General features: G+C 36.0%; 1 protein-coding gene across 1 annotated transcript; it reads left to right on the top strand.

Moving 5' to 3' along the window:
- The first annotated feature begins 20,765 nt into the window (after window positions 1–20,765).
- LOC131079489 (uncharacterized) lies at window positions 20,766–46,072 on the top strand. Its single transcript, XM_058017453.2, has 4 exons — window positions 20,766–20,895; window positions 22,274–22,396; window positions 45,135–45,472; window positions 45,554–46,072. Exons 1-4 carry the CDS (start codon window positions 20,766–20,768, stop codon window positions 46,070–46,072), a joined length of 1,110 nt encoding a protein of 369 aa, XP_057873436.2.
- Window positions 46,073–72,089: the final 26,017 nt, after the last annotated feature.

Here is a 72,089-nt window from a genome sequence, read left to right as displayed (position 1 = left end):
AAATCTTTTAATCCTCCTATGAGGAGAATCCAAATTTTGTTGTGCTAGTTGCTTCGTAATGTCTTCCAACTCTATATGACCCACTTCTGTGTCTGTCACCCATTTGATTTCATCATCCAATTTGGATGCAAATGTCTATCCTTGGTATTGGTATTTCATTGTGAAAAGTACTTTGTCCAGGTCCTTCACCTTCTTGTTAGATGTTGAGTCCATTCAATTACTTTGATCTACAAAAAGACACCAAAAATTAGCTTATCACACTATCAAAAAATCAATTTCATAACTCACTTTAGAACTCCAGGGTTCCGAGGTGAGAAAACCCTTTAAAGATAGTTAACTTCGGGACATTGAGGTTCCAAAGATAGAACAGGAAACTACAAAGTCCAAAACTTTGGGGTTCCGAGGTTTTGGGCTTGTTGAAAAACTTAATGTTGAATTTTGGAACTCTAGGGTTTCGGGGTTCCGAGGTGTAAAAACCTTGGGTGTGAAAATGGATCGCGGGACTTTGGAGTTCCAAAGTTTTGGACCGAATGAAATGGATAGCGAAAATATTACCCAGAACTCTAGGGTTCTGGGGTTCCGGGATAGAAGAAAGCTTATTGGATGGGTTACCTCAGGATTCCAAGAGTTTGGTGTTTTGGGATAGAATGGAAAGTAGTTATGGAATGAACTTTGGAATCCTAGAACTCCTGGGTTTCAAGGTTCATAGTTCAAGTAAGACAAAGGACCTCAGGATTTTGGGGACCCAAACTCCCTAGGCTAGGGCACACTGAAACCTAAACATGCAGAAACTAAGAATAAAAACAAAAACAAAAGAAAATCTAAACTACAAAAACTAGAAATCTAAAACTACCAAAACACGAAAAAGCGAAAATAAATCCACCAACATGGCAGAAGAAAAATAGGCGAAACCGGCAAACATGGACACACAAACTCAGGAGGTCAGAGCCGAAAATTGAAAGCTTGTATGCATAAATGAACTCCAAACAATTCACTTTTACTATTTATACTCTCTCGCACATTGTCCGTACAGAGGCACTAAAATGACCTTGGGAGTCTGAGGATTAAAACTTCCGAGGTGGACAACAACAAAACACAAACATACCTCAAAACTCTGAGGTTCCAGAGTTTCAAGGTGAAACCTAAGCAGAAACCTCAAGAGTCTGGAATCTTGAACTTCCGAGGTTGACAATAAAAATAAACAAACAAAAAGGACTCGGGACCCCGAGGCTCCGGGGTTCCGAGGTCCAACAAAAACATACAAACAAAGAACACTACGGAACTCTAGGACTTTGAGGTTTTGAGGTGAACAACAAAACAAAGGAAAGGACACTTCGGAACTCCGGGACTCCGAGGTTCCAGGGTGTGAAAATAAAAGTAAACTAAAAGAGACAAACAAAAAGACAAAAGCAAAAAGGGAGACCCATATTTTCAAGACGAGGAAAATGATGGGACCTGATATGCAGGGCATAACAAATGGCGACTTTTTGGGAAAAATGACTCTAGGCACTTTAGAATGTCAAAATCTTTGGTTTATCCAACTTCTAAGGCTACTATCATTTGAAACAACATATAAGAGCCCAAAACATGATCTAGTTAATGAGCAGTCAACCAAATTAGGAACTGAACATGATCCACACATAAGTGTGTGCATTGATTTATTACCCCATCATTTTATAATTAGGAAGATAATCAAAGGAATTTGGGCCCAAGGTACGTAGTTGAAGTTATTCCATGTGCTTCGTGCAATGTCGTCCTAGGCATAGCTCTCTTGCCAGTCAGATGTCTATAGCCTCGACAAAGATACCTTTAGTTCTTGTCAAGCATTGCTCCATTGTCGGCTGAGCGCCCATAGCCTCAGTGGAGGTTACGTGAAATACCCAAATGAGTTACTATAAGTTAATATCTCTCTTTTCGCCCTTTTTTTGTGGAATATACTCTTCACTTTATCAAATATCAAGCCTTTATTACATTGAGACTTAAAGCAACTGTCAAACATTAAAGTCCAATTACTGGGTTGGGAAGCACGGTAGACAACTTGAAGCATCCTGACTTTGGATTTTTCACTTGGAAAGAAATACTTTTGATATCTTACAAAATTTTCTGATGTATTTTAAAGTGTGGATAGTGCTGTGTAATCAGATTACTTACCACCAATTGAATGTCAAGAACTCAGTTCATGTTTGAACTATTATATACTATCTTGGACGAGTGTAGACAAATATTTCAAAACCAACCAAGTGGTAGTGAAGTTATAAAGAGCTAAAAGTCAAAGTCTCTCAATATTTTCCAATTTTTTATGCAAAGAATATCCATCCTACAAAATCTTTGAAAAACAATATGTGTCTTGAACACAACGAAACCACAAAAAAGAAAATAATGAAACAAAACTAAACAAGTGAGCAAAAAGAACCGAAAGGAAACATGCAAGTAGCCAAACCAAAATGAACAAGCAAACAAACAAAACAACTAAACTAATATAATACAAGAGATCAAGCTCCACTGAGGCTTAATCAAAATAATGCTTGAGAAACTGACCATTGACGGGCAATGGTACAGGTTCTCCAGTCAAGGAGCTCAATCAGAAGGTGTTCTCTCCTAAGATTTTAGTAATCCAATAAGGACCTAACCACAATATCGCAAATTTATGGTGATCATCCTTCTTTTCTTTGGCTTTGTCCCACAAAAGAACTAAGTTGAAGATCCAGTAAGCTTTCACCTTGGCTCTTTTATCAAACTATCATTTAACGATAACTTGATGCTTAGCAAAGTGTTCTAGGGTATTTATCCTTTTCTCATGAAGTTTTAACAAATTCAGGAGGCAAACTTCTACCTGGTCCTCAATTTCAAGTTCTTTCATCAGTTGGAGGACAAGGATTTGTAAATTGACTAGGAAAACAAGGTTTTGGCCATAGACAAGATAGTATGGAGAAGTCCCTAAGGTAGCCTTAATTCTCGTTCTATAGCCGAAAGGGCGCAAATTCAATTGGTTTTTCCAATCCTTGGGATTCTTCTCAAGGAGCTTCTTGATGACCTCTAAGATATTCTTATTGGTATACTCAGCTACTCCATTCCTCTGAGGATAATAGTTAGATGAAAATTTGAGAACTACCTTGAATTCATATGCCCATTGCATTAATTATGCGGAAGTAAAACTTGGGCCATTGTCACATACTAGAGCAAAAGGTATTCCAAACCTGGTGATGATACGTTCTTCAAGGAATTGAATGACTATTTCTATGGTAGCATTCTTACATGCTTGAGCTTCTGTCTAGTGTTGGAAATGTGCCTTGAATTAACTTGACTTGTGTTCAGATTGATCGGAGTAACCTATCTAGATGGAACAATTGTCGGTGTGACTCTTGCGATGGGCCGATGGAACCCTCTTCTTGTGATCAGGCTATCGGGTGAGCAAGTCCAAGATGATCCAACGACTGTCGCTATACCACGATGGGAAGATGATCGAAATTTATTCCCCACTGCTTGGCGACCAAGCACATGCAAAAAGAAGTGATTTAAAGACCATGTAGGTTGAAGGTGGATCAACGACTGTCACTATACCGCTATTGCACGATGCACAAACACTATCCATCATGGCTTGGTGACCAAGTGGTGGGGTCTGACAAGAGAGTAGCCTAGGTGAGATAATGGTCAAGAAGATCAAGGTTTATCCAACAGTGGTCGCTAGGTCGCGATGGGAAACTGCTTGTTAGAATATCCATCATGACCCAGCAACAAAGAAGAGCTTCATTCTGGGCGGTTAGTGAGGCTTTGCTAAGGTGGCAGGGTAGGGACTCCAGAGCCAATCAGGAAGTGACACGTGGCATAAGTGAGCAGCCCAGGTGAGATAAGGGTCATGCAAATTGAGAAGACCCAATGATAAATCTGAGGAAGATCAATGGTGGAGTAAAATTCTGGGACTATCAGCTGTTGTCGATGTACCAAGGTTTTGAGGTACCCAGAATTTTATCCCTAATGACATGGCGACCAAGTGGTGGGACCCGACAGGAGAGCGGCTAAGGCGAGTTAAAGGCCGAGCAGATCATAGATGATTAGACGACGATCACAGAAGATCTGACAGTGGTCGCTAGGTCACAATGGGAAATTGCTCGTTAGACTTTCCATCGCGACCTAGCGACAAAGAAGAGCTTCATTCTGGTGGTGAGTCCATGATAGACTGGTAAAGATGTGAGCTAGAGGTCGAGCAAGTGGAGTAGAGACCAACTATGGGTGTGTGCTCGAACCAGAGTCCAAAGGATAAACACTTGGACATTGAAGATGGTCTTGTCGGTGTAAATGAATACAAACCGATTCAACTTCCTGGTGCATGTGGGATATTGTGTTTCTCATGAATGCAAACCGATGTAGATGGTTAGAATTCAAACCATTGGTGCAGTTGCTTAGATGAATTGTCGACAATCTAATATATGAATCCATTGGATAACTATGGTAAATGTAACTGATTATCGTATGCCGATTGTAGTGTCCAGTTCATGAGAATCTGAGAACGAATACTAGTAGTTGCAGACTGAAACTTTATTATAAATTCATTTACTGGAAATAAAGTGTTCAGCTGTTGGTGGTGGCTTTTTTCCCATAAGGGTTTTCCCACATAATTATTGGTGTTCTGTCTCTGTGTTGATTCTATTTTTTTGTCTATATGATTCTTAACATCCTGAAAAAGTTTTAAACTGCATTATTCCTTGTTAATTGACATTAGGAAGGCATTTTTGCATTGTGCTTTCCTTACATCTAGCAGGTACAATAATACGTGGTGGTTAATATGAACTTGTGTCCTAGATGAATTGGGGTTAATTGCTCCAACAAAATCCAACGCCCATTAGGTGAAAGGTCTAACCTCAAATATTGGTTAGAGAGGCATGGCAGGATTCCTCTCCTTGGAAGCTGCACTCTGACAGGTATGGCAATGTCTCATGTGTTTGCAAGTGTCTTTGAAAATGCTAGGCCAATAGTAACCTACTTTCAATAGCTGATGCGATGTAGCATCTGTTGACCCATGATTGGTACCATATTTCCCATGAAACTCCTTAATCATCTTGCAAGCTTCCCGATGATCAAGACACTTGAGGTAGATGCCTTCATAATTATTTTCGTATAGTGCCGAATCTTTAAACTTTTCATATTTATCAAGGAAAGTCCTTGGTGAAAAAAATATTCTTGAGGAAGAAGTTGTACTCTCTGAAGATGGATGTAGGAACACCATTGGCAGACCACTTGAATGTATTCAACATGGTCCTTGCACAGTTAACTTGTGTTGGTGTGACCATTCAGGAAGAAGAATGTTGCATGTTGTTGTTGTGTTCATTTCCTGACTCTTGGGATCACTTAGTGATGGCTATCGGTAGTACTACGACCAAGTTCAAGATGGATACTATGGTTAATACTCTTTCGTCATAAGAAATGAGAAAGAAGCCTTTTGAGATGACAAAAGATGCACTCTCTATTTGAAGAAAACTGAAGGACAAAGACAAGAAGAAAGGAAAGAAGTCCAAGTCCAAGTCTCAAGAGAGATCAAAATATCTAGGCAAGAAGTCAAAGGTGAAGTGCTAGAACTGTGGGCAAAAAGGGCATATCCGAAAGGATTGCAAGGAGGAGAAGAATAAGAAGAAGTATTCTGACACTGAACCTTCTCGGAGTGATGCAGATGCATTTGTAGCAGCCCTGTCAGTGCCTACCTCAGATGACACCTGGTTAGTAGATTCTAGCGCATCTTTTCACATGACCTCCCACAAGGAGTGGTTCTCGAAGTATGAACTGTATGATGGTGGAAAGGTATACTTGGCTAGTGATTATACATTGGAGATTGTAGGGAGAGGCAGAATTAAAATTCAATTCCTAGATGGTAGAGTGAAGGGGATCAATGGAGTTCTTCATATACCAGGTTTGGCAAGAAACCTTCTCTCTGTAAGTAAACTTAATGATGCTGGAGTACAAGTTACATTTGTATCTGGTGGTTGCAAGATGACTAGGGGTTCCATTGTATTGGCAAAGGGTGATCGAATTGGTACACTGTATAAGTTAAATGCTGAACCTACATGTTGTAATGTAACCTCTGAAAAGTCTGTTAAGACAACTGTAATGATGCATAATGCTAATTCATTGGAAGCTAAACTTCCTATTGAGAAAACAATGCTTTAGCATAATAGGTTAGGCCACACAAGTGAAAAAGGTTTAAAAGATTTGAAGAATAAGAATCTGGTTGAAGGTCTAGATGATTGTAGTTTTGAGTTCGATTTCTGTGAACACTGCATATATGGAAAACATAGTCATGTTTAGTTTTATTCCAGTTCTCATAAGTCTTCTGACATTCTAGATTATGTTCACTCTGATGTGTTTGGTCCAGTGGATGTTCCTTCTCTATCTAAGTCTAAGTACTATGTATCTTTTGTAGATGATTATTCAAGAAGGGCATTTGTGTACTTTCTTAAAAGTAAATCAGAAGTGTTCAGTTGGTTTAAGGAGTTTAAGAACCTTGTTGAAAATCAAACTAGGAGAAGGATTAAATGTTTAAGAACACACAATGATGGTGAATACTGTAGTGCAGATTTCAACAAGTACTGTGTTGATCATGGAATTAAGAGACATAAGACCGTACCTTACACTCCACAACAAAATAGAGTTGCTGAAAGGTTGAATCGGTCTCTAATGGAGAAAGCAAGAAGCATGTTGAGTGGAGCTAGGCTGGAACAAAATTTTGGGCTGAAGTAGTTGCTACAACATGTTACCTATTGAATCACACTCCTACTTCAACATTGGTTGACAAAACACCTATGGAAGCATGGTCTGGTAAGAAACCTTCTTTAAGGCACCTTCATTTTTTTGGTGCAGAGGCATATGCTCATGTGTTTGATATTAATAGATCTAAGTTGGATAACAAAGCTGTGAAATGTATCTTCATTGTCTATGGAGTTGGTGTGAAAGGATACAAACTTTGGAATCCAGTGACTGGTAAGGTTATGTACAACAGAAGTGTGATTTTTCATGAGCTGAAACCTATGTCACTAGATCACAACATAGGAAAGCAAGGAGAAGCTGAGGTTGAAATTCCTCGAGCTAAGGAAGAATCTCTAGAGATACCTGAAGATGAGGAGAGTTAAAGAAGTTCAAGTAGTTCTGAAGAAGAACATGATGATGAGCCTCCTGTTGAACCTCAAGAAGCCTCAACACCAGAGTTGAGAAGATCTACTTGAGAGAGGTGGAAACCTAATAGGTATACACCTAATAAGTACAATAACTCTATGTTGAATGTTAATTATGCTTATGCTTTACTTGCAAATACTAATGAGCCTAGGACTATCAAAGAAGATATTAAAATGCCTGATTCAGATTCCTGGTTGGAAGCCATGAATGATGAAATGTCATCATTGGATAAAAATGGAACTTGGGATTTGGTGTCATTGCCTAAAGGCAAAAAACCTGTAGGCTGCAAGTGGGTGTTCAAAAATAAGTATGGTCCAGATGGCAGCATTGACAAGTACAAAGCAAGATTGGTTGCAAAGGGGTATTCTCAAAAGGAAGGTATTGACTATGGAGAGATCTTTTCTCCTGTGGCTAAGCTGACATCTATCAGATTTCTCTTGTCACTTGCAACAACATATAATTGGGAGATTGAGTAGATGGATGTGAAGACAATGTTTCTTCATGGTGATCTTGAAGAAGAGATTTATATGTCTCAGCCTGAGCACTTTGTGGAAAAAAGGTAAAGAACATTTGGTATGCAGACTCAAGAAGTCTCTGTATGGTTTGAAACAGTCTCCCAAAATGTGGTATCAAAAGTATGATACATTTTTTTTGTCCTTGGGATTTGCGAGATCAAAATCTAATCATTGTGTTTACTACAAAACTAAAGGTGATAGGATTCTTATCATAGCTTTGTATGTAGACGACATGTTGTTCATAGGAAATACAAAAGGTATGATCTCAGATTTAAAATCTTAGTTATATGAAATTTGAAATGAAGGACTTAGGAGCAGCAAATTAAATTCTGGGAATGGAGATCAAAAGGAATAGATCTAAGAGGAAACTTTGGCTCAACCAGAGAAAGTATATAACCAATGTTCTTGACAGGTTTCATATGTCCAACTGTAAATCACAGGTTGTTCCCATCTTGCAGGGAACTAAGTTGTTTGTGCTTGATAGTCCAAAATCTCCAAAAGAGATAGAAGACATGAAAAGTGTACCTTATGCAAGTGCTAATGGCAGTTTGATGTATGCTATGGTCTGTACAAGATCTGACATTTTCGAGCTAGTGGGAGTACTTAGCAGGTTTATGTCGAATCCAGGAAGGCCGCATTGGGATGTTGTAAAGAGGGTGTTTAGATATCTGAAGGGAATTTTAGATTTTGCTTTATGCTATCATGGTCATTCTGATGATTCAAAGAAAACTCTTAGTGTATGTGGTTTTGTGGATTCTAATTGGGCAGGAGACATAGACAACAAAAGATCCACCAGTGGATATGTTTTTGTCATGAATGGTGGAGCAATTAGTTGGATGAGCAAGTGGCAATCTGTAGTCACTTTGTCCACTACAGAGGCAGAATACATGGAGGTCACACATGCTTGTAAAGAAGCTGTCTGGCTTAGGTGTTTGAGTTCAAATATTGGTTTTGATATAGGGCAGGTTGAAATTTGGAGTGACAGTGAGAGTACCATATGTTTGGCGAAGAACCCTACTTTCTATGCTAGATCAAAGCATATTGATGTTCAGTATCACTTTGTTCATGACATGGTGGAAGATGGAAAAGTTTATCTTAACAAGGTAGACACTCTGGAAAATGTTGCAGATGCCTTGACGAAACTTGTGAGCACTCACAAGTTTAGATGGTGTTCTAATTCTATGGGTCTTGATACCCATGTTTCTTAGTAATGTCTGGAATGGTAATCAATCCAGTGAATTTCTCATCAAATGGGAGTTTGTTGGAAATGTGCCTCAAATTAACTTGACTTGTGTTCAAACTGATCGGAGTAACCTATCCCGATGGAACAACTATCAGTGTGACTCTTGTCGATGGGTCGATGGAACCCTCTTCTTGTGATCGGGCTATCGGGTGAGCAAGTCCGAGATGATCCAACGACTATTGCTATACCGTGATGGGAAGATGATCAAAAGTTATTCCCCGTGGCTTGGTGACAAAGCACATACAAAAAGAAGCGAGTTAAAGACCGTGCAGGTTGAAGGTGGATCAATGACTGTCGCTATACCGCTATGGTGAGATGCATAAATGTTATCCATCGTGGCTTGGTGACCAAGTGGTGGAGCCCAGTAAGAGAGCAGCCCAAGTGAGATAACGGTCGAGCAGATCAAGGTTGATCCAATGGTGGTTGCTAGGTCGCGATGGGAAACTTCTTGTTAGAATATCCATCGTGACCCAGTGACAAAGAAGAGCTTCATTCTGAAATGTTTAGTGAGGTTATGCTAAGGTGGTAGAGCAGGGACTTTGGAGCCAATCAGGAAGTGACATGTGGCATAAGTGAGTGGCCCAGGTGAGATAAGGGTCATGCAAATCGAGAAGATCCAATGATAGATCCGAGGAAGATCAACGGTCGAGTAAAATTCTAGGACTATCAGCGACTGTCGCTGATCCGAGGTTGTGAGGTGCCCGAAATGTTATCCCTTGTGACATGGCGACCAAGTGGTGGGACTCGGGAGGAGAGCAGATAAGGTGAGTTAAAGGTCGAGCAGATTGCAGATGATCGGATGATGATCACAGAAGATCTGACGGTGGGCGCTAGGTCGCGATGGGAAATTGCTTGTTAGACTTTCCGTCACGACCCATCGACAAAGAAGAGCTTCATTCTAGTGGTGAGTCCATGATAGACTGGTAAAGATGCAAGCTAGAGGTCAAGCAAGTGGAATAGAGACTGACTATGGGTGTGTGCTTGAACCAGAGTCCAAAAGATAAACACTTGGACATTGAAGATGGTCTTGCTGGTGTATATGAATACAAACCGACCCGACTTCTTGGTGCATGTGGGATATTGTGTTTCTCATGAATGTAGACGGTTAGACTTCAAACCGTTGGTGCAGTTTCTCAGATGAACTATCGACAATCTGATATATGAAGCCATTGGATAACTATGGTAAATGTAACTGATTATCGTATGCCAATTGTAGTGTCCATCTTGTGAGAATCTAAGAACGAATACCAGTAGTTGCAGATTGAAACTTTATTGTAAATTCATTTACTGGAAATAAAGTGTTCAACTGTTAGTGGTGGGTTTTTTTCCCGAAAGGGTTTTCCCACATAATCCTTGGTGTTCTCTCTCTGTGTTGATTCTATTTGTTTATCTATATGATTCTTAACGTCCTATAAAAGTTTTAAACTGCATTCTTCCTTGTTAATTGACATTAGGAAGGCATTTCCGCACTGTGCTTTCCTTACATCTAGTGGGTACACTAATCCGTGGTGGTTAATATAAACTTGTGTCCTGTAGATGAATTGGGGTTAATTGCTGCAACAAAATCCAACGCCCACTAGGCAAAAGGTCTAACCTCAAATACTGGCTGGAGAGGCATGGCAGGATTCCTCTCCTTGGAAGCTGCACTCTGATAGATATGGCAATGTCTCATGTGTTTGCAATATCTTTAAAAATGCTAGGCCAATAGTAACCTACTTTCAATAGCTGATGTGTTGTAGCATCTGTTGACCCATGATTGGTACCATATTTCCCATGAAATTCCTCAATCATCTTGCGAGCTTCCTGATGATCAAGACACTTGAGGTAGATGCCTTCATAATTATTTTCATATAGTGCAGAATATTTAATCATGTAGTTAGCACTCTTGAGCCTCAAGGCTCATCTTTGCATAGCAGTCAATCCCTTGGGACACCTATTGTTGAGAAAGATAAAGATCAAGTCTGTATACCAAGGATCCTAAGTGAATGACTCTAAAGTGTATTGTTGGCATTGGATGTGAGGAGTGTTAACCACCATAGCTTGTGACAAACCTTGACCCCTTACCATTCTCATGAGATGCATTTCCAAATCGAACTCTTCTAAAATAGCCATCCATTTTCTGCGACGCTCTTCCAATTCTAGCTACATTAGCAGTGAATTAACTGCCTGGTCAAGTACAATTGTGTATATCTTACTCCTTAAGATATAATATATTACTCCTTAAGAGATAATGCCTAAAATTCTTCACAGCTCTTACTAAGACAAAAGCCTATTTGTCGAGAGAAGAATATCTTACTTTAGCATTCTTGAAAGGTGAACTCATGAATGCAATTGGATTTTCATCTTCCCCTTGTCCATGTGTTAAAACAACAACACCAAAATGTAGTATAGCAAATGAATATATGTAAAATGGTAAGGTATAATCAGGACTAGTCAACACATGAGTTTCTGCAATGGACTTCTTGATCTAGGCAAATGCCTCTCTTGCCTTTGTGTTCTATTCTATATTTGTGTCCTTCTTCATCATCTCATTCAATGGCTTGACTATCTCTACAAATTCGGTAATGAATTTCCTTACAAAATTAATCTTCTCGAAGAAAGATCTCATCTCTTTCTTACTTCCAGGGATTTGCAACTTGAGAAATGCTTCTACTCGGTTCGGGTCAATGGATATTCCTCTTTTAAAAATTACGTGACCAAGGAGCTTCCCTTCAGCAACCCCAAACACATATTTTTTTGGGTTAAGAGATATCCCATATTTCTGGCATCTTTCTAGTACCTTGCACAAATGGTCAGGATGATCCTTTTGGCTTTTGGAAAATATTATGAGATCATCCATGTATATGATGATACACTTACCAATCAAATCCTTGAAGGTTGTGTCCATCGCCCTTTGAAAGGTTGCCCCAACGTTGATCAACCCGAACAACATCCGACGGTATGCATAGGTGCCCCACTTTGTAGTGAATGTTGTCTTCATGCGATCTTTGCAGTTCACCAACACTTGGTTATATCCAAAATAACTATCAAGGAATGACATCATCTATGAACCATTAACAATTTGTAGTACTTCATCCATGGAAGGCAGTTGATAATTATCCTTTTTTGGTGCTTTATTGAGGTTGCAAAAATGAACACAAAGTCTAATCTCTCCATTCTTTTTCTGTGCTGACAACAGATTAGCAACCCAAGTGGAGTGACATACAGTGAAAATAATCTTAGCAGCGAGCAACTTTTGAACTTCTTTGAAAATTAAGGGCTCTATCAATAAATTGATAGGTCGTTGTTTCTGCTTGAATGGCTTCGTATTGGGTTTCAAAGGTATAACATGTGTAATAATAGATGTGTCAAATATTTTCAGGTCTTCATATCCCCATGCTATAACATCAATATACTCCTTCAAGATTTATAAGATTTTCTCCCTCTCACTGGGAGTGCAAATCTTTCCAATGTAAATTATCTTCTCTTGACTGTCTTGACCAATATTGTGTGGTTCATATTTTCCAGCATCTGAATCAGCTGTCAATCTTTCTTTTACTCTAGGATCGGAGTCAAAAAGCCACTCTAAGGTGATTATACCTTTAGGAATTACATTCATGGAGAGGTTGATAATATCTTTGTTACCGTCTTCATCAATGGTGTCTAATCTATCATCTTCATCGATAATTTTCTTTTCAAAGGCACCAGAATTAGCAAGGAAAGCTAGAATGTGTCTATCATCTTCAAAGATTTGGAAGTGTGTGATATTGTCAGGTATGACGGGTGTGGAGACCAGCTCTACAGAAAATCTTTTCAAAGGAGACTCACTTACTGGTTCCAACATACTTGTTTCTACAGCCAATGCATCTAATATTCTATTTCTTTTCCTGGGGACTAACTAAATGTCAAAAGCATTAAAGTCCTCAATCAGCCCCCATACCTAGTTCCTATATGCTGCAAGTCTTTTATCATGACAAGCATAATGAATTCTTACTTGTTTAATCACCAACTTGGAATCTCCTTGCACTTTAAGTAGTTAGATCCCTTTTTATGGGCAAAGAGGAGTCCTCTAACTAAGGCTTCATATTCGATCATGTTGTTGGTGCACAAGAATTATAGTTGATAGGAAGCTAAAAAGGTTTTTCCTTTGGGACTAGTTAGTTCAACTTTGGCTCCACTACCTTGTTTGGATCTGGATCCATCAAACTTTAAGAGCCAGATCTCATCTTTGATCTTTTTCATATTATTCTCTTTTGGAATGGTGGTTGTAGGAACTTGTACTGTATCAGAGTGCACTTGTTTCTCTTCAGAAATGGCCTCTACGAAAGTCTTCTCAAGCAGTACTACTGACCCTTGTGTGTCAAGAGGGACTTCAATACTTGAAAGAATATGTTTCTCAACATGTGAGTCTATTATAGGAATAGTAGAGTCTCTTACTTGTTCATTCTTCTTTGATTGAGGTATCATTGCTTCAGGTTCCAAATCTTCACACTCCTCAGGGACAATATCATAATCAATGTCTTCTTCGGAGGGATGCCTCATCAATTTTGTAACTTCATTTCTACAATAAATACAAGCTACCTTCAAGTGTTCTTAGTGGTGAATTCTACACCATTGTGGCAACAACAAATCTTCAAGCCAAAGGTTGTTTCCTAACATATACATCCCCTATCTCATTTTTATAACAAAATTATTGATTCTCTTGATCTGATTAGGAACATCAGCTCGTTGTGGCTTAGATACCGACGGAGTTGTGAAAGTTAAAATTTCATTTACTTTGTAAACTCCAGGACTCACTTCAATATAAGAAGCTTCATTGGTGGCCCCATAATCAATAATCAACTTCTTTAACCTAGGATCACTATCAATTTGTATCTGGTTGCTTACCCCCTTCCATGGAAGCCACAAATAGGTGAAATGTGTTGAAAAGTATCCCACCAAAGTCTTAGACCAATCCCTATTGAGGTGCATCCCATAGACTTCAGCTATGTCAACAAATTGAATATCTATGTAATGGGATACTCTAGGGTCAACACCCAGTTGAATGTAAACATCTTTTAATTCTCCAATTACATTAACCTCTATTTTATCTAGCTGCACTAATTTTCTATTGGAGCAGTAAGGAGCAGAATTGAAAAAGAACATAGTTCTCAGTCGGAGGTTAAAGCACAATTGGAGTAGTACAAGCAGTTACTTGTAGAGATGGGGAAATCACTAGACTCACATATGGATGATACTCTGCCTTCAGTTTCATCGCTTCTCGAGGGTGAAATGAAAAAAATCATTGAAATAAGAAAGGTGGATGCAACAACAAAGACATGGGTGCAAGATAATGCTTCTAAGATTAGAATGTTTTTGCAGAATACCATGGTAATATACAAGGAAGCCTTTCAAATAGAAGGAGCTTTAGTTTCATATCTTCAATAGTGGGAGAAAAAACTCAACATTTTTGGTAAACAATATGAGATATTGAGTAAGATATTGGAACTTGGAGAGGATATCATAATTAAGGAAGATCTATTAGGAGGGAATAGGATTCAAGCACACTCTTCTTGATGAACATCGCACTCTAGGGGTCAATGACCCTCAAATAGGAATCAATGGCTACGTTTGGTGCCACTTGATAAGGAGAATGTAATCTCTTGTATTCCCTTTGGAAGTTGGTGTTGAAATTTGTCAAAGGTTTGTTGGGAAACTTCTTTAGGGAGGCAAACTAATGATACAGGGTTCCAGGATCAACATACACCCAGAACTGATCTATGAAAGATTTTTCTAAAAGGTCCTAGCCATCAATAGAGTTAGCCAGTAAAGTCAGATACCAATCATATTTGTCTTGATGTTGAATGATGTTATGAACCATTGCATCCTTAAATGCCCCAACATGCTCTTCTGTCGACCTAGGCCCGCCAAAGTAAAACTTACTACAAAATTTGTATGGATTCCTAGGTAGGTCATGCATTCCCGCAGGTATGGCTCCCAATGGTGTATGATATTGGTTGAAATAGGTTATTATAGGTGGTGGTGGATGTTGATCTACAAAAGGTGTAGAGATGGGTTGAGGACCAGGCATTAGATGGTCTTCTACATTGGATTCAGATGACTGCACCGGTGGGTTTGTTGAAGACTGTCCTTTGGCTTTGTTTCTCTTCTTCCTAGTCGCAGGTCCTAAATCTACTAAGTCTGATGGGGATTAATTACTCCTAAGAACTTTATGAAACCTCTCTGGAGAGAAAGATGATATATGCTCCATCTTGGTACCTCAATTTCTTGGTGGTTGAAGAGGTGGTTGAGAAGGTGGTTGAGGGTTTCTTTGGGCAAAGAGTTGTCTTTGTGCTTCATCTTCTATGCATATATCATTTTGCCTTTCGTTGTCAAGGACTTGTCATGTACGTAACCAATCACTATGATTCTTTCTATTGTCCCAAGCAAGAGAATATAGTTGGGAAATGATTTCATCTTGTTCGTAAGTAAGGTTGGGTTGTGTGAATGGTAAAAAACTATCTCCTGGGAGTACCATGTTAGGTCATACTATGATAGTACATTTGAAAATCAGGATGAATTTCTCTTGGCCCTCCTTCTACCGCCAATTTCTATTAATGGGTATTTTGACACACTCACCAACGATCAGGTAGTTTATGTGAACACTCACCACCTCTCTTGAAAATCTGTAAGTTTTAAAAAAATAATTAGTTCTCTATAGTCGGGTCTCGAAGGTGATGGGAAGCTTAGTAGTTGATATGATTGTACCTATCAAGGGAGGGTATGCTGGTGATAACTACACACTTCAGATTATCTATTTTTTTGTATTTTTCTGACTTCAACTCTAAAAAATTAGCAACAAAAGATAGAGCAGGGAAACAAGGAAATAACAATGAAATTGATACATTAACAAGTGAATGATCCACATAGTTAGTATTTTGTAATCCAAATATTATGAGTACCACTAAATCGATATTCAAATGATGAACTCCGAAGAATATATAAAGTCAGACAACTTTACACACCAACGGAAATGAATATCACCAAACTAATAATTGCCTTATCAATTTAATCCATATGCATGCGCAATATGATTCATAAAATAATAAATCATTAAAAAGAACTAGTTGCTGATTCAAATGATGGAAGTTACCAAATCACAAAGAACACAACCATATAGAACACACAAGTGGATCAGGCAACCCACAAGCTTCTTTTTGTAAGAAACTTCAAAGAGTATCCCAAAAATCTTCTAAAATCATAAAAATTTGCATAAAATCTCTAATGGAATCTTTAAAAATGGACCTCAAATCATCAATTCGTAGACCCATACAATGAAATAAATCCTCCAATTTATAGAGTTTTTGGTCCTACTTTCTAGGAAACAAATCTATCTAAATTAAGCATTACAAAAAGCAAGGAGTCGCAGTTGACATGCAAGTCTCTACTTTGAAATCGAGTTAACTACTACGAAACTGCGACTAGGTGACCATTACAAAAATTGTGCTCCATGAACCAAGACTTTATAACATGCAAAATTTATCCCAACAAGAGAAGTGTGAGTTGATGTGGTGGTTGACATCCCCGTTGTAGTGGCGGCCAAACACCTTAAAAAATGCATGCACTATCTTTGGGAATTGTACGTTTATCTTTCACTTATTTTTAAAGTTCTTGTAATTACTAATGAAGCATGCAACTGTCTCAGCAAGAGGATCAACAACATACTTGAATAACAACTTGAACTTCTTCAAAAGCTCCTCTGCCTTCTTTTGCCTATCTACCATTTTGTCTATCATTCCTTCAGCTTGTTAACATTGAGACACCAAATATGTATATCTGTCCATTAACTCAAAATAGAACTCAACAATGGGTGAAAAATGATGTGCTGCATACGATTCCCACTGATTGAGTACATTGTCTTCCTCCAAATGTCCACTACTAAGAATACCAAGTCCAAAAATACCTAACAACTTTTCTACAAACTTCTCATATCTTCCTATCAAACCAATGAGAGGATGATGTGTCTCTATCATCTTCTTTCTACACTGTTGAAGTATCTCAACCTTTAATTCCAATATGTATATATATTACTACAAGTTCCCAATGCTATCCCCTCCTAATAGATCTTCCTTCATTATGATATCCTCTCCAAGTTCCAATATCTTACTCAATATCTCATATTGTTTAGCAAAAATGTTGAGTTTCTGCTCCCACTGTTGAATATATGAAACTAATGCTCCTTCTATTTGTAAGGATTCCTTGTATATTACCATGGTATTGTACAAAAACATTCTAATCTTAGAAGCATTATCTTGCACCCATGTCTTTGTTGTTGCGACTACCTTTCTTATTTCAATGAATGTTCTCATTTCACCCTCGGGAAGTGATGAAATTGATGATAGAGTATCATCCATATGAGAGTTTATTGGTTTCCCCATCTCTAAAAGTAACTGCTTGTACTACTCCAATTATGCATTAACCTCCGACTAAGAACTATGTTCTTTTTCAATTCTTCTCCTTACTGCATTGGTAGCAAACTCCAAGGTGTCCAACTCTCCCCACTTGATCTGCTTACCCAATCTAACTTGTGAAACTTGGTATTTCAGGGAGCTTTCCCCTTAAACTTGTATAGGAGTTGCAATATCAACAAACACTTCACTAGAACCTGTTCGAGACAAAACATGTATTGTCTTTGCCTTCTTTGTTTTCCTTGGTTCTTTGGTGATTGCTTGCTGTAAGGTGAGGTTTGGAAGCACCACTTTCTTCTTCTTCTCAAAGGTGAAACTTAACCATTGTGGTGTGTCTTAATCCTTATCATCTTCCTATGCTACAATCTCTACAATCACCTTGTGTGCCTTTTGCAACTGCTCCTCTTCTTCATCCTTCTCTTCCTCTTGATTATTACCCTTATCCTCTTCTTCAACTTGTCGTTGTTCCTACTGAGGAATTTGGACTTCTTGGGTTGGAAGAATTTGTTGATTTAAATTTTCCTGAAGAGAACTATCAACATTAAGTTGTTGTTGTTGAAGTTCTTCCAACTTTTCATTTACTTTCTCTACAAAACCCTTATTAGTTTCTTCTATTTGTTTCAGTCCTCCTTCACCTACTATTTCCTTAAATAAATTTTGTTGGACTTCGGGAGTTAAGACAAATCTTTCATCATGTTCTTCATCAGGTTCATCTTGTTCTTTCTCTTTGTCAACTGGCTGATCTCCTGGTGGATTCTGCTCGTCCACCTCCATAGGATCAACTTGTTCTTTCTCGAGCACTTGTGACTGCTTCTCACATTGAGCGAGTTTCTTTCTTTTCTTTTTCTCAACCTTCTTCTGTGCAGAATGCATGATAGGTTGTTGATCCTCCTAATTAAAATTCAATTCAATATTATGAATAATCACCCTTTCACTGGTAGGAGTGATTGTAGGTGCAACTTTCTGTACTAATGGGGGTGGTGTTGGTATTGATCTCATTGCAGCAGCTGTAGTAGCGGGTGTAGACACCAGCGTTGTTACAAAAGTTGTAGTAGCTGGTGAAGTAATAACAGGTGAATGCATCATTCTAGTGGGAAGAGGTTGAGTTAATTTTATTGTTGTGTTAGGAGGAGATTGAGTTGAAGTGGACATTCCTTCATCAGTCCTTTCTTGCTAAATTGTCTCCATGGAACCTTCCCTTGGTACCTATCCAATAGAAACCCTAATGAGATGTATTTATTCTTGTGGCACAACTCCCAATCCTTCCCTTATTCCTAAGTCTGTTGCTTTCTTCAAGAGCTCAACCTTTTGCATTTGTTTCTTTACTTGTTCCATAAGCTCTTCTTGAGTTGGTGGAGGTGCAAAATCAGGTTCTATAGATGTGTTCTTCATAGAACCTGACCTCATTCTTCGAGTGTACTCCTTGTGTACTTTAGACTAAGGATTATTTGTGGCCAGTCCTTTCAGTTTTCCCTTTGAAGTACTAGGCCTAATCCTTAGGATCAATCATTGCATAGTTCGTTTTACTACCTTTTGTGTAACTATATTTATGTCTACCTCTTCCTGTCCCATCCATCTTACTGGGGAAAGGGGTTTCTTATCAATTTCTTGATCCTTTTACAATGGGTATAACAATTCACCATCATCCCTTAATTCCTTAGGGAGATTTGTATCTATTTCAAAATCTCTTATCTTTGGTACCGTAACCTGGTAATAACTTTTCTCCCTAAATTCAAAACTATCCTGAAGGTTGGCCTAAAAATCTTCCAACTCAGGCTTATGTCCCTCATATGCTTTAGGCATCATCAATTTCAGTTTTCCATAGGGATCATAAAACTCTCGAGCATAATCAAATTCTTTCAATTGTAGATCCTATAATTCTAGCTCGGTTGTATTAGCTACTTGTATTTTTGAACAAGAAAAGTAATTGTTACAGAAAAATCAACACCTATTTTGTGTTTTGAAGATAACAATGATTGCAATTTGACCATTTGGCTAAAATACTCCAAAAGTATAAGCCTGTTGCTACAATACTTGGGCAACAACATTGGGTTTTCTTTAAATCCACTAACTCTAATATATGTAGATTGTTGCTTTATTATTGCCATGTCTTCCTGATTTATTCTATAACCTACATCACCAATGAGTTTTATAAATACCTAGAATAGAAAGGCATCATTTACCCTCTTAAAATGTAACTTAGCTTGAGACAAAGGGAGTTGCATATAGTATTCCCATACTCTCTTCTATTTTTCTCCTTCCTCGAGTTTTCCTTTAGTCTGCAGCCTTGGGAACTGTCCTGCTTGTGCTGCTACCCAAATAACATATGATAGGAAAAATAACTTCTTTGTTTTGCGTACATTCACCAACTGATTGTGTATGTTATCTAGTAGGATTTGAGACCAGTCATAATACTATTTACCAATCAATATGGTGGTCATATACTAGAACATCCATGGGTGGAAGTGGCAACAATCAGGTTTATCAAATTCCTTATTCAACATTATTATCAAATCCTATTGTGGTTCTTTGAAGTCAGCCCTTAGTATGTCATTAGCTTTTAATTATGTTTTCTTTTCTTCCTCCAACCAATTTTTATTCATATGTTTCTTACAATTAGATGTATCATCATCCCAATTCTTCAAAGCTTCCTCTTCAGTAGTCAATAGTACTTTATCACTAGTAGGAATGCCGAACACCAAACCAAGCATGTCAGCAAATAAATCAATTACTATTCAACCCTTGTCATCTACACACCTTCTGGTATTAGGATCATAAAATTGGGCAGCAGTCATGATAAATGTAGGAGCTTGAACTGATTGTGGAAACACTGTTGCCTTCACTAGCCCAAATATTTTCATCCTCCTATGAGGAGCATCCAAATTTTGTTATGCTAGTTGCTTCTTAAAGTCTTCCAACTCTATATGACCCACTTTTGTGTCTGTCACCCATTTGATTCCATCATCCAATTGGGATTAAAATGTATGTTCTTGGTACTGGTATTTCATTGTGACAAGTAATTTGTCCAGTTCCTTGGCCTTCTTTCTAGATGTTGAGTCCATTCAATTACTTTGATATGCAAAATGACATAAAAAATTAGCTTATCACACTATCAAAACATCAATTTCATATCTCACTTCAGAGCTCTAGCATTTCGAGGTGAGAAAAACCTTTAAAGAAAACTAACTTTGGGACTCCAGGGTTCTAGAGTTCTGAAGTTAGAACATTATAAAACTGCAAAGTCTGGAACTTCAAGGTTCCAAGGTTTTGGGCTTGTCAAAAAACTTAATGGCAAATTTTGAAGCTCCGGGGTTACGAGGTGTAAAAAGCTTAGGAGTAAAAATGGATAGTGGGACTTCGAAGTTCTAGGCTAAATGAAATGGATAGCAAAAAGATGACCAGAAACTCTGGGGTTCCAGGATGGAAGAAAGCTTATTGGATGGGTTACCTTGGGACTTCAGGAGTCCAGAGTCCCAGGATAGAATGAGAAGAAATTACAGAATGAACTTCATAATCCTGGAACTCTGGGGTTCCAAGGTTCATAGTTCAGGTAAGACAAAGGACCTCGGGATTCTGGCGACCAAGACTCCTGAGGCTAGGGCACACCAAAAACCTAAACATGAAGAAACTAAGAACAAAAACAAAAACAAAATAAAATTTAAACTACAAAAACTAGAAATCTAAAACTACCAAAACACGAAAAGTGAAAATAAATCTACCAACCTAGAGAAGAAAAGAAATTGAAACCGACAAACACGGATGCATGAATTCAAGAGGTCAGAGTCAAGAAACTTGAAAGCTTGTGTGCATAAATGAACTCCAAACAATTCACTTTTACTATTTATACCCTACCGTACGTTGTCTGTACAGAGGCACTAAAATGACCTCGGGAGTTTGGAGACTTCCGAGGTGGACAACAATAGAACACAAACACACCTCAAAACTTTGGGGTTCTGAGGTGAAACCTAAGCAAAAACCTCGGGAGTATGGAATCCCGAACTTCCGAGGTTGACAAAAAAAAAGAACTTGGGGGCTCCAGGATTCCGAGGTCCAACAAAAATAAACAAACAAAAAGAACACTCTAGAACTCTGGGACTCTGGGGTTCTGAGGTGAACAACAAAACAAAGCAAAGGACACTCCAGAACTCTGGGACTTCGGGGTTCTGAGGTGTCAAAGGGAAAGAAAACTAAAAGTGACACAAAAAGACAAAAGCAAAAAGGGGGACCCATATTTTCAAGACAAGGAAAATGATGGGACCAGATATGCAGGGCATAAAAAATTCAAGCCCTCCCTCTAAAGCTAGTTTATTTTGACGGGTGTTTTGGCACACTCACCAACTGTCAGGTAGTTTATGCAAACACTCACCACCTCTCCTAAAAAGCAGTAAGTTTTGGAAAAATAACTACTCCAAGGTCTCTATAGTCGGGTCTTGATGGTGATGGGAAACTTAGTAATTGATATGATTATACCTGTTAAGGGAGGGTATGCTGGTGATAACTACACACTTCAGATTGTCTATTTTTTTGTATTTTTTTGATTTCAACTCTGATGCTGAAGTTCTTCCAACTTTTCATTTACTTTCCAAAATCCTTCTTGGTTTCTTCTATTTGTTTCAGTCCTCCTTCACCTCCTATTTCCTTAAGAAAAATTTCTTGGTCTTCTGGAGTTAAGACAAATATTTCATCATGTTCTTCATTAGGTTCATCTTGTTCTTTCTCTTTGTCAGTCGACTGATCTCCTGGTGGATTCTGTTTGTTCACCTCCATAGGATCAACTTGTTCTTGCTCAGGAACCTGTGACTACTTCTCATGTTGAGCGAGTTTCTTTCTTTTCTTTTTCTCAACCTTCTTCTTTTTCGAATGCATGATAGGTTGTTGATCCTCCTGATAAGAATCAGATTCAATATTATGAATAATCACCCTTTCAGTGGTAGGAGTGATTGTAGGTGCAACCTTCTGTACTAATGGGGGTGGTTTTGGTATTGATATCGTTGTAGTAGCTGTAGCAGCAGGTGTAGACATCGACGTTGTTACAGAAGTTGTAGTAGCTGGTGAAATAATAATAGGTGTCTGTGTCATTGTAGTGGGAAGAGGTTGAGTTAATTTTGTTGTTGTGTCAGGAGGAGGTTGAGTTGAAGTGGACATTCCTTCATCAGTCCTTCACTGTTCACCTATCTTCATGGCACCTTCCCTTGGTACCTGTCCAATAGAAACCCTAACGGGATTCATTTCTATTTGTGGCACAACTTCCAATCCTTCCCTTATTCCTAAGTCTACTGCTTTCTTCATTAGCTCATCCTTTTTCATTTTTTTCTTTTCTTGTTTCTTAAGCTCTTCTTGGTTTGGTGGAGGTGCGAAGGCTTCATCAGTTTCTATAGATGTGTTCTTCTTAGAACCTGACCTCGTTCTTTGAGTGTACTCCTTGTGTACCTTAGACTAAGGATTATTTGTGGCCAGTCCTTTCAGTTTCCCCTTTGAAGTACTAGGCCTAATCCTCAGGCTCAATCATTGCCTAGTTCTTTTTAATACTTTTTGTGTAACTGTATTGATGTCTACCTCTTCCTGTCCTGACCATCTTATTGGGGAAAGGGGCTTCTTATCAATTTCTTGCTCCTTGTACACTATGTCTAATAATTCACCATCATCCCTTAATTCCTTAGGGAGATTTGTCTCTATTTCAAAATCCCTTATTTTTGGTACCATAACCTGGTAATAAATTTTCTCCCTAACTTCAAAACTATCCTGAAGGTTGGCCTAAAAATCTTCCAACTTAGGCTTATGTCCCTCATATGCTTTAGGCATCATCAATTTCAGTTTATCATAGGGATCATAAAACTCTCGAGCATAATCAAATTCTTTCAATTGCAGATCCTGTAATTCTTGCTCGGCTGTCTTAGCTACTTGTATTTTTTAACAAGAAAAGTAACTAAATGTTACATAAAAATCAATACCTGGTTTGTGTTTTGAAGATAACAATGATTGCAATCTGATCATATGCCTAACATACTCCAAAAGTATAATCTTGTTACTACAATACCTGGGCAACAACATTGGGTTTCCTATAAACCCACTAATTTTGATATATGTAGATCATTGGTTCTATAGGAACCAACTTCCCCATTGCTTTATTACTACCATGGCTTCTTGACTTATTCTATAACCTACATCACCAATGAGTTTTATAATTATCAGGAATAGAAAGGCATCATTTACCCTCTTAAAATGTAACTTAGCTTGAGACAAAGGGAGTTGCATATAGTATTCCCATACTCTTCTATTTTTCTCCTTCCCCGAGTTTCCCTTCAATCTGTAGCCCTAGGAACTGTCCTGCTCGCGCTGATACCCAAATAACATATGATGTGAAAAAGAACTTTGTTTTGTGCACAATCACCAATTGATTGTGTATGTTGTCTAATAGGATTTGAGGCCATTTATAATACTATTTACCAATCAATATGGTGGTCATTTATTGAAACATCCACAGGTGGAAGTGGCAATAATCAGGTTTACCGAATGCCTTATTCAATATTATTATCAAATCCCTATGTGGCTCTTTGAAGTCAGCCCTTAGTATGACATTATCTTTTAATCTTGTTTTCCTTTCTTCCTCCAACCAATTTTCATTCAAATGTTTCTTACAATTAGATGTATCATCATCCCAAATCTTCAAAGCTTCCTCTTTAGTAGTCAATAGTACTTCATCACTGGTAGGAATGCCGAACACCAAACCAAGCATGTTAGCAGATAAATCAATTACTATTTGGTCATTGTCATCTACACACCTTCTGGTATTAGGATCATAAAATTGGACAGCAATCATGATAAATTTAGGGGATTGAACTGATTGTGGAAACACTATTGCCTCTACTAGCTCAGATCTTTTAATCCTCCTATGAGGAGCATCCATCTTTTGTTGTGCTAGTTGCTTTGTAATGTCTTCCAACTCTATATGACCCACTTCTGTATCTGTCACCCATTTGATTCCATCATCCAATTTGGATGCAAATTCCTATCCTTGGTACTGGTATTTCATTATGATAGGTACTTTTTCCAGGTCCTTGGCCTTCTTGCTAGATGTTGAGTCCATTCAATTAATTTGATTTGCAAAAAGATACCAAAAATAAGCTTATCACACTTTCAAAACATCAATTTCATAACTCACTTCAGAACTACAGGGTTCTGAGGTGAGAAAACCCTATAAAGGCAGCTAACTTCGGGACTTTGGGGTTCCAAAGTTAGAACAGGTTAAAACTGCAATGTCCAAAACTTCGGGGTTTTGAGGTTTTGGGCTTGTCGAAAAACAATGGCAAATTTTAGAACTCCAAGGTTCTGCGGTGTACAAACCTTGGGGGTAAAAATGGATCGTGGGACTTCGGAGTTTCGAAGTTCCAGGCTGAATGAAATGGATAGCAAAAAGATGACCCAGAACTCTAGGGTTTCAGGATGGAATAAAGCTTATTGGATGGGTTACCTTGGGACTTTGGGAGTCTGAAGTTTCAGGATAGAATGGGAAGTAGTTATGGAATGGACTTCAGAATCCCAAAACTCTGGGGTTAGGAGGTTCATAGTTTAGGTAAGACAAAGGACCTCAAGATTTCGGGGACCCAAACTCCCGAGGCTAGGGCACACCAAAAACCTAAACACACAGAAACTAAGAACAAAAACAAAAACAAAAACAAAATAAATTCTAAACTACAAAAACTAGAAATCTAAAAATACCAAAACATGAAAAGCGATAAGAAATCCATCAATCTAGCGGAAGAAAAACACGCAAAATCGATAAACACGAATGCACGAACTCGGGAGGTCAGAGCCAAGAAACTCTAAATCTTGTATGCATAAATGAACTCCAAACAGTTCACTTTTACTATTTATACCCTCCTGCACATTGTCCATATAGAGGCACTAAAATGACCTCAGGAGTCCGGGGATCTGAAATTTTGAGGTGGACAACAAAAGAACACAAACACACCTCAGAACTCTGGGGTTTTGAGGTGAAACTTAAGCAAAAAACTCAGGAGTCCGAAATCCCAGACTTTCGAGGTTGACAACAAAAACAAACAAAGATAAAGAACTCGGAACCCCGGGGTTCCAAGGTCCAAGAAAAACAATCAAAGAAAAAGAACACTCCGGAACTCCGAGACTCCGAGGTTCCGGGGTGAACAAAAAAACAAATAAAAGGACACTTCGGAACTCCAAGACTCTGGGGTTCCAAGGTGTCAAAAGCAAAGCAAAGAAAAAGAGAAAAACAAAAAGACAAAATAAAAAAGGGGGACCCATATTTTCAAGATGAGGAAAATGATGGGAATAGATATGCAGGGCATAACAGATGTAGATTGATGTCGTGGATTATTATAAATTGTTTATCAAGGAGGAGGTTGAGAGAGAGTGTTGGCATTGGTATGATTGGTTTGTACATTTGATATCGGAGTTTGAGGATTGTGATAAGCCTGAGGTGGTGGATTGACATGTAATGTTGATGATGAATTAGTATATGATTGTTGATTAGAGTATGCTTGTGTGGATAGTGGTTTAGTAGCCACGACCATTTGAATTGTTTTAAAATTAGTAATTCCATCTCCTACTGTTAGATACTTGATCAGTCCCAAAGATATTGAGGGGGGGGGGTGAATCAGTGTCTAACTGATAAACAAAAGATTTAAACTTGTTTGCAACTTTATAACCCAAATTAATATACCGGTAAGAAAATAATAGTGTAGTAAAGAGAAACAAAAGAATAAGCATCAATGCATACCATAACACTAATATTTTTGGCAAGGAAATCTGATAGGGGAAAAACCTTGGTGGGATTTGTGACCCACAATATTTACTCACTGGCCAATATGAATAAATACTACTTATACAATAGGGGTCTGCACATGCAGGAAGACCAACAACCTAGAGCTCACTGCTCAATCACAAAAAGGAGTCCCACTGACTACAAAATTGGATGATTAAATCAAATGACAATGTACTACTCAAAATAGAATCTGCAATGCTGGATTCAGTACCGGTTTAAGCTCTGCCAGATACCTCTTTCATAAACCTTGCTTCGCTCTGCTATGCTCTTATTCTCTCATAAAATAATTACATCATATTGCATATACAGTTATTCACTCTGATATACCACTTACATTCATTACCTAATTACATTTCAAAATGACCTACAAGATCTCATACATATATGAGTCTTTACAATACATCATGTCAGCAATACAATATAATCACAATATAAAATAATACTATTTCAAGTCGGCTAGGAGTGCCAGTGAGATCTACTGTCAGTGTAGACTGGATGCCGGTGTGAATAAACTTATAGTGCTTGCCGATGCCGGTAAATGATGTATGTTGCCGGTGTAACCTATGAACCATGTTACCAGTTGGTTGCCATCAATGACAACATCAACTATTCTCATCTGAGTGTATAATACCAACAATACCCCCCTTTGGCATTGATGGCAACACTCATGAGAAAAAATCCAAAAATTGATATCCAAAATTGAAGTCCAAAAATTGAGTGTGCTCCCCCTGAGCAAATGGTCTCCTTCTGTACATTTTTCTCATACACCACTACTCCCCCTTTGACATCAATGACAAAGGATGTCAAAAGAATCAAAGAATTCAAAATTTATCTAGAAACATGTAACCGATTATGTACAATTTGAAAAATGTCTACCAAAACTAAGTTAAGGCTTTGCAAAAAATTTGTACAATCAAAAATTGTGGTCTTAGTCTGTCGGATCATCCCGGTCAGATAATGCATCTATTGCTCTGGTGATCTGTTGCCTTGAATACATGCCTTAGACAACTCATTCTGGTGTGTTAATAGGTTGTCCAATCTAGGACCAAGCTTGTTCTTCAACTCCCAGGTTTTCATTCTTAACCTTGCTTTCTCCCTTTCCAATTTCTCAATCTTCTCTTCATAGATTGCCATTTCCTGATCCAAAACTGAAGTAAGTTTCAAAGAACCTATCATATTATCAGCTATATCATCAATTTCCTTTTGTGTCTTCCTTATTTCCTTATGAATATCCTAAATTAGATGGCGAGGCTTACATGCTTCCCTGTACAGCTCTTTGTATTCCAAAATGGTGGAATTTAGTGCCAGTAACAAAGAATCAATCTGATTTGTAGAGTCTTTAATTGTCCTATCAAAGAATTCATCTTTCTCCTTATTAACTCTTTCCTTAACAATCTCTTCATTTATTTTATCCACAGTTTGAGTATTAGAAGAAATAAATTTGGACAATGTGTCCAATTTACTCACAGACCCAACAATGTGATCAACTTTACATGTCAGTGCAATCATCTGCAAAATTGGTACAGTATCATCAATAGCCTTAAATTCTAAGGCATTGCATTATGTGATCTTCTTTATTGAATCTAAAAGTACTTCTGTAATATTGTTGGTCTATAATCCATGGTGGAAGTGCTAGGCGAAGTGTTGGGTTCTGAAGTTGATTTCTTATCTTCTATGGATGTCTATGCATTAACCTTAACCACTTCTGCTATCTTGCTTCCATCATTAACCTCTTCTTTAGTCACTAATTCTTCCTTATTCTCACTTTTGTTTTCAACCTTATTTCATCCTTGCCATCATCCTTACTGTCTGCCTTGTTGACTGTCGATTCAGATATACTCTATTCATGCCCTGTTCTAGTTCTAGTTCCTATTTCTGCTTCTGCTTCTACTTCTACCGATATCTAAGTGTTAAGTTGAGTATCATTAGGGATGGATTCTGATTTCTTAACTTCAGCTGGTATCTCAATATTCTACTAAGATTCAATAGTGTTGATTGGTGACTCAAAGATCTCAACATTTGTAGTTTCAACTTTCTTCACGTATGTAGTTTCCTTATCCAATACAATATTAAAGTCTTGAGTGTCCACATTCATAGTAAAAAGAATGTCTGACTCCAGATTAGTGTCATCTTTTTTTACTTCCTCTGCCTTCTCTTCAGGTTGACTATCAGTTTATGTCGGTGCCTCTGCAGTTATTGGTGGGGTGTCCTGTGCCGGTGGAGGAAGGTTATCCTTGACCATAATATCAGGTACACTTCTAATTTTCCCTTTACCTTTATCAACTTTTTGATATACCTTAGCAAAAGACTTATCTACTTTTTATCTGTCCTTCTCTTCTTTCTTCTCTCTCTCAACAAAAAATATGTCCCATTTATCAGCCATTTCATCTACAATTTCTTTGACTTTGTCGGCCATAAGACTAACTTGTTGGTGACCACTCACAAAAATAGTTCTATTTGCTTCAGATATTAGATCATCAATTTCTTGCTTGGAATTAACAGGATGCACAACTAATAGAGCTTCTACCTTTAATTTCTTGTCAAGCTCCATAACAAACATTCTCTTAGCCTCTAATCTTAAGTACAAATCATTTTGAAAAATATCTACAACTTCAATAAGAACTTTCTTGTATATGTCTAGATACAAAATAATACTTTCTTCTATGGTTTCCTTATCTAAATCATTGAAAGAATGATAAAATTTATTCACATTACCTTGGCTACCATCTTGGGTGATTTCATTAATCAACTCTTCTGGTGAAAGAGTATCCGGTGCCTTAGGTTCAGATTTCTTCTATGGAGTCACTTTCTTCTTTGGACCATTGGGCTCTCTTATAGCCTATTGTTTCTTTCTCTGTGTCCTTGACTTCATGGGAGATGGAGCAGGTGCCGGTGAGGGTTTTCTTTTCTTCCTGTCCACTCTTTTGAATTTGGTTGCCTGATCAGTGTCAGAATCAGATGAAGTAGCCACAGGGGAAATGTGAGCTACCGATTTATGCTATGATTGACTTTCTTTCACACTAGTAGCAATACCACCAAGATTCATCAATCTTTCTGTAACATCCTTTACCATCTTAGAAGCATCTTTCATTAGTTTCTCTCTTTTCTTCCTCTGCTTTTGCATGTCTACTTCCTTCTCAATTATTTCTGCATTTCCAAAAATTTCCTACGATGGAGCATCTAAGAGTATTCTAGCATATGAATCTAAGATGTGAGAATCCACCTCATATCCCATTTCAGTAATCTAGATAGTTCTGGGTCTAACTGCCTCCATCCAAATTTCATCTCTTTTCACTACAAAGCATATCTGTTTATCATATTTATCCACAATGCTTTGGGGAATCCTTTCCATTTGTCTCATTTTAGCTTGGAAGTTCTTGAAATAGTCTTTCACCAACTCATCACCCTAAGATCCCATACTGGTAATTGCCTCCTTTATCTATTTTCCAACAGAAGTATCATAGGTAAAATCCTTATGTCCTATATCGGGAATCTCTTTTGAGAAGTAAAGCATTAAACACACAATCACACTTCCAAATTTGAAGGTTCCTTTCTTATCACCTTTGATTTTGTGCAAATTCTCTAGCAGTTCATCCTTTAACCATTCACAGATGTCAATTTTAGCATTGTTTAATATCATCTCATGAGCACTATGAATGCAAGAACTAGATACATAATTCAACCTATTAGTATGAGCAACTTTATAACCAATGACCATACTTGCAAATTTAACATTTTTATCCTTTATATCATTGACCCTAAGTGACTTGTTGTCAAATGTAGCTCCAGTTAAGCTCATAACCTCTTTGTTAGGGATTTTCTTCTTCTTGTCAAGCCTAGTGCCAGTGGATGGTAGACTAGTAACAACTCTTATAGCTTCCTTAGTTATCTTAAATACTGAGTCTAACCACATAAATTCACCATGAACCCTGCTAAGAACATAACGGACGGTTGCATCTGAGAATTCTGGCATATGGAGGATACTAATGAAACCTAAATCCTCAACTATCTTGTGTTCCGGTTTCACTACCCCATTCTTGTCAGTGATAACATTCATGTACATGTTCTTCAAATCTTTGGACCCTAAACTTTCAATGTAGTAATGTATGTATGCCCTAGGGTCTTTAGCAAATGCAACTCCCTTCGAGATTCTAGAAAATGCACCAATGGAGTCATCTAGTTTTGCTATCTTAGGAATGAATTTGAAAACGTGTCTAGGTCATTTTATGTTCTCCACAATGGTAGGGTTTGCTATGAATTCAGGAACGAAGGATGAAGAAGCCATTGCGAAAGATAAATACCTTTTAACTAAGAAATCCTTGAATGCTTTGAAAGACCTTTGCTGCTTCTCCTTTGGGATGCCTTTTCTCAATTTCTCTCTCCTTTGAATGCTTGAGTGCTTGGTAAGATGAAATGAGAAGTTACAATGCATTTATAGCCAAAAAGTTAACTTACAACTATAATAAATGTTTCGTCGATGAAGTGAAAACTCCACAAATCTATCTGTAAAGAAGAATTATAACTTCTTACCACCAACCAAGGGTAAATGCTTGATTTTCAATTAGTTTCCTTACCCCTAAGGATTACTCCTTAGTTAGATGAAGAATCTTCTGCCGGTGCAGGATTACCTTGTTCTGCTGGTGCAGAGATAGATTCATCATTTTTCTGATCTCTCTTCCTAATCCATTGTTTAGAAAATTCTTGCTCGATTTCAGTCACCTTTTCTTTTCCTTTGTCATTAGATCCTTTATTGTTCGCCGATACACTCTTGCTTCTACAAAATTTTGCAATATGCCCAATCTTGTTACATGCATAACAAGTTACATTGTTTCTTTGAATAACTTTTCCATAACCTTGATTGGTTTGAGTTCTGCATTGATTAGATAAATGTCCAAATCTACCACAAACATAACATTTCGTATTCATTATGCAATTGTCTGAGTTATGACCATTTTTATTGCATTTGGAAGATTGACTGGTGGGTAAGTTTGTATTCTGATTATTCCTAAATCTACACTGATTTTCTCTATGACCAAATTTGTTAAAATTAAAACAGTTCCCATTGAATTTATAAGCATTAGGTTGCCTTACTGGTTTGTTGTGATCATGATTGTTTGTAGTCTTGGAACTTTATCCATGTTCAAATCCATGTCCAATTCTTTCTCCATCAGGTTTCTGACTTTTTAGCATATCATCAAGATTATCTGAACTCTTCTTGAATTTGTGTTTGTATTCATTTGCAGTGACCAACTCACCTTCCAAAGTGCTAACTTGTCTCATAAGTTCCTATTTGTCATGTTGTAGGTGAATCAAATCTATTTTAAGCATATCATTTTCATAACTAAGCCTTAGAGATTCATCTGATCTTTCATTAAGTCTTCTGGTATAACTAAGCCTTAGAGATTCATCTGATAAGTCTTTTGGCTAAATCTTCTTCATTCCTCTTTCTATCTTCAATATCCTTGCATAGTCTCATGGTTAAATCTTGCATCTCATTCTTCATGTTACTGTTCTCTTGTCTCAATTTCTCTATAATATCTCTGAGAGTTTCCTTTTCTTCATCATCTTTATTTTGCAATTGCACATGCAAATCTTTTCTCTTATTCTTTGCTATAACTAGGTTATCTTGAAGTGATTTGATAACTTCCCAAGCAGTTCCGATTTCATCTTCCAGTTTGATATTTTTCAAATTTTCTGCATCAAAATCTTCAAGAGCTCCATCCAATTGTTGTCTCAAACTTTCCATCGGTACCGGTTTCAGAATCTTCCTCAAGCTATTAAACTTCTGCAAATAGATGACTAGGCTCTAATACGAATTGTTAGATACTCGATCGGTCCCAAAGACACTGGGAGGGGGGGGGTGAATTAGAGTCTAACCGGTAAACAAAGATTTAAACTTGTTTGCAACTTTATAACCCAAATTAATATACCGGTAAGAAAATAATAGTGTAGTAAAGAGAAACAAAAGAATAAGCATCAATGCACACCATAACACAAATATTTTGGTGAGGAAACCCGATAGGGGAAAAACCTTGATGGGATTTGTGACCCACAATATTTACTCACTGGCCAATATGAATAAATATTACTTATACAATAGGGGCCTGCACATGCAGGAAGGCCAACAACCTAGAGCTCACTGGTCAATCACAAAAAGGAGTCCCACTGACTACAAAATTGGATGATTAAATCCAATGACAATGTACTGCTCAAAATAGCATCTGCAATGCTGGATTCAGCACCGCTTTAAGCTCTGTCAGATACCTCTGCCATAAACCTTGCTTTGCTCTTATTCTCTCATAAAATAATTAAATCATAATGCATATACAGTTATTCACTCTCATATACCACTAACTTTCATTACCTAATTACATTTCAAAATGACCTACAAGATCTCATACATATATGAGTCTTTACAATACATCATGTCGACTATACAATATAATTACAATACAAAACAATATTATTTAAAGTGAGCTAGGAGTGCCAGTGAGATCTACTATCGGTGTAGACTAGATGCCAGTGTGAATAAACTTATAGTGCTTGTCAGTGCCGGTAAATGATGTTTTTTCCCGGTGTAACCTATGAACCATGTTACCAGTTGGTTTCCATCAATGACAACATCAACTAGTCTCATATGAGTGTATAATGCCAACACTTAAAAAGTTCTTGTTTTTTTTCTAACTTGATTTATCAAAAGATTCTTTGTAAAGCTTGATGACTCCCTCATCAATCAAGGCTTGTTCTACTGATGGTCCTTTGGTCATGATATCTTTGATTTTAGCTGCACAATTTAAGCGAATATGATATGCAAACTTTGGATGTAGATTATTGATGAATATTGGAACCAATTGAGTGTCAGGTACTAGACAAGGGATATGACCTGTGAGGGCTCTCCATCTTTGGATGTAGTCCAAAAGACTCTCTCCTCCTTTTTGTTTAGCTTGACAGGGATCAAGAATGAAAATATCATTTTCCACATTATAATGATAATGAGCCACAAATCTCTTTGATAAGTCTACAAATGTAGTGAATACACCAAATGGTAACTTAGAAAACTAGGGATGAACCACTAAGACTCTTAGGAAAGAGTCATAGGAGATAATTGTCACAATATGCAACCTCTTGGCAAACCATATGAAATTATTTGATGTGATGACATGGATCACCCTTTGATATTTAGTAAATTTTGGCGTTTCAAAATGTTTAAGAAATGACATTGATGTTATTTATTTATCAAATGGATACAGACAAAGTTCATCAAATTTGAAAACTTTCTTAGAACTATTGTCTTGTAGAGCTTTAAGGGTTGCCTTCATTTCCTCCCATTCAGTGTTAATTGGGAAAGGTTCATGAGATGGTGTTGCTAGTTGATAAAGTGGTGTTTGATATGCCATTTGAGATGGGCACATATAGTTTTGTTGTTGTTGTGAGTATTGATAATCTGGCACACTTTGATAAACTGGAACATTTTGTTGACCAAAAGGTGTTTGTTGTTGTTGGTACTGTGGTAGTTGTTGTTGTTAAATTTGAGGTGGTTGTGAATAAGTAGCCATATTATGTTGTGGTGGAAGTTGTTGATATTGCACGTTTTGAGGTTGTTGAATTTGAGGAATATTACCTTACAGATAACTAGTTCCAACATAACTTGGATGAGATATATTAGGCTATGGTGTACTATATGATGAAGGATTTTGAGTGCCACTTGGAAATTGTTGTACATTAGGAAGAATATATGATGAGGATGGTTGCTGCAAGTAATTGAATTGTGGTTGTGGGACAATAGGTGGCATAGTCACTTGAGGTTGATGTTTAGGTATGCTCATAATCTGTGGCATAGATTGTATAGATGGAGGCACATATGATGTTGATGCTACATAGCTCATGATTCCAGTAATGGCCTGTGTACCATATGATAAAGGATAACCTGGCATACCTGTGGTCCTAGGCGGTGCTTGTGTGGATGATAAATTCAATGGTCTTTTGACTAGTTTGACAAAAGGGGTCATATGCACTATGCTAGAAGTCATGGGCATTTGAGCAATCATGGGCATTGAAGTAGTGAGATGTGTAGATGGTTTATTGGTGGGTGCATTGTAGATGACTCCTCCTAAGGCTAAAGATGGCATAAAACTTGATGAAGTATTGTAAAAAGGTTGATAATGTCTTGTCATTGCATCCAAAGGTGGTAATTCCATAGATATCGGTGGGATATTCTATTGTGGTGGTGTTATTGACGCTTGAACTGAAGGAGATACTAACAAAGGTTTTGTAAAGGTATCTGTTGTTGTGGTGGTTCTTGAAGACTGGCAGTTACAGGTGTGTCAGATGACACAATGGTCATACCTTGTGCAACAATATAAGCAAAGATTAGATGTTTGAATTTTTCAATGATTTCATCAGCCATTTGTGCATTGTTTGGGTTTGAAAGAAATTGATCAGGAGGATTAGCTAAAATATCAGTCTCATATGGTTGAGTAACCATAGTTTCTTTGGGAGCGACTGGATTAAGTGGATCAAAACTAACAAGGACACTTTTTGATAAGGTAGGATTAGTACCCAAGTCAGGATTTAATTGTGGATCGGATGTCCCTACTCCTAATTGAAAGGATTGTTGTTCCATTGTTTGTCTAGACTAGGATCGAGTGGTGACAGGCATGAACCAAACTTGATATCAAATATTTGGATTAAATTGATTTGATCGACAAAAGGATGGACAAGATGATGGACTATGTTGATTTGATACTCAGGTTGTAAATGGATAATCTATTTTAAATGATGCAACTTCAAAAGAGTCACTTAAGAGGATACACTCAAGTAACAAGATGATTTGTGGACTAGACTTCTGGTGCGAAGTAACCATGGAGGCTTCACTTAGTGAACTTAGGTTATAACATGAGTATTCATGGCATACTAAAGAATCCCCATATTTTCAAAAAATATTGCCCTAATTTTTTTTTGTCACCCCTCCCAATACACAGGCTGAATTAAAAGCCCCCTATTTTCGCCAAATATTGCATTTTTTCATAGCCCGAATTAAAAAACCCCCTATTTTCACCGATAGGCAATATATTGTACCCTCATTTTTAAGATGTTAAACCCCCCAATATGATTGCACGTGATATAATATTTCCTTGCCAGTGAAGCCCCCGTGGAAGTAACAAGACCACAATGATGTAGACCAAGCTCTAAACTCAATATAATCAAAAGAGCTAGTTGCACTAGTTGCCAAAATAAGATGTAAATTTGTAATTTTGGATATGATACCAAAGATGATGAAAGGATTTGATGTGACTTGATTTGGTATGATTTGATTTGATTTGATTTGATAAGGATGTGATAATGATGTGATTGGATTTGATTTGATAATGATGCGACTTTAGGGCTAGATTAAAGATTTGATTGTGATGAAAAGATCAATCCTTGACTTTAGGAACAAAGTGTAGCAATGATGAGATGATGATAACACAAACCGACAAAGGATACAATTTGACAATAGTAACAACACAAAACCAAAATGATGACTAAGATAATGACTTGACAACTAAGATAATCAATATGAGAAAATAAGTCAAGACCTTGATAGGCAATAATAATGACTCAAAAAGACAAAAACAAGTTTTGGGTAACTGGTAAACTTGTGATAGAAAAATTAAAGACTAGATTCTAAGGAAATTTGGGCAGCAAAATGAGATAATAATCAATCTCACCAGTTGTTAGGGCAATCCCATCATTTCAACAGGCAATCATGGGGTTACTAAGACTGATAGGTTGTAAACAGAGAAATCTTGCTATTTTAACTTATTAGTAAAGATGACAAGCAATCCTGCTATTTTTAAAATGGCAAAAACAGAGCAATCTTGCCACTCTAAGACCGGTAAAATAAAGTGATCCCGTCATTTCAGAAAAGACCTATAGTGAATACTTGACAGAGAAATCCCACCACTCCAAGAGTAGTAAAAATAAGGCAATTTCGTTGTTTCAGAAAAAGACTTACAGGGATTACTTGACAGAGCAACCTCGCCACTCTAAGACTGGTAAAAACAAGGCAATCCCGCCATTTCAGAAAAAGAATTACAGGGAATACTTGACAGAGAAATCCCACCACTCTAAGACTGGTAAAAACAAGGTGATCCCGTTGTTTCAGAAAAAACTTATAGGGAATACTTGACAGAGAAATCTCACCACTCTAAAACTAGTAAAAACAAGGTGATCCCATCGTTTCAAACTGAGAATGTTATGAAAATGACAGATTTTTGGACTGAAGATTTTTATGTTTCTGAGATTTTTGGTGATTGTTTGATAAAAGATATAAATGACACCAAACACAACAATCACACAAGTAAAATAAATGCATTAACAGTCATGTACTTCCTAGGCTAGTTAAATGACAATACTTGTTGAATCCCCTTGCCCAGAATACCTCATTCAGTTGGATAGATAAAAGCTTAGTAGTTGGATCCACTCCATGACACACACTTCTTGGGCATGCCAAGCTTCAAATTTCTAAGGATTCAAAAATCCTGAGAAATTTACTATCTCAAGTTGAAGGGTACATGGGGGGTTTCTTCAGTATGCACGTATCGAAACACCTAAGTCAACAAGTATAAGGTTTTTTGACAACTAATAGCAATTTGGTTCATAGTGGAGGTACTTTTGGGGTAAATCTGGTGGTTATACATGAGGTAGCTAGCTCATTTAAGAGATATCCCAACCTGTAGAACATAGGTTTTTATGCATTTGCCACACAAGTACCAGGGGATTTTGACTTTCGTCAAGATCACAAAGATATTTACATGTAGATACTAAGGGAAACCATCGACATAACACAACAACACTAGTTGATTATGGTTTTCACCAAAATCATGAATATTTATATAGCAGACTGGAAGATTACCGCTTGGGTTGTTCTCTCTCACTTGGGAGACAGATCCTCCTACTTAAAAAGTAAAAGCAAGTGTTGTTAACGCTTTTCTCTTGCACTTAGGTCCACGAAAGCCAGGGGAGAGGATAGTGTATGTTAACAGTAGGACCACTCTACATGTACAAATGTGGCAAACACAAAAGACATGTTTATTCTTTTATGAAATCGAAATGTTTTCTAATTACAAGAAGACACAAGATTCATTTTAACCAAAAATATTTTTGGCAATTACACCCCTCTTTGGCAGTCCTGCAACAAACGAGTTAAAGATTTAAAGTGTTGGGGTCTTCTTATCTTTAAACCTGAACCAAATATTAGTTAAAACCAGAAAAATAGAAACATATTAGCAGATTAATAATAAATTGAGCAAAATTCAATTATGGAAAATGACAGAGAATAAAACACAGAGCAATCCCGTTGTTTTTTCTATCAATCCTTCTATTCTACCATTCAATCTTGCTATTTTGCTGGCAAAAAACAGTCAATCAATCCCACTATTTCCTAAGTCAATCTCATTATTTTACCCTATAATCTCTCTATTTCTAATAAACAAGAATTTTGACCGAACCCAGAAATGAAACACAAAATATATATAACTAAAAAATTAGGCCTGCATAGGATGGCGAGAATGTGTTCCCATTGTTTCTCCAAGCAATCTCGCTACTTCTACAATCAATCCTATTGTTTCATAAAATCAAAATTTCAAAAAATTACTTTCGTCGAGGCAAAAATTCACCTTAGTTATCATGTTTTTCCCTGCAAGTACTAAAAATATGTCAAAAAGTACAATGAAACAACAAAAAATGTTAGATTGGACCCATGAAGTGGTGTCCCACTGGGCGTCCTGGAAATGTATGTAGAAAAATGTGAATGTAAACTTTTGAAAAGATAAACTAAGAAAATGACAAACACATATCTCAACCACACTCAATACTATGATGTTTGGGAAGAAAGAAAAGTAGATAAACAAGATTAAAAAGTAATTAAAATAAAAACTTCATTTTCCTCCTTCGATTTGATTGTCCCCTGATTTGATGTGTGCTTGCTATATGATAGATACTTGATTGTGCTCCATGATAGTGAATGCAAGATGTGATACAAAATTCTGTGCTAAATGGATATGTTTATGCAAAAGAGAGAGTGAGCATTTCTACATTATGAGGTTATGAAAATGAAAGTGGATGATTTGTGAAAGAAAATGGGGGGTTTAAATAGGCTCGAATGGGAGATGGATGGGCATGAGAATGAGAAATGTGTCCCTGAGAAGGGCAAGAGTCATGAGGGAGAATGACATGTGTCCTTAAAAAAGACACGTGTCATTAAAAGGAGAGTAAGCCACCCAAATTGGAAGATTCTAGTCCAAAAGAGATTGAAAAATCATGTCATTACCATGTTTGAGGAAATTTGAGATATTTTCCCAAATTTTAGGAAATGTTTTCCAAATTCAAAGTCATTCCCCAAATTTTAGGAAATTTGGGTTATTTTAGGGAATCTTGAGATATTTTGGGAATGTGCACACATATGGTGAGGATTAAGGGACAGGGTTGACTAAACCCTTGGCTAGCTAGGTGGATTGGGTTAGAAGAAGGGTTAGATGAGGGGTTAAGGTTAGGAGACATGTGGAGAAATAGAATTAATTAATTTAACTGTGAGAGAATTTAAGAGGAAAAAATCAACATGAATTAAATAATCAAATTGCATTTGATTTATTTAATAGAGGAAGAGGGTCAAATTTAATTAATTAATTAATTTATGATTGTCAAATAATTAATTAAAGGGGGGCTATAGTTTAATTAATAAGATTAATTAGCTAGAAGGAAACATTGTCAATTAATTAAATAATACACAATTATTAATTAAATGCGCTTGGGATGACTAAATTCAATTAACCAAATTAATCAAATTTTAGGTGTCTGTACTATATAAGTATATGCATATGTATACGTATATATATATATATATGTATGTATATATATATATATATATATATATATATATATATATATATATACATATACGTATACATATGTATATGCATATAAATATACATATGTACATATGTATACATGTATATGTATACGTACACACACACACATATATGAGAGGGTCTGATGTAATCAATTGCAACTTGAAAATTTTGTTAGTAACAAAATTTATTGATCACAAGATTTCTATGTTATCAATTTTGCTAATATTCCTTAGTTCTTTATGGATTGACAAATATTTCATTCTTCATTCCATTTCTTTAAAATATGCTTGAATCTATTTCCCATTAATTCAGTGGATTAAGTAGACACCAATTTTAGGTGAGCATGGAATTCTCTTTCAATTGTTGTTACTTTAGTTCAAGAAGCTCTAGACATTCTGTTATAGGTTGAATTTTTATAACACTTGGCATATCATTGTTATAATAGTTTACACCAACTACTGAAGCATTACTTTGATTGTGAAGATATGAAGGATTTGTCATATGATTGAAGGAGACCCACACAACATGCGAATGACAATGCTTGCTTTTCACTTGAGCATTTCTTTTTCTTCATTTTTCAAAATATGCTTGCTTGTTGTATGTTTAGCTTATAAATGAATTCAATTGTTCAATAGAAAAATATTGCCACTATTAAAATTGGGCTTAAATTTTTTGGTGGGCTAGATTTGTCAAATATGAAGTCCTAGATCCCATTTTTATGTTGAAGGCATTCCCTATATAAAATAGACTTTCTAAAATCAATGGTTCAAAATTAAGAAGAAGAATGCAAGACTATAAAATTAAACTCACATTTGTATTAATTTTTTTATTTTAAAATCATGATAAATTAATTAATATATGTATTTTAATATTATTACCTAGAAAAATAAAGTGCATAAAAGAAAAAAATTATCTTTTATTGTTATCTTCATTTGCTATGAAAATCTTTTAATATCATTTCTTTTAATATTAGTATCTTTTTCTTTTCTTTTTTAAATAGAAAAAGGAAAAATTAAAAAAGAAAGAATTAGCTTTTTTCTATGTTTTTTATTTTTTAAGGATTAATTATTCATTAAGTTTAATTAGGTCGAGAGATATTACAATTACAAATGTAAAAACCTCCATAAATAAAAACAAAAACCATTTAATTTGATGTGCACTTGGCCATCAACAAATTTGTCAATTAAACAAAACATTTAATTTCCTTTATTATTATTAGATTCTATAATTTTGAAATGCAAAAATTTTAGTTTAAAAATATTTAATTTTCCTTTATTATCATTAGATTTTATAATTTTAAAAAACAAAGTTTTTTTTAATTTGCAAAGCAATTATTTTTTTCCTTTATTATTATTATCAAATGTTATAAGTTTTAAATGCAAAGTTTTTTTGTTTTCAAATTAGAAAAAAAAACAAAAAAAACTCATTTCTAATTTTCTCTATTATTATCAGTTATGTTATATTTAAAAAGTATACTTTAAAAAAATGTATTTTTATTAAATATTAATTTATAAATTGTCATCATAAGAATATCCTTCTAAAAATTGACTTAATTAAAGTAAGCTTTTAAATTTATATTTAAAATATTTATGATAATTTTTAAAAATGAAATATTAATAAATATTATAAAATTATATATATATATATATATATATATATATTAATATTATAAATTATAATATTATATTTTTATTTTTATTTGTTACCTAGGGATACCCTGGGGTGAATCCACAACCTGCAAGCAATCCCCCCTCTTAAACTCAGTAAGGGAGATGAACCCGAGACTGATGGGGAGCAAACCCACCACCCAAGCCAACTCACCTACCCATTGAGACTAGATTATAATATTATATTATTTAAGTAAAATAGTGAAAAAATCAAATTATTATATTATTAATTTTACGTCGAGGTGTAACTACACAGTAGCACCACACTTTCCTATTGTCATAAAAACAAAAAGAAAAAAAAATAGATAAAGAATGAATATTTTCCAAGTTTCTAATTTTTCTAGCTTTATATTTAATGCGCATGATAGGTCATTACTAAACTTGTTTCTTTTAAAACACAACGTGAGAGTTTATTGTATTAGGAAGAATGTAGGGTGGCCATTGTTCAATGAAGTTCCCTTTTAAAAATTGGTAGATCGATTGGTAAAGCGGAGTTCTGAGCATGATTTAACAACATAGGAAAAGTATTGTTTGTTTGTTTGTTTGTTTAGTTTATTATTATTATTATTATTATTTGTATATTATGGGTGGGGATGGGACAAAGGGAGATAACATCTGAAAGGCCCAATAGAGCTCCAACTATCACCAATTTATTTATATAGATATTGTTATTTTATCTTTTACTGTAATTACAAGTTACAAGTTTGATGAAAATGAGTTGGATTCATGATAAAAGAAGGTAATCAAAACATGTTTTAATTTAATTGCATTTAATGTCATTGATTCCTCTGTGTTGCATATAGTCATATATATTATAGTAGGAAAGAGGTACATTTCATTTTATTTGAATGTCTTATATATTATTTGTTGAATTAAGGTTGCACGTTCACAATGGAATCAAGACAAGTTTTATTGACTAAATTATTCAATCACAATATTTAGTCTTATATATTATTTGTTGAATTAAGGTTGCACATTTGCAATGGAATCAAGACAGGTTTTATTGACTAAATTATTCATTCACAATATTTAATTAAGTCTTTGTCTATGTATAGTTGTAGAAAAGATCACCTTATTAGACAAAGATCAAACTTTTAATTAAGTCTTGTTATACAAATGATTATGGAAATAGGATGGAAATTCTAATTTTGTAGATGTAATTGGTATTAATCTTGATCTTGTAAATATAATTGATGAGAATATTAATTTTGCAAATGTAATTGATAATGATCACTTTTATCTTCAATCAACAAATATATCAACATCTAGACAAGAAGGAATGCAACCTTTTGTACAAGTAAAACATAAAAAACATACAATTTTTTTGGTAAAATTATGCTAAAATATCCATTCAATAGAATATTGATGCTCCTATTAAAAAAAATTATTTTTTCTTTCATAAAACTGAAATTGTTTTAATTACAAAGCTATTATCATCATACCAATGCTAAAAAATAATTAAGGTTTTCAATTCTCAATCCCATGATATTTCTAAAATTTAATTACTTAAAAGAAATTTATTATGTCAAAAGTATTTAACTATATTTATAATTTTTTTCCTAACATTAAACTTGAGCTAGAAGAATTGCGTCAGGCAGGTTTCAGCATGGCGATAGGCGGGTTTCAACGGTATCTGTAACTGGTGTTTTCCAGTGTCAGGCAAATGTTGGAGTCCCCAATCTAGCCAACAATGCAGTAAAGCAGGGAGAAGCTGACTCGGAAGATGGTGGGGGTGTGAATACGGGGTTTCAAGTGGACTCGGGCGATGGGACCCCTAAGGCGGGTTTTGAAAACTATCCTTGTAAAAAAATGGGGAATCAAGGGATCCTCTATCTAACCATAAGATCATGGGTGCGACGAAGCATGCCTTCCTCTTTGGAGTCACGGGTAATCGATGGGCCTCACTATTCAGAGTCAAACCGACTAGCAAGTCTTCCTTTCCCCCTGTTTCTTTTATCTCTGATAAGGACAATGAAAAGATAGCTCTTGCAATTTCGGATCAAGTGATTGACCATAACATTTCTTTGATGGATTTGTCCCTTGTTGGTAGTTTTTGGTCCAAGACCTAATATCGACTTGGTTAGGGTTTTTGTGAGTAAAAGATGGAAGTTGAAAGGATAGGTGGAGGTCTCTGCTCTTTGGAGGGGATTTTTCTCCTTTGCGCTCTCTTGTGCTGAAGATGATCTGACAATTATTTGTGGGGGGCCATGGGTTGTGGGAAGATCTACACTTACCCTAAAAAAATGGGCTCCCAATATGGACATGTTCGATGCCTTTTTGAAATTGCTCCTGTATGGGTGAGACTCCCAGGGCTTCCTCTAGAGTATTGGCATGAGGATATCTTCAAAGGTATTGCTAGAGTTTTTGGTGAGCTTCTCTTGATTGACCCTATGATTGCTGCTAGGAAGAGAATGGTTTATGCTAGGTTATGTGTAGGGGTCAGCCAATCCAAGGATCTTTCTTCCTCGGTTGAGCTTGTTTCAAAACTGGGTTCGCTTTCCTAGGCCATTGAATATGAATCTCTGCCCTTTGTATTCTTTTTGTGCAAGAAGGCGTGACACTGGGTGAAGAAATGTCCCCAGAATATTAAGAAAGATAAAGAGAAAAGTAAAGGCTATAGGACGTGGAAGCCTAGAACTAGGGCAGTTGAGGATCAGGGTAACTAGGAAGATAATAATTTTCCTAAAGGACCTATTGAGATTCTAGAAGACGATAAAGATGAGGGGGGAAATCTTTGACCTGTGCAGAATGATAAAGTGAAGGTGAAAGGCCAGAAGACCAAAGTTGATGATTTAGAAAATTTATAGTAGGAGAAGAATGATGAAACTAAAGAGAAAGGCTAGGGGGGTGATACTCAAGGTGATGCCCTGTGCAAAATGAAGCTAATAGTATGGGAGATCAAAGTAATAATATGGATGATAATGGAGAAAAGATTAAGGGGGATGACTTGGAGGAATGGGAGCTTTCTAATAATGTTGGATCTAGATGTGTTTTGTCAAGTAATAGAAGGTATATGGTCGAGGAAGGACAAAATAACCCTTTTGCACCTTCAAGGACCATCAATCTTCACCGGTGTTAGACTCTTCCTTTGAAGATATGGTTATAGGCCTTCTGAAGAATCCCAATCCTGTGGAATCTTCAACCCAAAACTCTAATGGCATCCTTTCCATTCTGGATCACAATGTCACCATTTTGGATTCGATGCAATCTCCAAGGGAAGAGCATAGCAGAGAAGATAAAGAAAACATAAGTTGGATGACATTGAGTTTGATGATGACATGGGCTATACTAAAGTGGAGAAGAAGAAGAAAACATAGCAAAAGTATTGAGTTGGTGTTTCTACTCGCAACAAAGTTAAAGCAGATCGTGGGCCTACTCAGAGTGCGGGTAGTAAATCCAACAGATGGCAAAGAGAACATGAGTGCTTGCAAAATATTATGGATGGGTCACAGAGGACGATCCATGATAATCTTTTTAACTCTCCTGGTAAGAAATGAAGATACTATCCTGGAACATTAGAGGGCTTAATAGTTGTCATAAACAAGACATTGTTTGTAATTTTGCTATAGACCATAAATTGGATATTTTGCTTATTCAAGAAACTAAAATGCCAAAGAAGAGAGTTAAGAAACTTTAGTTTTTCAAGTTTTGTGAATCCCTAGGTAGCAATTCTAAAGGGGATTTTTTGGGGGTGTTTTTTTTTGTGGGCAAAAGTGGCAAGCCACTGATATATATATATATATATATATATATATATATATATATATATATATATATATATATATATATATATATATATATATATATATATATATATATATATATATTTATAAGAAAACTGATTCAAGAGCTCAATAGGGAAAGAATCAGGAAGAAAACCCTATATCCTTGCTCAGATACAATGAAAAAGAGGAAAGGTGGCTATGAGAAGAAGCCCCCCGAATCTGGAGAGATAGATAGGGTATGCCCATAGAATGAGCCTCTTAGGGGCCAAAATTGGAGTAACAGGTCGGGACGAGACCAGAGGAAACCATAAAAAAAATGACCCCCACAACCGGTTGCCGTGGAGACTGAGAAGTGGAAATCTGGCTGTCAGGTTTTGAAGGTGTTGTTACTTTATGGAATTCACATTTTATTCAAGGTGTGCCTCTTTGTCATGATGGCAACCATGTTGCTACTTTGTTTAAGCATTCTAGAGATGGTTATTCATAGATTTTATCTAATATCTATGCGCCTAACAACCGGATTTATAGAATGAAATTTTGGGCTAAACTTTTTTCCTTACAAAGTTACCATCCTAACATTCCTTGGCTTGTTATTGGAGATTTTAACACTCCTCTCTAGGAGGATGAGAAGTTTGGGGGATCTTAGATACAACTGGACAACAAACATGACCTGGCAGACTTCATCAATGATCAATGTCTTGTAGATTTGGAATTTTCTGGAGCTTCCTACACTTGGACTAACCGCAGGGTTGGGGAAGAGCTGACAGAAGTTAAATTGGATAGGGCCCTCATCTCTAGGGAATGGTTACATCTATATTATTGTTCTTCAAATGCTTTGATTAGAGTTGGTTCTGACCATTTTCCTATCAACTTTGTGGTTGAACCCAAAGGTGGTAGGAGAAGAAAGTTCCCATTTAGATTTGAAAAAATGTGGTTGTCTCATCCAAGCTTGCTTAACTGTGTTAATGAATGGTGGAATGTTCAAGTTGAGGGTACTGATATGTTTCGCATTGCTAAAAAGCTTAGGATTGTGAAGGATAAGGTTAGAAAATGGAACAAGGAGACCTTTGGAGACATTTTCTTGATGAAAGATGCTCTTAAGTAAGAATTGAATATTATTCAGGATAAGATCCAAAGAGAAGGTTATGCGAATGACAATTTTGGTAAGGAGAGTGGAATTTTGTCTAAATATCATAGCATTATTGCTAGGGAGGAAATTTTTTGGAGACAAAGATCTAGGTCTTTATGGCTCAAAGCTGGAGATAGAAACACTAGATTTTTTCATATTACCACTCTTAAGCATAGAGCAGCCAATAGAATTGATTACATCCTGAAAAACAAGACTAAACTTGAGAAGGAAGATGAAATTAGTGAAGCTGGTGTTGAGTTGTTTAAAGAACTTCTAAAGGCTGACCCTATGTTGGATCCGGAGGCCCAAAATCTAATGGCCGAGTCTATTCCTAAGGTGTTGTCTGAAGATCAGAATCGTAGTTTGGCTGCTATCCCTTCTAATGAGGAAATTAAGAACACTGTCTTTTCCTTTGATGGTAACAAGGCTTCGGGCCCAAATGGATTCCCTATGTTTTTCTTTCAGACCTTTTGGGATATTGTTGAAAAAGATGTCACTAATGTTGTTAAATAATTCTTTGGAGCTAGATATTTTCTTAAGGAACTCAATGCAACTTTTATTGTCCTAATTCTGAAGATGCAAGGGGCCAATTCTTTGGATGCCTTTCGACCTATTAGCATGTGCAATTCATTTTATAATTTTTTTTCCAAAGTTACGACTTCTAGACTTCTTCGGATTTTGCCTCTTCTTATTTCTCCTCATGAACAAAATGGTTTTGTCTCAAGGAGACAAATTTTGGACTCCATTATCACTATGCATGAGAACATTCACTCCTTGGTTGCTTAAAAAATGCAGGGTTTTTTGCTAAAACTGGACAGTGCGAAGGCTTATGATAGGGTGGATTGGTCCTTTTTGAGGAAAATTCCTTTTGCCTTTGGGTTTTCTAGAAGAATCATTAGTCTCATTTGGTAGCTCATCACCATGACTTCTACTGTTGTTATTGTTAATGGTTCGCCATCTCAATTCTTTAGAGATTCTTACGGTTTAAGGCAGGGAGATCCTATCTCCTCGATATTGTTCACCATTATGGCTGAAAGCTTAGGTAGGTTCATCCATAAATAGGTGCTTGAAGGGAATCTAAAAGGATTGAAACCGTCTTCTTCTTGTTTAACTTGTTCTCATCAACAGTTCGTTGATGACACTATCCTGATAGGGAGCTGTTTTGTTGGGGAAGACAGAGTTATAAAGTCAACTTTAAGTATCTATGAAAAGGCTTCAGGACAGATGGTTAATAGAGCGAGGAGTTCCATTTTCTTCTTCAATACTCCTGAGGCAAGACAAAATAAGATTGTTGATATTCTTGGTTGTAAGATTGGGTCACTCCCCTCTACCTATTTAGGTCTTCCTCTTGGTTCTAAACCTTCTGATTCATTTTGGATTTCCTTGATTGGTCGATCCAATAGGAAATTGGATGGATGTAAGGGTGCCCTTGTTAGTCAGGTTGGAAAAATTTAGTTGCTTAAGGCCACACTACATAACCTTCATGTGTATTCCCTCAGCTTGTTCAAGATTCCTTCAAAGTTTGTGGAGATTATTGAAAATTTTTTTTAAAAAAATCTTTGGTCGAGGGTGGAGGAAAGGAAAAGAATCCCTCTTGTGGCGTGGGAGTATGTTTGTAAACCTAGAAAATATGGGGGTCTGGGGATCAGGAGTATCGAGTTTTTTTAATTTAACTCTCTTTGCTAAATAGGTGTGGAGTACTTATGAGTGTAGGAGAGAATGGAATACTATTTGGCATAACAAATATCTCTTCAATTTTCATTTTTTTAAGGATTTCCTAAACTCCTCTCATATCCCTGTTGGATAACATCTTTGGAATAACATTATCATGGCCAGGGATGTTGCCAATCGTGGAGCTTATTGGAAGGTTGGAAATATAAGAGGAGTATTCAGTTTTGGGATGATTGTTGTGTTGGCATTTGACTGAACCGGTAAAGATTGTTGGTGATTTGTAACCAGTAAATTATTAATTGGTGAATGTGATGAAGAGATTGAGATTCATGTTTGATGATTAAGACTTGTGTTGTCATTGATGGAAACAATGTTTTTGTGGTTATCTAAGTCTTGGAAGCCAACCGGTAAGGTATAACCAGTACAGATGATAGTTTACCAATGATCCGATAATTAGGATCTCAACCGGTAAATTGAGACAAAGTTTCATTCCAACAACTAGTACAGGCGATTCATGAAAAGTTGGATGATGCGGTTTTATAGCAGTGATGGAGACAAGCATTTGGAGCTATGTTCATAACCGCATTGGCAGATTCAACTGGACAAGCGAGATTTGATGTACAAAGAAGATATTTTGATGAACACTTAACCGGTAGTGATATAGTCACTTAAATTGGTAAAACGACACAGGTTTTAATTTGTTATGTCAGTGGCCGACATAAGTAAAGCATATATTGCATGAATGTCTAGATTCATTGAACCTAGGAAATTGTTCCAAGGTTGAAGTTGACTAAAATTGATGTTTATAAAAGTGTGATGAGGTATCAAGTCGGTATGTGTATAAATGAGTATGTGTGTGAGATCGAAGGTGAATAAGGCAAAGTTGATTGTGCACTATTTTGTGAAGATCTTTATTGATGTGTTATTGGTGTTTTGAAGATCTAAAGAAGATCTTATCAAACATAGAGGTGCTATATGAAGATCATTTGAATTGTTGTTTCCCTAACAATTTGCAATAGTTAAATCCCCTAATCGGGTAGGTCAAGCTAATAGGGCTTAACTTGCAAATCCCCTAATAGGGTAGCTCTATATCAGAGTGTTAAATCCTCTTGTGAGGCTCATCCTAATAGGTCAAAGCTCCTAATAGGGCTCATCTTTTAAATCCCTTAACTACGTGACTTCTAACCGGGTCTGCTCCTAACAGGGCATATTTGTAAGACCTTAACCGATAAAGATTTCTATTATGCAGATAGTGAATCTTGTGGGTATTAACTCCCACCATGGTTTTTCCCTTTTGGGTTTCCACATATAATCTCTTATGTTATGTGGAATTTGTTTTATTGGGAATTAGCTTATGTGGTGATATTCCTCTTATGCTTGATAAGTTTTAAAGTGTTTAAGTTGGTGATCAGAATCATATTGTTTTTGCTTGCATTGATTCACCCCCTCCTCTCAGTGCCTTATAAGTTTATCATGCTGGATTGGTAAGAGGCCTCTGGCCCTTGACCCTCAGCTGGGGGATTTTAGAGATGTTTGTATTGCTTCTTTTGGGTCGATGGTGGTGGACTATTGGGTTGATGGCACATGGGTGAATATCTCTATTATTCATCCATCTCTTGCCCAGTTGCAGGTTTCTCTAAACTCCTTTCGGCTAGAGAATAGCTTTGAAGATGAATTGATATGGAGGTTTTTCACTACTGGTAAATTGTTTGTTGCTTCTGCAGATTGTTGTGATGATCCTCCTATTCCATGGTGGTCGAAAGTCTGAATGAAGCACTTAATACCTAAGATTAACATGTTTTTTTGGATTTTCTTTTTGAATTAAATCTTTACCACTGATAATATCTATAAGAGGGGCTTCTCTATACCTAATAGATTTTATTTGTGCCAGAAGGAAGTTGAATTCGTTGATCATATTTTTTTGCACTGTGATTATACGATGGAAGTTTGGAGTCAATTTATTCAGAGGTGGGATCTCTATTGGGATGGTTAGGGATCTTTTTGACCAATGGAGGATTCCTACTAGAAATTATTTATTAAAAACTTTATGGTCCTTTATGTTTCCTCATGTGGCATGGGGTTTATGGAAGGAGTGAAATAATCAAATCTTTAGGGAGACCTATCTTCAGCCTAATATTGTTTTCAGGAAAATTCGTAGAGCCATAATTGATAACATCTCTATTGTCAGTTTAAAGGGTAAGATTCAGAGCAATAAACTTAAGGACTATGAGATCGGGGTTGCTAGGGCTTGGGAAATTGATTGTGGTATGTCTTAGTTTGTTGGGCCGAATCCCAATATCAGACCTAATCTTGGTTGCATAAATCTTCCTTATGGTTGGGCCAAAATTAATTTTGATGGGGAGACCAAAGGTAACCCTGGGCCGATAGGATGCGGGGGAGTGCTACGTGATCATAATGGCAACTTTCTTTCATCAATGATGTTCCCATTGGGAACATAGACTAAACATCTTGTTGAAGCCATTGGAGCCTATAATAGCCTCACTCTTGCTAGACAACACGATTTCAAATGTGTTTGGTTGGAGGGAGATTCCAAAAATATCATAATCTATCTAAGGGGTACTTCCAAACCCTCTTGGAATGTTGAAATTTGGTTTAAAAAAGCAAGGGATATCATTAAAATTTTGATAAATGTTTCATATCCCATACCTATAGGGAGTCTAATGTCATGGCCGACTACCTTGTAAATAAATGGGTTATTATCAAAAGTAGTTGAGTTGGACCAATGGAAACAAGCTAGAGGCTAATCAATTCATGCTTATCCTTCATGATTGAAGTCAAGGTAAAGATATTGATGATAATTTGTGCCATCATGACTAGTAGTGAATCTAGAAAGATCAGTTCCTTTCCGATTTTGGCATGTGGACAAAGAGGACAAAATAATAAATGTGGAGTTATTTCTCATGCTTTATGGGTGTATATAGGTATTTTGTGGGTTCTGCTATTTAATTTGCAAGTTGTTTGTGTTGCTATTCACATAGAGAAGCTAAGAATGTGGAGCATTAGGAAGAGAACCGAGCCACCAAATTGTGTGCAGTTGAAGAAAAAATAGAAGCTCTGGGGGTTTTTGAAGAAAGGGGGTTTTACCCCTTACATTGAAAGGCTGAAGGGTCCTAACAGGGATGTTACCAACTATTTTTCCAAGCACTAGAAAGATGAGACCATTATTCTCCATGGGTAGAAGGTGTTGGTTGATGAGAGCCTCATTCCCAAGTCACTAGCCCATCGATTGAGCGGATGAAGTTTTATAGAGATAGGACTTATACAGAGCAGGTTGTGCAAAACTTCCCAAAGGATAAAGAAGAGAGAGCCAAGCTCGTGAAGAAGACTAGTAGCTAGTATGATATTTCTGTGATCAAGATCTTCTGGGCGAAACTCCTTAAGGTAATCATGGAGTATCTTACCCTAGATGGCCATTTCTCTAGAATTTATGGACATCATTTTGTTATTATGAATAATTTTTGTTATGGGGTCAAGATTTCCTTTCTGTTTTATCTTATGTCTTCTTTAAAGGATAATTTCAAAGACCATAAGAAGAACCCTTCCAAATTCCCTATCCTTAATGAAGGGATTTTAGTCCTGATTGATTCCCACTTCCATGCCCTTCGTGCCCCAAATGTTTCTATTCAGGCCTCCTATGAGGATGCCACTAGTGATAGAGAGTTAGGTGGTCAGGACTCTGACTCTAATTATGAAACTAATTCTACTCCCCCTCTTAAAAAATCTAAGACTGAAAAGACCCCAATGGCCAAGTCTCTTATGGGAAAAGGCAAAAAAGGGCAGAAGAAAGTTGTGCTTTCTTCTTCCTCTAGTTCAACGGCTAAGGATACCCCTATTTCCAGTGGCCCTAAAGGTAACCCTAAGGTTTATGTTGGTGAGAAGGAGGGTAGTATGGGTCAAAACCTCTAGTATCCCCCTTCGCAGCCCCTCAACACTACTACTGCTAATATTGGTGTTATAGTTCATGAGGATCTTCATCCTAAATGTGTGGAGCTCAATGATAAGGAGGACTATGAGGATGTGCTAGGGATGGAAAGGGAACATGCCATTAATACCTTTAGTATGTTTAAGTGGTTATTTCATGAGTTGAAAGAGGCCAGACTTAATCAAAGGGCACTGGAAGAAAAATGGAGGCCATTCCTATGGGTAATATTCAAGGCAATCATAAAGAGGCTGGGCAGTGGTCGGAGGAGGAGAAAAAATCAGTGTTGAAGTGCATTCAAAGGGCTGGAGAAGGTATTGACCAAATGAAAAAAAGGGTTTCAGGACAAAATCTCCAAGGTGGAAGTTGGCTATGAGAAAATCTAGACTACCCTTAATACTATTATGTCTAGCAGCCATAAGATTGTCAAGCAAACTGTTGATGCCGTGAATGCAATGCTAAACAACTTTGATAGAATGCAGCAAGACAAAACTGTTGTTACCATTGGAGATGATACTGATGTGATCCAGGTTGATGAAGGACCCAGTAAGAGGATGTGAAGCAATATGAAGAAGAAAGCGGCCACTCAGAATGAGAACTACAAAGAAATTAAGGTTGTAGCAGATAAAATGAGTACCCTGGAGGTGGAGGTGGATGAAACCCTCAAGAGCCTCATGTAGCTGGTTTGCTGGTTCTGTTTGTTTGTGTGTTCGTTCTTTCTACTGGCTTTTTGCTGCTCATCTAGGCTTTTGCTGTCTTTTTGGCTGTTGTTTGTAATGTTCTATACTTCACAACCTATCTTGTTTTGGATACTTTTCTTGCTTTGATTCTAAATCTTTTAGAATCCATTTTGTAAAGGGTTTCAGGGCCCCTTCAAAACCCGTTTTTGCCATAATCCAAAACTATATTTATAAATATTAATATAGTATCAAAATTGTTATTTTTAAAATATCTGTTTCTTTCCTTTACATTCAATTTTCAATTCCATAATGTTTCTATACTTTAATTATTTAAAATAAATTAAGTTTATATCAAGATGGTCTTTTTATATTTATAAATATGAAGATAGTAATAAAATTATTATTTTGTTTTTTCAAATTTGATCTAGGATGTATAGTCCTTGGGCAAGACCGAAGGTTTTCTTTACCTGACTCTTTCCTACTGGTGCCCACACCGAACCGGGTTTGTAACAAATTTTTAATTAATTAATAAAATATTGGCTATGGCCTATTACCTAGCAAAAAAAAAAAAACATTATTTTGAAAAAATCTATAAAATATTTCTTTTTGAAGTTATATAAAAAAGTAATGAATGAGAATAAAGATGTTTTTATATTTTCAATTATATGATATTTCTAAAATTTAATTACTTAAATAAATTAAAATTATGTCGAGTGGTTATTACATCAATGGAGAGTAGAGGCAGAGGAGGAGGCGGTCGAGCAGGAATTTCCTTTTCAAAAAAAATTCAATGGAGGGCAGATGCAGATCGCCAACCATTCTATAGAGCAGGTTTCCACATAAGCTTTCATCATCAGCCATTCTACAGAATAGGGAAAAAGATAGGGTATCCCAATATTGATAGGAGGAGTTGGGGCAGAAACCATAAGGATGGTCATTCCAAGATTCGACAAGAGAAATAGAGCTTTTTTTCATGCTCCCTCCCACGACAGTCAAAAGGCAAGCAACCTATCTTTGACATTTGTTTGCCAGACAAACCTGCTAGTTATCGCTCTCCTGATTCATGAGACTTCTTAACCTGACAACATGAGTATCTCAGGAAGTTTTATGTAGAGAAGAGTCTACCTAGGGAGCATTTCTTAACCTTTCTGAATAATATCCAGATTGGATTGCGGGAGCATTGTCTAACTTTCCCGAGCAATATCCTGATTGGATCGCGTAACTTTAGAAAGGACATTTTAGCTTATGAAACCTCTTCCTCAGGTCTAGTTATTTCATCCCCCAATGATATCCCCCTGGGTCCTCACTATATTCCTAAAATATTTGACCATAAGTAGACAGAGAGAAAATCTTCCCACATAATGCACAGACTGCAAATTAGGGGTTATCAGGGCAACTATCTTCATCTCCCTTCAAAAGAGACAATAGCAACATAAAAAACCTTCAAGGGAAGTGGAAATAGACAAAATTGAGTGCTCTCACTTGGAAGAGAAAGAAATGGAAGAATGCCTCAAGATATCCTTTCCAGATGCCATGTTAGAGCTTCAAATCTAGACATTGAGGAAGTATGCATTGATCGGTAAGTTCAGATCCTTTTCCCCCAATTTTGAGCTTTTAAATGCATGGGCCTAGAAACTTTGGCCGGGTTTAGATGAAATCTTTTATTGTAATTAGGTCTCTGGTTTTTTTATTGCTACATTTCATTCAAAATCTATCAAAGATTTAGTTCATAAAAACAAAGGATGGTTTTTCAAAGGGTTCAGTTTATCACTATGTTGTGGTATCCAAACTTTGATCCTAAAAGTGCCGTCATAAAATTTGCTCTAGTCTGGATTTCTTTCCCAGACCTCCCTCTTGAATACAGGGATCTAGACCTCATAGAGATTTTGGAAAATAGAATGGGAATCTTCAGTAGACATGATCTTATCCCATTTGAGAAACCACAACTCCCTATTAGGGTTTGCCTCCTCTTTGACCTATCAAAACCGTTGACCAAACTAGTCCTTATCTCTTCTTCCTTTGGAAGATGTTCACAAAAAGTTCACTTAAATGATCAAGAAACAATCAATGCTCACTTGGAGTTCCTAGGCCATTTGACGTCGGAGTGTATGGGGGTGGATTGTAAAATCAATATGGTCTATGAGGACCAATCCTCAGTAGCCTGTCAATGTAAAGTTCATCCATATATTGTTCCCCCACTTTAGTGTAAAATTCAGCCCATCTCTCCAATCTGTGAATCCTCCCCCAGAGGAGGGGTTTGGGTTCAGAGCATCAGCCAATGAGGGAAAGTGTTCTTAGGAAGTGTTATTACAAGCATGTGATATTTCAATAGTAACTTCCAAATTAAGAGATCACAAGGCTACACTCTTTTCAACTCAACAAGTTGTTTTTAGTTGCTCTAAAATGAGACATCAGTGAGATAGATATCATAGAAGCATAGGGAACAAAAAGTTTAACTTCAGATTTCAAGAAATGGCCCTTCCCTCTGAACTGAGCTTAGTCTCAGTATTAAAGCAATTGAGGGCAAGAGCTTACCATAGCAACTGGCCCAATAGGGGAAATGTTGGATTACTTTCCTTACCATCAAATAAGCTTAATATGTTGAATAGAGAAAAAATTCAAGCCGTTTATTCTAATCTCTTTTTTGGGGAAAAGTAATAAAGAGGAGGATCAAATGCAAGACTATGTAGTCATCTAGTATTCTACTAAAGGAGGGCCTATCAAGGTTACAAACTGGATTGGTAGGCACAAAATTCAATCAATAACAACAGGTCTAGATCCTCCAAGATGTCTTCCCATGTCCCTTAGAGATTTCAGGCTTTCTCCACTAGATAGTAATAGATAATTTCTATTTCACTTTAAAGCACCATTGTTGTGGGGATCACAATGTAAAATCATTGAAGATCAGATTCACAGAGCAGGTTCATTATTTTTAGATGAACAACTGGCCCAAGTAACTTATAATCTAGATATTGAGGACATTTTCCAAATCTATGATAATATCACAAAAAAGGACAAGCTTAAGGCGGATTCCAAAAGCTCCTTTCCAAAATTGCAAGACAATGGCTACTTGGATCAGAATTAGGAGCAAATTTCATCAGATCTCTTCTCTGTCACTCTTCAAGATCAACAAGTCAACCCAACCATAGTGTCCTTTATATACCAAACAAGATCCAAAACCCCAAAACAGGTTCTAAAACCCAAAGGAAAGGTAGGAAGGCCTACAAAAAAGAAGAGACTTGCAAGAAAGATGACTGAGGAAATTAAAGCAGGTCTGCAATCCACCCTAGAGGATAAGCTAGGATTGAGTAGAGTGAGTCACTCTTTGTGTCCACAATAAGGATAATCAAATGGAATGTCAGGGGTATTAATGCCCCTGAAAAAAGATGCCACATTAAATCTCAGATTGAGAATTTGGGGCAGATATTGTTCTTATCCAAGAAACAAAATTATCAGACAGTAAAGATGAGTAGCTATTCAAAAAATGGCAACATTAGAACTATTCAACTTCGCAAGCCATTGGTGCCTCCAGAGGGTTGGCCATATTATGGAAATCAAATGTGGGAATTATTTCAATCATAGAAGCAAAGGCAAATTTAATCACATTTCAGTTCAATCATCCAGGGGTTTTTTTCAACTCATAGTGGCCTATGGCCCAACCTCCACAACAAGCAAGAAGGCAGTTTGGGACAATATTGTACAAATTCTGTTTAGCTTTCTCCTAGACCCCTTTTTTATAGGGGGGACTTTAATATGATTTTGTCTCTCAAGATAAGACTGGGGGTATCATTCCACCTCCAAAAAGTATGCAAGATTTCAATAATTTTGTCTCTAACTTTGCATTAAAAGATTGCATCCCCATCAATGGCTCTTTTACTTGGGCAAATAAAAGGTAGGGATTTACACATATAGCAAAGGGCCTTGACAGATTTTTTGTTAACCTCAATTGGATGTCAGCTTTTGGAATTCCAAATTCCATAATTTTGCCACTTTCAGGGTCTGCCACTTTGCTCTTCATATTCAAGTTCCACTTATTCCTATTTTGAGGAAGGACAGACCATCTTTTAAATTCCAGAAGATGTGGTTCAGAGATTTCTCCTTCCTACTGCTCCTACAAAAATGGTGGTCAGGAGCATCTTTTATTCAAGGTAGTCGGATGTTTCAGTTATGTAAAAATCTTCAATGGTTAAAATTAAAAATTAAAGAGTGGGACACATCCTCATTCCAAAACATCTTCCATGCCAAAAGCCAAAGACTTAAATGCGCTCATTATCCAAAATGGAATAGATAAGAACACTTAAAAGTTGCAAAATGAACTAAATGCCCAACTTCAAGAAATCTTGGCAAGAGAGGAACTATTCTAGAAACAAAAGTCTAGAGAAACATGGCTACAAGAAGGTGATAGAAACATAAAGTATTTCCATGTAGGTCAAAATGGGGAGAGCTAACAATCAAATCCATCAAATAAAGAGGGAAGATGGTGATATCATAGTGGATGTAGAAAAGATTCAGCAAGAAGCAGTTTCCTTCTTTTCTACATTATTCACAAATGGGGTAGATATTAGCAAAAATTAGAGACTATCCTCCAGCATATACCCCAGTTAATCAATGAGCAGGACAATTTGCTTCTCTTGAAATCATTTTCTTTAGATGAAATAAAACATACAGTCTTTTCTATGCATCCAGACAAGTCTCCAGGGCCTGATGGTTCCCTGCCCTCTTCTTTCAAAAATGATGGAGTTTTTTGGGCTCAGACATTTGGAGGGTAGTTAATGAATCAAGAAAACATGGTAAAATGTTGGCTCAGTTCAATACTACTCTTATAGTTCTCATCCCTAAGATGCAAAATCCTTCATCCTTTGCAGATTTCAGACTGATATCACTATGTAATACGATTTATAAAATCATCTGAAAAGCCATTTCCTTGAGATTGGCTCAATTTATTCCCAGGATCATCTCGAAACAACAAGGAGGTTTTGTTCAAGGTAGAGAACCTATAGAAGGGGCATTGGTGGTCCATGAAATAGTTCACACAATCATGGAACATAAAATGAAAGCAATGATGACCAAACTGGATATGCTAAAGGCTTATGATTGAGTAAACTGTAACTTCTTACTTCAAGTCCTTATTAGATTTGTTTTTTCTATAGTTTGGAGCAAATGGATTCTTTCTTGCATCTTGGGTGCAAAGTTCTCAGTTTTGTTGAATAGATCTCCAGTGGGTTTTTTCTCATCCTCACAAGGTGTGAGACTAGGATATCCTTTGTCTTCATCTCTCTTCTTCATTATGGCTGAAGCCTTAAGCATAATGATATCGACTGGTCAGGAGTCCTCATTATGGAGGGGGATACATATTCCCTAATCTCAAGTAGTCCTCACACATTGCCTATTTGTTGATGATACAATTATGTTTGTAGTAGCATTGGTTAAGGTAGCCAAGATCACCAAGGAAATCATAAAATCTTATTGTGAAGTATCTGGTCAAAAAGGAAGTGAGGAAAAATCCAAAGTTTTCTTATTTCACTGCTCTCCCATCTTGTCAAAAAATTTGATTAGTACCATAGGATCAAGCAGGCCAAACTTCCCTATAAATATTTGGGTATCCCTTTATTTACTAGTGTAAACATAAATCAGTATTGGGAATCAATCATTTCAACTATTAAAAACAAGATGGATTCTTGGAAGAATAATTGGTTATCACTTGTTGGTAGGATATTACTGATCAAGTCCGTGTTGTCTACTATCCCCAATTACATCATGTCAATTCTACCTATGCCATCAAAAATAAGAGATGTTCTTGAATCTCACCTCAAGAAATTCTTGTGGCAAGGAAATAGAGACCCCCCCCCAAAAAATTCACCTTATAGCTTGGGAAAAGGTATGTGCTCCAAAAAGGCTAGGTGGAGCGGGTATTCCAAATTTTGAAGGTAGAAATTTTGCTCTTGGTGCAAAGCTAGCATGGAAACTCTATGAAAATCCCTCTTCCATATGGGCTTATATTATTAGAAGAAAATATATTGACTCTAATGGACCTGAAAGGATCTTTACTCTTGCAAATCCTCCCAAAGGATAAAAAATGTGGAACTTCATTGTGAGTTGTAGAGAGTTCATGTTACCAAATCTAGCTTGGGTAGTTCATAATGGCAGGTTAGCAAGATTTTGGGAGGATCCATGGGATAATTTCTTGGCTTTAATTAACACCCAGGGTTTAGAGGACATTAAACAATTTTTGCAAAACACTTGGGGATGTTTTGTAAGGGATTATTTTTATATCACATCTATCAAAGGCAAGCCCAAAGCAAAATGAAAATCCTTTTCACAATTTCTAGTTCCCCAAATCTAAATTTAGAAACTTATTGCAGCATTAGAGTTGAGATAGATCTTCTTAAAAGAGAAGGATGATAGAATGGTATGGACTCCATCAAAATCTGGGGCTTACTCGGTCAAGGATGGTCTGAAAGTCATCTCAAATCAGGACTCTGCTCCTCCACCAATAAAGTTTTCCTTCTATTGGGATGATTGTGGTTTGCAAAAGGCTGGAGCTTTCACGTGGCTTGCATTGAAAGATTGTATCTTGACTAGTGATAGATTGGCTTTATTGAAAATTGCCACACCTTTCAATTGCATACTATGCAATTCATGCATTGAGACTACAAATCATCTCCTCTTACAATGTGATATAGCACAAGAATGTTGGAAGTGGTTTCTCTACAAATTAGATTGGTCTTCTCCCTTGTAGTAGTCAGTCTCAGAAGTTTTCAAAGCTTGGCTTATACTTTATAAAGAGTCCTTCTTTGCAGTCATTTGGGAAACAACCCCGGTAGTCTTAATCTGGAATATTTGGTGGGAAAGGAACAAACGCGTTTTTAGAAAGGAGGAAAACAAGATATTAGATATGAAGCTCATAATAGAGTCAACAATTTCAGAAGCCGTTAATGCATGCACATCCAGAAAGAAAAAATTAAGTTCACTTTTCTCCTCTTAGGATGATAACATTATGAAAAAATGGAAATCCATTAAGCTTCCATTCAAGGGGAGCCTAATGTGCAATTAGGAATCCATAATTGATAGAAAGGAAATTAGATGGAAACCACCCATGGGCTATTTTTCCAAATTGAACTTTGATAGTGCAGCTCGTGGGAATCCATGAACTTCAGGAATTGGTTGTGTCATCAGAGACCAAGAGGAGAAAATGCTTGTAGCAGGTTATGGAAGGATCTTGAATGGTTCTAATAACATCGCAGAAGAAAAGGCACTCCTTCTCAGTATCAAGTTAGCAATCAAATATAAGGCCTGCAATCTAATTATTGAAGGAGACTCTTAGCATATCTTATATGCACTCCTTAAGAACACTCCCAATTGGCAGTTAGACTACATTATTCAAGAAGCAAGAGAATTAATTCCTTCTCTAGTTCCTTATCAGATAGTTCACTATTATAGAGAAGCTAACAAGGTGGCATATATTTTGGAAAACTTGGGGTGTGATCAAGATTCAAAAAAGTGGTGCTATCTCATCAGGAATTTCATGATATCAAAGCTCTCAGGGATCAAGAAGATAGGGATTTGTCTCAAATTTATCAACCCCTTATTAATTCTTTTTTTTGTGTTGATTGCAGATATGGCATAGTGTGATATTTTACCTATAGGTCAATTTCATTTTAAAAAAAAATTGGGATGAACTTCAATTGCACCTATCATTGAGCTCAACGCCACTGCTCAGGTGCATGTATTAGAGTGTTGGCACGAGCTTCCTCATTTCCTTCACCTTCAACAAAATATTACTTTGGTAGGCTAAAGTGCAGTTGCTGTCAGATCAGGCATATGTCTATTGATTGGTACCATGTGGGTAATCACTCCTAGGAATCCTTCACTCTGATAAAGTACATTAATTGGAGATCCTCATCTCTATGGGATAATCCTTTCAGTGCAATACATATGTCATAGCAAGGGATTATGTGGCAATAACTTATCATATGCATGATACAATGTCAAGTTGGAGGAGTGAGCCTTATATCAAGTCATCGTAAGATTACATGAGTTGTAGTTATGTCTTTTATTTTAACCGGTTTTTCCCATTCATTTATAAAGGAGTGGCAGCTTTAAGGGCTATTAATCATCACAAATTTATGATTGCTTGCCTATGAACTATGGGAAGAAGTTATTGTGTAGTACAACTATGCCAAGTGAAGGACATTCCAAGCCTTAGATTCAGTTTGTTCACATGATTAGGTGGTTTACAGAGATTTCGCACATGGGAAATCCCTTGAAATATGCGGCCATAGAGAAGTTCGACACTTTTTTCTCAGGGTCTTCGGGTCCAGTAAAGTGGATGGTTTTTTGTTTGAATTCAAATCAATTTCCTCTTCTCATGGGGAATCTAGGTCGAGAGTGGTTTGCAGAAGCTCAAGGTATTTTGAGGTTACTATGAGTTGGAATAGTGTTTGCTTCTAGGCACTGTCGGCACAAACGGTTCATGGCTCAATGAATACAACTACAGGTGAGTCCCAATGAACCAATGAGATTTGTTTTTGCTCATCAAATCATCATGTCTGATACATTTGCAATCTTGAATGACTCTATAGAATGGGCAGTTAAGGCGGTTATTGAGGAAGAATGGATAGTTGCAAACCCAGTTGCTTCTCCTAATATCGTTGCTTCTAGATTTGCCTCAAATTTCATGGACTTATCTCAGTCGAGGGAGCTAACTAAGTTGGTAATTGGAGTGTATGTTCATTCCTTCACCTTTACTTGGGAGGAAGTGAACCTCCAATTGGATAATTATGACCTGTTCAGGGGAGATATGTGGTGGGGTGGCTTCCTGAATAGGGACTTTTTTCTGGTTGACTCCATCCCCATATCAGTGTTCATCTCCTTCATCCATGGTTTACATTTCCCTTCTCCTCACCCCTTTCTTTCTTGGGTTCATTAGTTTTCTTGGTTATTTGGGGAACCTCTTTGGTCACTTCTATTTGCAAAATTCACTACAGTCTGGATTTTGAGGGAGTTTGCGTTGATTGATTTTTTGGGGTTTGCAAATTTCTTCCCTCATCCATGTGAAGCAGCTTCTTCACATGAATCTAGAAGTTCTCATTAAGCATGGATTGCAAAGTTTTTGGGGTCAGGATTTTTTAGTGGATGCACCTGCTACAGATTTTGGTGGTTTGCTCGGGTTTAAGATGGAGATTGTTGCAGGTAATTTTTCTTATGGGTAGTGGCACTGCGAGCTTTGATAGGCTCAAGTTGGAAGTGGTAGTGTATCTTCTCTATAGGTTTCCTTTGGTCAGAGCAGTAGCTGGCCAATGTTTTGGATGGCTTCGATCCCTCAATGCCTTTGATTATTTTGCCAGAGACCGGTAGCGTTGTTGGAGGCTAGATCAGTCTTCTCATCTGGTAATGGAAGGAGACATGGAGTGACCCTGCCTTTCTTCTTGGAACAATCTTTGTAGATCAGGCTCTTTTTGTAACTTTATTCCATGTAATTGAGCTGCAATCAGACCAGACTCATTTTACAACTTTAATTCCACGTATTCGAGTGACATTGTATATTTTTGGCCTCATATTGTGGAAGGTTTTTTGTAGCCTTTGGGGCAGTTGTTTTTTGATCCCTAGCACCATATTGTAATCTCTCTTTTATTATATTTAATATATTATAGGCCTTAGCCTTTTGCCAAAAAAAAAAAAAAATAATGTCAAAAATATCTTTTCATATTTATGAATATCAACATAGTAATGCAATTGTTATTTAAATAATAATCTATTTGTTGCTTTTACATTTAATTTTCAATTTCATAATATTTCTATAATTTAATATCTTAAAATAAATTAAGATTATAAACCAAATTAAACCTTAAACCTAAATCAAATTGACCTCTATCCCTTACATAAAAATAAAATAAACCTTAACTTTCAATGCCACAACGTTTCTAAAAAATTAAGTACTCAAATAAATTAAGATTATGTCAAAAAAAAAATTTCATATTTATAAAAAATCAATATACTAACAAAATTATTATTTTATTTTAGTTTATAGCTTTTTGTTGTTTATGTTTTATGGGGTTGGATCCCATGTTAAACACTTTGGTTAGTTACAGTATGTCTTTTGTTAGCTATTATTTCGTTGTTGGACTATGGTTTATTCCTTTTGGTTAGTGGTGTATTACTGCTTACAAACTACTACTTAACTAGTTGTTTTTGGTATTATTTTGATGTGATTGTGTTGTTGTTTTTGTTCTTGAAGCTATTTGGTTGTGGATGTAATAGGGACATCACCTTCGTTTTGCTACTCTTTAATATATAAAAAATATATTTATTTTAAAATATCTATTACTTGCATTTACATTCAATTCTCAATTCCATGACGTTTCTATAATTTAATTACCAAAAATAAATTAAGATTATATTAAAATTATTTTTCCATATCTATAAATATGAATATCATAAGAAAATTATTATTTTGAAAAAATCTATAAAATATTTCTTTCTTCCTATTATATATAATATTCTATGAGTTCTTGAAAGTGAACCAATATCTCCTTCAAGATGGGGTTGTTCAGATTTACACATGGGAAATCTCCCATGGCTTCACGTGGGTCAGGAAGGGTCTAGAGAGATCTCCATTTGAAGAAGCATTGCATAACTTTGTGAGAGAACTCAGAGATCAGAGAGGTAGGGAAGAGCAACCTTAGGTGTCAGCCTTACCTATTGCACAAGTGTCCTTTCATACCTACCTAGAGCATATTCAGGAAGGAGCCAAGATTCGTTGGAGGGATGGCCCTCTTGGTAGACAACATGAATCAGGGAGGCAGGGATGTTATGATCAGATTTATACTTAGTGTTGTTTTGGTATATATGCGACTGTATTTTGGTCTGTGTCTAGTTATGTATATCATTCACTATGTATATTTTGGCTAGTCTGATAGTTTGATTATGTCAAGTCTGTAATGATTCATGTATACAACAGTTACTACTATGTGTCCTCTCATGCTAATCCAATGATTTGGCATTTCATCTCTCTATATTTTGTATTCTACTTCAATGATATTCAATAGAAAGTGAACCAATATGATTAGCAAAGGTGGGTAAAGGTGGGCAAACATATCTATATCTATGAACAATAAAATTGATTCCTAAGGTTTGGCATGTGATGAAAGATGGTGAGATTTCTTGAGCTTCATATATACATAATATCTAGTCTATCATTAAAAAAAATGGATCATGAAAATTTAAGAAATATCAATTCACAAACTATCATGAAACTATTATAAAATTATTTTAAATTTAATTAAGTGATCATTTTTTGAATTAATGTTTCAAATCAGTATATATTCTATACAAAAGAAAGAAAAATAGGCCAACCGGTCCCTTGAAATTTTACTCTTTAACAAAATTGAACACAAATCCTAAACTAAATCGATAGTTAATTCTAACACCAAACCAAATTGAACCCTAACCCTTAAACAAGTTTAATTGTACTCCTAACCCTCAATTGAACTCTATCCCTAATTGTATTTAAATATTAAACCTGCTTAAACTTTAACCCTAACCATGAACCAAAATATACCATAAACCTAACATTAAACCAAATTTAACCCTAACCCTAAACCTAACTAAACAATAAATCAAATTTAACCCCAACTCTATCCGTGATCCTAATCAAACCAAATCAAACCCTAACACAAAACCACTTTGAACCTTATTCCTATACCAAATTGAACCCTAACCCTAATGTGTGAGGTGAAAAATGATGATAGAAAACTATTGCAAAACCAAAAAGATCTAACCACAACAAACCTTAGTTCTACAATAAAAAATTCACCATACACCAATGAAGAAACCTAAGAACATAAAAAATTAAGAAATTGAAACAATAATACCATTCACATGCCAAGTAGGGATTGATATCCATTGTCTCCTATCTCCACTGATCTTGTTTGATATATTTGCTATCAGATTTATTTGTATGTGCACAAGAGCTCAACAAAGAACAATTTGTGGTTGTGAAATCGCTTGATTGCATAAAAGTGTTAGCTAGGGTTGTGAAGGAAGAGTATCCTCTTATATAGAAGATGCTTTAGAAAATGGAGGGATGAAAGAAAGAAATGGTCGGCTAGGATTAAAGGTAGGTAAAAGAAATAATTAAATATGAAGGGGGTAGGTAAAGGAAAATTAAGAGATAAATGACATGTGTCATGAAGAGAAAAAGCTAATGAATTAATTAAATAAATAAAGATTTATTTAATTAATAGAAGAAGTGGGACCAATTAAATAAATAAAATATTTATTTAATTTACGAAAAGATAATTTAAATAAATAAAAAATATTTATTTAAATGAGGAAAGGGTAGAAGAGGATAAAAGAATTAATTAAATAAATAAATAATTATTTAAATAATAGAAGACTTAGGATAAAATAATTAAATAAATAAAATATTTATTTAATTAAGATAGGAAAATTTTAGGTGTCTACACCTAACACTAAACCAAATTAAACCTTAGCACTAAAACAAATGGAACCCTAATCCAAATTCTATTCGAAATCAAATTCAAGCGCAACCTATACAAAATTGAGGCCAAACCCTAAATCTTGAATTAAACCCAAATATTTAGGTCATAGAGAATCGTATTGAAGATATAGAAATAATCAACCGTGAAAACCAAATTGATGCAAGAATAAAGAAAAAACTCCTACTCAACTCAAAATTTTGAAGAAGACCTTCTTTGCTCTCTTTTGAAATTTGCAGTCACAAAACAAGATTGCAACACCAATGAGATATATGATTTTATTAAAATTTCAAGAACAAAATCACATTTTAATAACATAACAAAATTACCCTTTACATTGCCTGATTTTGTATTCCTCATGTATTCCCTTGCTTCCAAACCAAATCAAACTCTATTGGTTGATTCCTCTTTTTATGCACCCACACATGATCCTTTGTATTATTCAACCCCCCTCTTATCTTGTGATGGAATCTGTCAATGCCTTTCACATTCCTTGACCATTTTAGTATTGATGAAATATTTACCTTCTTTCAAAATCGATGTCCTTCCCCTCTCCCTTAGCACACACTTTGAATTTCAATTGTCTCTTATTTTGGTGTTAAAACTGTTTCATCTTATTTAAGCTTCAATGAGAATCTATACTCTATTTTTAGGCTCCAATTTGGTACAAACTAGGAGAATGTTGAAAAAATGTTTTGTATTAAGATTCATTGTGGGTATATCCTGCAATCTATGGGATACCATTTTGTGAGGTATTATGTCTCTCACTCCTTTTTTCTTTGAATAAAATTCCATAGGTCTACAACACCAACATCCATTTCCTTTCCTACATCTGTGCAAGCCTCAACATACTCCTGTGCTCATTCATTTGTGTGAATAGGATTATTTTTCAGCATTGATTTCCCACTTGAGTCTGGCATGATCTCTATGTGCTTCTTCAAATACAGGTGGTGGAGTAATAGGAACCACGCGAGGCATATCTTAAAGAACCTTGTTGTGTTCACAAATTTATTGAAGTTTTGCTCATACTCTTGAAGTGGCACATGTTGTCCCTTTCAAAGTAGACATGCAACATTATTGGATCCAAAAATACTATTATTAGAGCAAGTTGATACAAATGGTTCTTTGGACAAAATTTTTTCCAATACAACTACAACTCAACGAGTATTCCATCCATCAAATCCTCTAAGAAAAATGTCAGCCTTGTAGGCATAATAGTTAGCCAAACTAGCTCTCCATCCTTCAAACTGAAACAAATACTATGCCATACATGATTCAAAGAGTACAAACCATAGTGTTGGTATCCTACCATCTCTCTATAATTGCATACATGTCTACTCGACCAATTGCAACTACAACATCTTATAATTTTATGAATTAATTTGTCCATGCCCTGTGCTAAAGTTCCCACTTCATAGATTGACAACTAAGAGTAGAGGTAAGATTTTAACTTTCTTATCACAACCAATACGGAAGCCAAGCCAAAGCAAAACCAAAACAAAACTAAGAATCTTTTTGGGTGGTGTTGATTGCTGACTTCCCTAGGTACTCCTACACCACAAATTAAACATTAAAATAGATTGAACCTATAACATCATAAATTGTACACCCTTGATTAGGATTATCCAATTTCACATTTAGGTTAACACTCACCTTAGTGTGTTGCATTGCATTTTCATTTTCAAGGTTCCTTTAAGAATTTAATTATTAATTTAATTAAATCTAGGGTCCGTTGTCACCCATTCACATATTATAAAATTGGGCCCTTAACCCTAAGTTTGCCCCTTTTTATTTCATTTTAATTAACCCTTAAAAAGTCCTAATTTTGAAATTAAAAGTGCATTTTCACATATCGAAACACCTTGGATTGACACATCAATCTATATTTGACTTTGTAATCATGATATTTTGCTTCTCTAGAAATTTGAAAAAAAGTTAGCCGGTCCGTAGTGGCTGTCGCTATGGTCCCAACTTTTTCTCCCCAAATTTTGGGAGCTTAATTTGGTAGTATTATAATGTTCAACTCCCACTTAGTGTAAAATTTTATCAATTGTAGGTCAGTCTATGATCGAAATTAAAGTTATGGTTTCATATATATAACCTTTTCTTTCCTCATTTGAAGGATCCATTCATTAGAAATTGAAGGAGACTCTTATGAATTTAAAGTACAAGTTTATGTGAAGTCTACAATCAGAAAATTCATCATTCATCAAGTCTTCATCAACCTTTTTCACCATCCCTGGAAGTTTAGGAGATCTTGAAGAATAATAAGGAGATCACCGACTATTGATTGGCTTGTACCTTTCCCTTAGGGTTTGGTATGATTTCATGTTATTTTCATATCTTTATGTGAGTTTTTAAATCTACATATCATTAATTTTCAGATTTACATTATTTCTTTATATCCATATTGAATTTGTGATTTGAAGCACCTACATTATGTTCATTTAAGGCTTTTACTTTAAACATAGGGTAGAAATCTAGTTTTGCATTTTAGCTCATAGGAATCTTACAAACACATGAGATTCTAGGACGCACACTTTTCAATACTTTATTGGCTATTTGTAGAGGATTAATTTACCAAAACAAGGGGTTTGACTAAGGAAAAACCCTATATAGCCACAAACACACCATTTTTCAGATTGTAGGTGCAAGTACAGGTTTCCATCAGAGCTGTGAGTTTTCGGGAAGTCTAAATCAACAAGCACAAACCCATTTCCAAAACTTGGCCCTGGATCTTAGGGACCAAAGTGCCCAATTCCCTAGTCCTCCTCAACTAGGAGCATAATTTGGTTGTTTTAATTTGGAGCACTTCAATCTATATATTTCTAGTTTCTAGCTTAGTATAGTCTCTGGGACCAAAGCACCCAGCACCCTAGTCTTGTCAATTCAAGATCAGATTTTAATATCATGTGCACATCAAAATTCCCCTCTCAAAGCTATACTATGTTTCTTATTTTTACTTCTCTATTATTATGTTGTTTAATGTTATTCTAGTTGTTTTCATCACTTCTACTAGCTTAGTTTGATTGCATCCTTCATTTGGCTCATTCCTCTTTCATATCATCAAAGGAATAGAAACCCTAAAAGTATTCCTTGACTCTCTTTCACAAGATTTAGTCAAACTGAATCACTTCCTTAGACTCTTTCATATTCCAATGTATGAATGAGAGTGGGATTAGGTCTTAATTTACCTGATCCCGTTTTTATTTTGCATATTTTGGTGAACCATACCTTCTTACATTTGTATTTTCTAATTAGATATTGTTATTGCATGTTTCTTTTCTATCAAAAATATTAAAATCTCAAAAATATTGATTTTCATCTTTAGATTTTATTTGTATGCACTTAAACATTCATTTTATAATATTAAACATATAGCTCATGCAATTTTATGCTTGCATTTAGTTAATCACATAATTGCCTCATTGTTTAGGCATTTAATTTACTTTCTTTACTTGTATTGTTTCTTCAATTTCATTTTGTAAAAAAAAAGGGACATTGTCAAATGTTTTTTTATGCAAAAAAAAATTTCAGGGCACTGCCTTGAACCCCATTCCATGTTGTCAATTCTAGGATGATATGTTGGCCTTCAACCGACTTGTCTTTGCATCATGATAATTTCTTAAACCTTCTTATGACTCTTCAGACCTCTCCTAAAGATACTACTAAGGACATTTTGAGGCAAGAGGATGATTTCATTAACACATGTATTAATGCTATCCCTTCTAAAGATGAAGCATTAATAGATAGTGCTATTCCTTCTCCCAAAACTGGCCTTACCCATGAGGATACACTAGTTCAAGAAGAGATTATTAATATTTCTTTTAAAGATCTCCCTTCCAAGGATAAAGCTTTGAAGAGTAACGTGGATCCTTCTCCTAGATATTACCTCCCCCATGTGGATCCTTTGGTGATAGAGGATGATATGATTCCTATCTTTCCTAGTAACACTACACCTTCTTTCAATTTCCTTCCTTATAGGGATGAAGCATCGATGACTAGTGGTAATCCCTCTCCCAAAATTGATCTTATCCATGATAAAATTTTGATGCAAGAAGAGACTATAAAGACTTCTTTCAAATCCTTATCATAGGAATGATGTTGATCCTTCTCCTGAAATGCACACCCCTTGCAAGGATACTTTAGAACAAGAGAATGATCTTAGGTTAAAAGGTCTCACTATCATTAACAATCACCTCTATGAAGATATCCCTTTCATTAAATCTAAATAAAATCCTACTCATGAAGAAATGTTTAAGTTTGATAATCCTCCTCATGAGCCACTTGATGATTTCAACTGTTCTAGATCTTCTTCACATGTTCCCAAAACTCCTTTGATCAATATGATACATGTGAATGGTTATGAAACACATAATAAACCCCTCTCAATAGTTCAATTTGTTATTCTTTCTCCAAATTCTCAACCTCTTACCAAGCCTCTCTTTGTGGTTCAAGGTGGTTATACAAATGATGCCTTTTGCACTCCTAACAAACTAGTTATTACTGTGCAAGGGGGTTATCCCACTAAAAGTCCTTATGAGTATGTTAAATATATTACTTGAGAGTGATACAATTTAGTTTCCCACACATAATATGCAGACCAATAGGCAACCTAATCCTCCTTGGGTTATCCCTTCTTCACTTCCTACTTCTCAACCTATTCTTCCATCGACACCTCATATATCACAACATATTGGTAAAGAGTATGATCTTATTGAACAACTTAAAGATACTCCTACCAGGATATCCCTTTGGGATTTTATTAAAACTTAATCCACACATCATGGAATGTTACAGGATGATTTAAAGAGCTTATATGGCCCATCCACAGTGATACCTAATAATGTGGCTTGTTTGATTGACTCCATGACAACACCTAAAACTCAAATTATGTATACACAAGATGAGTTACCCTCCCTTGACATTCAATACCAATATAAACCTCTTATTATTTTAACTACACCTATTCAGTTCATACTCAATAATATTACCTACAATCTTTTATTAGGATGACCTTGGATTCATTGTATACAAGTTATCCCTTCTACTCTTCATCGTAGCATCAAATTCATTTACAACAATAATATGTATAATTTATTTGTAGATACCAATTTACAAGCTTGTTTGTAAACCTCATCTTCTAAATCTTCTTCAACTACTTCTAATTATTCTTCAATTTCTCCTACATCTTCAAGTACTCCTACTCCTTCAATTACACCTGATTCTTCTTCCACTCAAACCGAATTGAATCTTCTCTCGAAGATACTTCTTCACTAGAAGAAGTTCTCTTAGGTGACGATTGGGGGTCTTTAGAATTTAAACCTTCTTTTATAGGAGAATATAAGGTACCTCCAAGAGAATATAAGATTAAAAAAGAGAAAGAAATGGATGAATCTAAAAAGCAACCCACTTTGTCTAAACAACTAAGTAAAAACTGTGTCTGCTTCTAATTCAAACAAGTCTTCAAAATCTTCTTCTAATTCATCTAATTATGGCACTGAAACCTATGAGGCCCCACCATCTATTTTTGATATGACATCCCTTTATAGTCCATTTTTTCACATCTTAGCTAAAAGTGGATATAATGGCAATGGTTGTGGCATAAATGAACTAGGGATTAAGGTTCCTTTAGAAAATAACATACGTGAAGCCTCATTTGGACTTGGATATAATACTTCAAAGCCCACCAAAGAATCTTATATACCATCTCTCAATGTGAATTATATATTTAGTAGTGATGATGACTTAATATCAATTATATCATCCTCTATATCTCTCAACACTCATCCCACTCATAAGGAAATTATGATGATTGACAAGTATCTTTATGAATCTCCCCAAGAGACTGACAATCCCATTTATGAGGATTTTTCATTTATTCATTCCAATATCCTATTTTATAGAAATGAGGCCCTAATGAATTATACTTGTCCCTCTCCTAGGTTTCTTTTATGTATGAGGAAATTTGGGTGCAAGAGGACAATGACTTAGAGGCCTATTCTTCTCCTATAAATGACTTTATTGATCAAGAAAATCTAGTACTTATCATCTTATATATTTTTTTTCTCTCAATGATTGTAGAGAATTTAACATGTCGTATTCAAAATTTTCATCTATTCTATCATATATTTAAATAACATTAGTGGCTATTGTATGTTGAAAAGTGTGGAATCTACAAAACAAGACAAAAACAACTCAAGCACACCAATGAAACATTATTTTAGAGATCAATGAAACATAAAGCATAAGTAAATGAAATAAAAGCTCTACGCACATCGCATTTGGCTCTCAGCTTGGAAGAGCACTTGATCTCTAGGATGACTACCTAAAGAATGAGGGATATATGATAAAAGATCTAAATGCAAGTGCAACTAAGATATTAGCATGATATGGTGCAAGCTGATGAGATTAAAATGAAGATTATGCTAGTATGATATGCTATCCTAACATGATAATGCTATGATAATACTAAGTTTTGATAAAGAAACTAACATGATATGATAATGCTATTATACTATGCTAACATGATAATTTTAATATAAGAACTCTCCTAAATGGTTTGAAAAGAGAGGAAAATGAAGCTCCTTGATAACATGCACACAAGAAATTAGCATAACTTGGATTCAAAAACCTGGGATGATGATAATGAAGGAAATGTGATCTATTTATAGAAGAAATGGGGAGTTGGATGGTTAAGATTGAGTAATCTTAACAAGGGTTAGGATTGAATTATCTTCAATCCATGTGACACTTTCAACCTAATCCAATGTTGACAAGTGTCACCATGAGGAGGCTTGAGAGGAGAGATAAGGAGCATTAAATGCTTCAGGGGACATGATGGTTACCCTAGGGTGTTGGGTTAGGGTTAGGTTGATGGATATTCCTTTTATCCAAGGATAAATGAATGTGCAAGGGTTAATTGGTTACTTAGTCAAAGAAATAAATTCTTTGAAGAGACCCATGAATTAAAAGGATGGTTAAGTTAGAGGAAAGTCTCTAACCAAAGGTCAAAGGTGAGTTAACCATAAATGGTTATGTAAGAGCCTTTAATGGTTTGTAAGACTTTGGAGGTTTTTGAGAAGTGACTTCCTTTTATTTAGGAATGTGACAATGATTAGGATAGGATTAGGCTAAATTGGAAGTGATTAGAAGAATCTAGAAGGGGTTTAGGCATGCAAGTGGATTTTGTAGGAGAATGCAAGTGGGAGGAATTTTGGGATTTTCAATTAAAATAAAATTATTTATTTCAATTAAATGGTGCAATTTACATTTGGATAGATATTTAAATAAATATTAATTTATTTAAATGTGAATGTGAAATTTGGATTTTATTTAAATAAATCTTAATTTATTTAAATGAGAAAAAGGGGGATAAAGCATTAAATGCTAGAAGACTTTGAGGGAAACCATTAAAGGCTTAAGAAGACTCTAGAAAGAAGCCATTAAAGGTTTGAAGACTTTAAGGGAATCCATTAAGTTTGAAGATTGTAAGGGAAACCATTAAGTTTGAATACTTTAAGAGAAACCATTAAAGAGTTGAGAATACTCTTAGAAGGAAGCCATTAAAGGATTGAAGACTTTAAGGGAAGCCATTAAATGTTTCAAGTGGGTGAGGATAAATAGGATTTTAAATAAATAATTTATTTATTTAAAATAGTGATGCAACTTGTATTTGTAGGAAAATGCAAGTGGGTGGAGGATAAAGGTGATTTAAATAAATGTTAATTTATTTAAAT

The sequence above is a fragment of the Cryptomeria japonica genome, chromosome 8 (genome assembly GCF_030272615.1).
Source record: "Cryptomeria japonica chromosome 8, Sugi_1.0, whole genome shotgun sequence".
NCBI lineage: Eukaryota > Viridiplantae > Streptophyta > Pinopsida > Cupressales > Cupressaceae > Cryptomeria > Cryptomeria japonica.
Note: the sequence above shows the minus strand (reverse complement) of the source record. Positions and strands in the feature narration are given on the sequence as shown.

Bases quoted from the DNA above. Each gene is read 5' to 3' on its own strand.
- LOC131079489 (XM_058017453.2), top strand. From the start codon at position 20,766: ATGGAAGAAAGCTTATTGGATGGGTTACCTTGGGACTTCAGGAGTCCA. The intron at 22,397-45,134 runs GTGAAATAATAA...AATGTCTTGTAG, and splicing joins TACAGAAGTTGTAGTAGCTG to ATTTGGAATTTTCTGGAGCT. The intron at 45,473-45,553 runs GTTAGAAAATGG...AATATTATTCAG, and splicing joins TTAGGATTGTGAAGGATAAG to GATAAGATCCAAAGAGAAGG.